This window comes from Syngnathus typhle, linkage group LG2 (genome assembly GCF_033458585.1).
Source record: "Syngnathus typhle isolate RoL2023-S1 ecotype Sweden linkage group LG2, RoL_Styp_1.0, whole genome shotgun sequence".
Classification (NCBI taxonomy): Eukaryota; Metazoa; Chordata; class Actinopteri; order Syngnathiformes; family Syngnathidae; genus Syngnathus; species Syngnathus typhle.
This window is the reverse complement of record NC_083739.1, coordinates 3,717,652-3,786,039: the sequence shown is the minus strand read 5'-3', so window position 1 is coordinate 3,786,039 and position 68,388 is coordinate 3,717,652. Positions and strand designations below refer to the sequence as shown.

Genomic DNA, 68,388 nt, shown 5'->3' with positions numbered 1-68,388 from the left:
AATGTTTTGCTCCAAGCAAACATTTCCGGCATGATTCAATCTCTCCCCTATTAGGTAATTGTCGCTCTTCATCTGGTGGCTTGTTTCCTTTACAAGGCCATCACTATTCACGGTATTGTCATCAAGTACTCGCAAGGGATCTCTCAGCACTGCAGCCTCAGTTTAGCGCAGAAGCTATAATGGTGATCGATTTGGACCATCTCGCCTTCACCAAAGTGCAACAAGTAAGAAATCACCTGCGGAGGGGGGAACTTAGACAGCGCTAATGGCACAGATAAAGTTCATTACGTCAGACGGGAGGTTCCCAGGCTGGAGAGATGCCCTCGGCTCCTCATTCCACACTGGCGGAGACGCTCTCGCACTATTTCAAAGTCGAGTTCAAAACATGCAAAATGACCCTCGACCTGCCAGCTCTGAGGCAAATATACGTAGCTCGCCATGATAGCTTAGCGGGAGGAAATCTGGCAAATTTGACTTCCTCCATTTTAAGCAGCGGTTACGCCCAGCGCTTGCTCGAGATCAATGACATTTGAAGTGCTCACTTTTAAGGAACGGCGGCCAGGGGAGCGTTTTTTTCCCCCTTTTGCCTCGGCGGAAGTCGCTTTAATGAATGAACTTGCAATCACAACAATCATCTGGCCAAATGTCACACGCTGAGCCGTATCGATCACTCATTCAGCGGTCAATGGCTTCATCGCACGAGGGAAAAATAAGCATGAGCTCACATTTGAAGAGGAATCTCTTTGCAAAGCCAGCAAATAAATAAAAATGAACGCCATGGGAAATTATTATGAAATGACACATATTTGCAAGGGAGCAATTAGATTAGCTTTTGGTACCAGAACAAATATCGTTTAGTCGTTTGGAAGAACTGGAAAACAAAGGGGTAAATATGCACAAATAATCAAAGAAGGACGCTTAGTAAAGTCCTATTTGAAGTGAAAGGCTGCAGCTAATGAATCGACTCATTATCCAGCAGCACATTAGCTTTGCAGCCCCAGCGGATCCCGACCCGGCTGCTGTGCACACTGAGCGTGCAGCAAAACAAACAAAAGCTCTCCTTCTCTTTCCCTGCGGCGAGAAACAACACGCGCACGCTGCAATGATGAACACTTGCTCCCGTTTCTTGTTGAACCCTGCTCATTTCCCACAGTCGCAACCCCGGAAACGGGCAGCGGCTCGGGGGGAAGATGACTGATGGTCGTCTGTCATCATGTTTGGGAGGGCGCCACTCCGCCCGCCCGTTCCGAGGAAGGAAATGTGTGCAAAGATGGCCGCTTGCCTCGAGCCTGGCCCGGCCTCAGCCGCTGCGCGTACACGCTGCGCGCCTGCATCGACGCGCACGGCTTAGGAAGAGAAACTTCCAACAAATCTTCAATACTTGCTTGTTGCACGAGACAAAATAACATTGGATTTTGCATGGAATCCAAATGAGCCCCTTCTCGGTTTGTCGCTTTCCGTCACGCGCGCTTGTGTGTATGTGCGCTTGTGTGTGTGTGGGCTCAGCACACCATCACTATTTTTCACAAATGTCAATATTTGAAAATGCCTGACACGCTCTATCAGTCACACACGGTCACCTCTCTTGTGCGCCGATCAACGGGCATGCACACTTGACTATCCGGTAGCGTTTCTCTCAATTTGCGCTATCCCTCCCCTGCAACACGTTGCTGCGTTCCGCTGACGGATTTTGCTTGTCCGAAGCTGGAAGCGCGTGAGCAGCTCTTGAGCTCATCATTAAAAAAAATAAAAATAAAACGAAAGTGCTTGAAGTACGCAACACGTTACAGTGATCCCTCGCTACTTCACGTTTCGTTTATCGCGGGTTCACTACGTCGCGTATTTTTTTTCCAAATTAAAAAAAAAATTAAAAGTCAAAATAAAACTTCTAAACTGAGGAAACATGTGTCTAACCTTTAGGACAATGTAGTATTGATCCAAATGTTCATTTACATTCCTTTAGAAATCTGTTTTTGCGTGTTAGCACGATCGAGAATTAGCATCTTTCCGCTAACTTGTTAGGTGGTTTCTGCAACCAATTATCCGCGATAAACGAGGGATTACTGTATTACGTGACATTGTTGCTTTAAAATCAGAAGATAAGGCTGAAGAACTCATGCACTCATATCTGGGGAGCCCCCAACAGGAGTGCAAAGACTTCATTTCGCATCACACCAATTGTTACCGGGTCCCTCCAGCTGATTGCAAGTAGTGGGGGCACTCAAGCTGTCCTGTAGGAAGATTTTCACTTAAACATCCCCTCGCCCCCACCCACCCTCAATTTAAATGCGTCATTACGGAAAGGTGCACTTCAAATATGCAAATCAAACATCTGGCGCTTACGCCACAAACATGGATTGCTCTTGTTGTCCTACATCGTTAAAAAAAAAGAGGGGGGGCTACCTTTGAAATGTGATTGGGATGCATCGCGCAGGCCCCCTTGGCGCATTTTATTTTCCCAATTGTTTGCATAAAAGGGACTAGCTATTGCTTCCACCTGTTTTTCTCTCCTCTCCTCTTTGCAGTCCATCCTCCCCTCCCCCCTCCTCTTCTCTCCACCCTCTGCTGAAAGCCATTACAGAAATACAATTTCTAATACCTCCGCACAGGCCTTCGATCGACTGCAAACAAATTTATATTCAGGCGGTAAACAGAGCGCCGCGGAGATTTATTTATCGAGTGTGCGGGAGAGAAACAAGCGAGCGCGTGAACCCTGAGTAACCTCGGAGCTGACGTGAAGACGGATGGGCGCCCCATGCAAATGCATCTATTGCGCTCGCTCGCTCACTCGCTCGCTCACGTCTCGGCCTGTGGAATCCCATTAAGTCCCACGGCTGAGGCCATATTTCCAGGCTCACGGGACACACTTAGTTAGCAAGGTGTTCATTACCACTGGAAGCATTTTTGCAATTGCTAAGGAGCTCAAGGCCACAGAAGAAATGGTAGTCCAAGAAAACATCTCATTTCACAAAAAGCTGTCACTGTATTGACGCTTGGTGATGAGCCATTAGACGTTCATAACACAAACATGAAAAGCGCTGAAAACACTTTTGTTGGACACAACGTAGAGCACAATACAGCGCGATATGTGTGACTTTATTGATCATTCATTTCATTTCAATATATATTGTGTTTTATACCCGAACGGAACGTTTGGGCTTTTTACTATAGGGGCACATTGACAACCCCCCCCCTAATCAAAATATGAGGTACAAGGGGGGGAAACGAAGGGCTGCACAATGTCAAATTCATGGCTAGCATTTTTTTCTGTTCACTGTATTGAAATGTAGTGTTTTAGATTCCCGTTTTTCTCGCGCACATTTTGACGTCAACATAGTTAAGTTACACAGCTTAAAGGTCAAATTGGTGTTAATCAATAAAACTGCGTTTCCTCCACGACAGCGCAATTTGCACTTTATGAAGTTGGTCTCCCGGGGAAATAATGAATAAAAATGAAAAAAAAAAGAATTTCCAGCCTAATTTGCCTCAAGTGTCTCCTCGCAAAACAAGCCAGACTCATTATTGTCTCCTCACACGAGGTTTATGGGGGACAAAGAAAGTTTCTTTGTCATTGTTTAGAAGAATTACAGGAAAGCCGACCATTGTCCAAGGCCCGCCTCTTTTCACAAGCCAACCAGAGCAGGCATACTTGCATGGGCATTATTGCCAACAACTGCAGCTGGAGCACAGCTTTGATTATTATTATTATGACCATTATTATTAATAATTTTATTATTATTAATTTTATTATTAATTCTATTATTATTATCATCATAACAATAATAAACAGAGCACATTTTTAGTCGCACTGTGTCAAATTTTAGGTGGGACAATTTATGGGCAGTCTGGGGCCCTGCATTAAGGCGGCAGTTTTTTTCATTTATTTAATTTAAATTAAAAAAAAAAAGCAATTGAACAAAACATGCGTCTCTATTCCAGTTGCAGTTTTTGAAATGACACTGCTGTGTATGATTGGAAATAAATTCACTTGACTCAGAAATAATTGAACTGAGATATTATAGAGTCAGCCTTGATATAAAAATAAAACCTTAAAGTTTATGTGGTCATAAAGCTCTTGTGTTGAAAATGTATATTCTTTGGCTTTTCAGGTCAGCATAAGCATGGCTTTAGTGTTTTTATGTAACTGTTAGTTTTTGTGTGTGTGTGAGTGTCTGTGTGTGATGTTTTAACCTGGAACCAAAGTCCAGTAAAGGATTATTTTGTTTCCTCTCCTACTTTGTTCGTTTGTGCTCATAATAAAAAGCCGGCGCTTACGCAATGAAGGCCCAGAGGACAAACTCGGCCACTTACAACTTCTTGATCTCTGTTTGTGTATTTGTTGGGGACTAATTAGAAATCTGCTGCTGCTGAACTCCTAACTGTGTGTAAATAGCAGCTGTCATGACCTCTGAACCCATTAAGTGTGCCTTTCACATGACCCGCGCAAGCAAACTGTGGAGCCTGCAGGCGTCCATTTACATAAACCATTAGTTGCATCAACGCCGCTTGTATCATGCAAATGAAAGCCGGCATTGTTGTAGTGAAAAATCATCTTGCTATTTGGGTCTGTAGAAAAGGGAGACGGGGTTGGGCAGGTGTGGGGGGCGAGGGCAAGAAGGCCCCACGGGTTGCTTGGCCCTGCTGGAGTTTCTCCAAGTTTCCAGCAGCTTCACTATTTTTCCATGCTGATGACACACATGTCCAGCCATTGGCGAGTGGGGGGAGGGGGGGGGGTCACGCCGTGCATCCATCCAACTTCGGAGAAAATGTCTCCTTCCCTCGGCCACGCGTGACTGCGTGCGCGAGAGGCCGGCCACGAGGTGAAGCCCCGTCCAATGATGATGCAGGTCACAACGGATAACGACTTCCTATCTGGAGGGGAGACCGCAGTTTGCACTGGCTGCAGCCCAGCCAGAGGGGTCATGGAGCGGCTCCACTCGCCCCGAGCTCTGCGTGGTGCATGGACTCGCACGCATACGCTCGGCACCCTCCGTTCTTCTCAACTTCGGCGCGCGCCGCCTCCTCTCCTCAGCCGCGCAATACTCTCGGGGGGAGCTCCACACATGGCTGGCTGCTGATCCCCACTCGTGGCGTGCTGGGTCCGCAGCGACGTTGCCCGTCCGTGGGAAGTTCGCGCATGAGGGAGAACTGGAGCGTGGAGAGGAACGTTAACGGAATCAGGAGGAAAAACATGGGCGGGCGGAAGTGGAGCAAAGAGCGGGTAAGTCGCTGTGACGATTGAGTGCTGATTTGCTGGTTTAAAAAAGAAAAAGCAAAAAAACTAGAAAAAGCAACATGCATATTTCAAATTTGGTGTAAACTTTTCGTTGACGTGAGCAATGACGTAGATATCTGCGTCCTCGCCAGCTACACATGAAATTGTCTCAATTAAAATGTATAAAATTGAAAAATTGTTAACATGCATGAGGTTGCTGATGCAAAAGATTTTGACAACGTTAGAACTTTTAAGTTGCACAAAAAGACTTTCTCCCATGCATGTCATGAATTATACGTAGGACAAAATAATTTTTCAAATAACATGTTTCATTTATGTTGAAACTCTTGCTTCTTTTCATTAGGCACACCTGCAGCCACCAATACAAGAATTCCATTTTTTTTTCTTTTTTTTAGATCCTTATTAATTTGACGTTTGTTATTTATAGCTTGTGTAAAATTGCAAATGTTTCAAGCTAATTCATTTTTTTTTTTTACTATAGCTATGGCCTAATATTAGTGGCTGCACTATTAATCAATAGTATAAATAAATATAAACAAGATATCCATTTTGAAATTCATCTGATCTCCAGATTAGGAAGGTGTACCTGATAAAGTAAGTTTCTCACTTTTCAACACACATGCTCACAAGTTTACATACATGTGGCTATTGCACGGCGCATTGCATGTTCAGAGGAGCGAGAGGACCATCTCGGCCTCTGTGTGAGCCTGATCAATTATTTGCACTGGCTTTCATTAGCCTTTGAATAATGCATCATGCCACAGAAAGTTGAGTAAAAGTTGAGTCGGAGCGCCGGCCAGGCCGAGTATCGATTGCTCGTCTGTTTGTAATGAAAGCCTTTGTGCATTGATTTCAGTTTGCAGCACCTTTCCACTTGTCCGTGCACCTTTTGAACCTAATTGCTGTCACAGATCATCATTCTCGAGCTATGAATCCCTGGCACAGAGCCAGAAGAAGAATGCATATTTCCTTGCAAAGTAACAATCATCCAAAAAAAAAAAGACCGACCATGGTTGGTCCTTCAAGGTGGCAAAAGGCTGCAAAGTGACGCAAGCGCAACAGCAGACGTTCCAAACCGGAGCGAAGCGTACATTGGCAAGGTCCTCCAAGGCCCAAGGAGCTCACCTCTCGCAGACAAAACTCAAATCGAAAGCCGGAATATGAAGACCAAGGTAGAAATAAGTACAGATGTAGACTTTGCTTTCATCTCTTCCATCATTTTTTTTCATTGCCAACTGTCTTGACGAAATGTGCTCAGCTGCAAAGGTTCCTTGCACCTCCCAAAAGTGGGCTGACAACCTGCTTCTAAGCCAACGTGCATTTCTTCGTCGGTGCTGACTCAGCGCTCGGCTCGGGACGTTACGGGCAAGGTGACAATGCTCACAAGGGGTGCAAAAAGTTCCTCAAACGTCCTCGCGACCAGCACGAGGGGTCGCATGGGGCTTTGGCGTCTCGGCAGACGTGCCGACGTAAGCGCCTCTCCTGGCCATTCTTCAATTAGGCTCTGACAGCACCTGAATTACTGCGGGCCGGACGCCCAGATGAGCGAGGCGACGAGTATCGATCCGTCCCCGCCGTGGCGCGGTCGCGGCCGGTCCAGGCCCGCGCAGCTGCCGCTCGGCCGCCCGTTCTGGAACTCGCCGGTCATTGCTCAAACATTTAGCCGTCCGGATTCCTTTTTTGCCTTCTGGCCGGCATGGCTTCCATTATCTTTGCGGCCATTTATCAGCCGGGGCCGCCTGATTTGTTCATTGGGCGCACCTCTTCCACACCTAACCCAGAAACCTCAGCGGGAAGAAGAACTGAGATGTTTGTCATCGGCGAGGAAGTGTTCAAATGATGCGGGAAGATGGACGGCAAACGCGGGAGAGAGCCATTTTGGGAAAAGTTCAGGACGGGAAAGGGTGGACAACATTTTCCAAAAGCATTTTCTCGGGAGGTGTCCAGCACGTTATTCCACAAGGCTGAGAAGATTCATCAAGTTGTGCTCTTGCTTGCTTTCGATGACGCGAGAACGTTCAATGTTCAGTCTGTTCCTGATGGCTACTCACTCACCCAGGAAGCCACTTAGCATCAGGAAAACACAAAATGTCCAAAATAGAATAAAAGCCGTCCGTGACTCATTCTGTGGAAGAAATGTCACCTCAACATTTCAAGTTGGGCATTTGACAAAATGATTCAAGTTTTGTGAAAATGGCCTAGCCTGCAATTTAGACTCAGTTTCTTGCAAGAAGTCAAAACAAGTCAGCAAGCAACTCCGAGATTCCAAAAACACAGCTGGGAGTCTCCAGTCAGATAATCGTTGGATGGTGGACGGATGGATGGATGAATCATTTCCCATGGCTGATGATCATTTCTGTTTGAACTTGAGAATGTTTTGCATTATTTACTAAGTGAGCAGGATGATGTCTCACAAGTGTCTCTCTTGTTTGCACTCAGGACTCGGGTGGCCGTCCACCTCACTTCCGGACTCACCTGTCCGACAGGAGCACCGAGCTACCCGAGAAAGGAAGTCCACCTCGGCAAGTCGCCTAAGGTGGCCGGAAATTTGGTTTCCCACCAGATCAGAAGAATGTAAAACGCACGCTCGCGTGTGTGTACGTCGCCCGCCCCATCACGCCCCAGGCAAACGCACGAACGCACGCATTTCAGCCCCGAGCGAGCTGCAGGACGTGCATCGGGCTGCAAGATTGGATGTAATTGCTTATTGACGCCCAGACGGCATTATTATGGATTTTGTCATCGTGCACGGCTTCGCACGCGGCTCACATTCAAATGTGATCACCACAACCTATTAGGTTCGCAGAAATCACGCATTATTTATTTCATTTATCCGCAATATATTTTTTAGATTTCTGCAGGCTGCTTTTAAATTAACGTGCGCCGTGTTAAAAAAAAAAAAGAATTTCCGGCTTTCGTGAATTGGCACATGCGCGTTTCCGTCTCCCTCGCTTCCGTCCATTTCAAATTGAACGCCGCTCGTTGTATTTGGGCGCTTTTAATTGATTCGATAAAATGCCTCCACGACGACGATCAATTCATTTAAATAAAAGTCCTGAGCCATCTTTGGAGGTGCTAATAATTAATAAAGGCGCACGTGTACGTGCATGTTAATGACGTGTTAAAAAACGTCGAGGGGGACGTCTTTATTGCGCCTCCTCGTGCGGCACGAAATGAGACTTGGAAGCGCGGAGCAGACAATAACAGGCTGTCTGGGCTGCTTTGCACATCCACCAATAAAGCGCAAGTGTAGGCCGCTCTGATTTACATCTCATCGACGGCAAATGATTGTAAACCCGCGCCTGACCCTTAAACGTTCGCTTCGATCATGTTCACGTCTATTTTAATATCACAAAATGGCCCATCAGCTCCTTTCAATTTAATGGAGTGTTTTGTTTAGCTAAGACGCGATGACCAAATTGTCGCTCGGAAATCAAATGTTCAATTTGCACTCGCAAAATGCTTGCGGGCGGCAACCGGCTAAACCAGAGTTCACCTTTGACCTTCGAGACCCGCGTCCAGCCTCGGGACAACAATGACCCGGTCACAGGCAAAGATATACTGTCAGACTATTTGATCTTTGGGGTGGGCGCCGGTCAGCCGGCCATATGATGAGGCAGGGCGGATCTCCTGCAGCTAACCTGCTTTCGGCTTCATCTCTTATTTTGATGAACCGAAAAATTTGCCGACTCGCTTTATTACCTCGCTGGATGAAAGTGACAGCCCGAGTGGGTTCGGCGAGACCCACTTGGAATAACAACACTGACAAGAGCAACTCGTGTTTTGGAATATTTCATCGCACCGGCGGCAATAAACACTAAAGAAAAGCGCTCGAACATCTATTTCATTTATGTGAGCTCGTTGTTTGCACTCCCTGCTGGACACTTCATTAGGTACCCCGGCAGAACAGAGAAGAGCGTTTCCTACGAAGCATTAATTTTTTGGTTGCGGCTGTCAAGAGTTCCTATACATAATAAGCGTCATTGTGAAGTTATTTCTCGCGAAATGCGTAGTAGGCTATACGAGAGGGGGGGGGGGGGGGGGGGGGATAATAATAAACCAGTATATGGAGCGGGGAATATTCTTGTAAAGGCAGAATTTGTACTTACAATTTGCAAGTGTATGTTTTGTAGTTCTAAATGAAATTCAAATAAAAATGAGCTTTTTTTTTTAAAGTACAAAATCTCCTCCTGATGTCAGCAATATAGAACGATTTTTTTTTTGTCGTTAGAATTGTAAGAAGACATTTAGTGAATTCCAGCTGAACTCACTTCATTTTCAATTTGCACCGAGGGGGGAAAAACATCATTCTCACCCCCATTGAGTTTCCCAAATGGACTGCTAAACAAAATGATAATTTCTGCTATTATTAAACAAGTCACGTGGCCGTGTTTGTTGTTGAGAAGTACTGCGAAGCGTGCAATGAACCGTATTTATTTTGATACTGTAAAATGAATGCTGCTCAACAAAGAGTGTTTACTTAGTGTGCGAATGATAAAAGTAAGATGAAAGTGAAAAGAGGAGTTTGGGTGAACTATCACTTTCATTTCATTGTGTGGCAGCCTGAGCACTTATATTGATGAAGCGCATTGTTCGCTCAGACCTGACATTTACTTCCAACGCATTTGGGTGTGACGTCGCGCTGATGAATTTTCGCACTGGCGTAATTTGTGTGTATGTGTGTGAAGATGGATGCCAAGCCTACCAGACTGACATCTGCGCTCTCTCCCATGCACAAACAGACACGAGGAGAAGGTGCGTGCATGCGCCGATGAACGAGAAATTGAAATAGTTGCAGCACTGCATGGCAGATAAGTTGCCGCCCCACTTTTTTTGTCACATCGAAATCGCAAACTATTTTAATCCAAGTGGAAACATTATCCATAAGTGCAATCATTCAGACAGGATTTATTGAAGTGAAATTTGTGAATGACGTCACTTATTTCGAGATGTGTGTTGTGACCGAATCGCTCGACCGACCAAGTCAACATTTTATGGCCGAAACTATATTCATTTTAAGAAAAGACACATGCACAAATTTCCTTCGAAATTAGGTAATCAATTTAGAGTGTCGGAGTCAAATGAAGGTTCGCTTAAAACTGCTGGCTCGACCCAGGAAGTCGCTTGGAAAAAAAAAAGATTTGAGTTGTTTGGTACAAAATAACGGTTTTGTCATATTGACGCAACTTCCTGGGTCGGACCAATTTATATATTTTTTATCCTGGGTGGCAAACAAGCGGAATTAATCTAATGAATCGATCTTCTGAAGCTTCAAAGCTGCATGCGAAAATACTGTAATTTCGCTCTGTTTAATTCTTAAATTTGATTGTCAAACAAATTATATGCAAAGTCGAAACGAGATGCGCGTGTGCGCGCTTGCGCGTTCCAATGCACCGACTTTCCAAGCCATAGGCTGCAATAAGAAGACAGCTTCAATTCCCAACCACAGCAGCTCGAACAAAGCTCTTTACAGAGGCGGGCGCCCATGCCGGCAAACATGCAGCCAAGACAGACAAGGCAGCCAGGCAGCCCTGTCGTAGAGGCTCGCCTTCTCTCCTTCCACTCCACTTGCGCCTCCAGGGAGCAGATGTTTGGGGACAGCTTACATGCTCAGCACATTCCCATGCGCACAGCAAACAGCCACACTCAGCATTTCTGGCCGCAAGAGAAATTTGCGCTTTATGTGGGAGGCCGGCCTTTGAGTTGACGCTGCTGCGGTCCGCCTTGCAAGCGCGGGGGTGCACGCAGAGGTGAAAGTGTGTCAAGGTCGCACGGGACCGTTATCAATTCGAATGCATGGCTCGTGCGCGCATCTGGCGGGTGGCGGGAACGCGGTCAGGGCGGGGCAGCCGCAGCCGCCGCATACTGGATTCCATTTGTTGTCATCATCATCATCACCATCATCCAACATGCATGGGCTTGCTTGCGCTTTCGCAAAGTTGCACACATGCGCAAATCTAATTACTTCTATTGGAAGAATGTGCTAAAATGGAAGAAATGTTGCTTTGGGTTTTCCCCCCCGCATACTTCTGCTCAACATAAGCGCGCGCGTGATGCTATATGTGGCCTGTAGCAGCAGGTTAGCACCTCTAAACAAACCGTCATCAATGAGCCTTGCGATGCTTATTTGTCTGAGCGAAAGCACCCCCCACCCCGCGCGCGCGCCTCCTCGTCGTCGCCTTCCTCTTCTACCCCCGGAGCGGGGTTGCCATGGCGACAGAATCATAGACATGGGAGGAGAGGCGAAAAGGGAGGGAGGGGGGGATGCAGGAGAAAGGCTGTGATGCGTGCGCGTGCACGAGGACCCGCGCTGATGTGTCTTTCTTGTGTCATCTGTCAGCCGCCAGCATCGTGTCAGCCCAGCTCAGCAACAGTTCATGAACTTTTCTCAATCCGATTCCTGTCAGCCGCCGTCTTGGCTGTATGTCACGGAGGACAGTCGCAATTGATCGTTACGCTGTACAGTATGGCCACACATTTCACACCCATAACGTCGCGTGCTAGGCGTCGCTGTTTGCTCCATTGAATGTTTAGTTCCAACATATAATGACAAAAAAAGTAAAAAAAGAAAAAAAAAGACAACAAAATGTGGCCTGTCCCAAAAGGGGATTAAGGAAAAAGTACAAGCTATTTTAATCCTGCCCAAAAATAAGTGATCTATACTGTAAACGCAACTGGAATGACAGTATTTAATTGTTATTTTAGTATACAGTTAAAACAACTAATACTGTAAATACAATTGAAATCACAGTATTTAAATGTTATTTAGTATACAGTAAAACATTTAATACTGTCAATACACAGTATTTAACTGTTTTTTGCTTTACAGTAAATACACCAATACTGTAAATGGAAATGCAGTACTCCTACTGTAAAAACATTTGCAGTAATTTACTGGTTAATTGCTGCCAGAATTTATTTACAGTGTATCAGCCAATCAAATTAGAGTTTGACAGCGAACCTTTCAAAGTTGACTCTTTTCCCATTCACCTCATTTGCGTCCATCTTATAGTCTACGAATTGTTCCTCAGCTCGCCAAGTGATAGGAGCCGATGACCCCCCGAGCCCTGAGCACGGTCATAGGCAGGTCATGTCTGCTGACTGGCTGACCTCTAAAAGGACATCTACAAGAAAAGGCCAATCAGATCTTGCTTCTTCCCCTCCCGAGGCAGAGGACGCCCCCCTCCCCTCCTTCCCTCCCCAGCCCCTGCCCACTCAACCTCCCCGGCCGGCTCATCCGCAGCCTCCATCACATGACCAGGGTGAGGCGTCAGAGGGAGGATGATTGATGATGCTTTTAGTACCTGTTTAGAATGAAGCTGTCCACGCCGCACTGTAATTACCCACTCCCAGGCGGCAGCTGCCCAACATAATTGCTTTTTGTTTGTTGACCTGCTTTATTGCGCAGAAAGATGCCTTTGGTTGGTTAAGAGGAAGCCAACAACTAGCAGACACAGGAACGCAGACTTGCCGCATGACACGGACGAGGGGCCGACTCACCGTGAGGATCCCCCAAAACTTACATGTTCTTTGCTTTAAAGCAAATGTGTTCATATAGAAACGTTTGATCCATCATGATTGGCCTAACCCTCCCTACTCACACAGGGCTCCAAAATAGATCCCTGTGGAACGCCATATGACAGAGCAAAAGTCAAAACGAACACAAAAAGTCTTGCCAGCCAAAGATAATCCAAACCACGACCAGTATTCATTCGAGTTCATCTAGCTCAGGAGAATTGGGAGGCTCCTCCAGCATGGCGATGCTCTCTCTGGACAGGAACCGACCTGATCTTGATCTGGATATCGATACCACATTGGACAGACAATAAGAGGTCATGTCAAATTAGATCCGGATGGAGAGCTCAAGGTGAATCTAGCGCCACCTGTCACAAATGGGCTGATGTCACTGATATTGTCCACCTGTAGGAGCTTGTTTGGGCATAGGCCGAGTTGCTGGAATACTGGGAAGTCCTTGCCGGCACATCTTTGGCTCCAGTCCCAAGTCAAGTCTGAAAATGTCATCACCTGCGGCTCGGTAGCACGAGCGACAACGATGGTCGTATAAACACCCCCCCCCCCTCCCCTCCGGTGGAGAGCATAAATTTCACCTCCATAAATCCCGCCGTGCACGTTTCAGCTTCAGCATTTGCGGCGGCGCTTCTGCTCCGAGCGAGCGTCAGGTATCACGGCGGCCGTATGCGCGCCTTTCATCCCGCGCTCCGAGTTCTCACATAACTCAGGCGGGCGCGTAGCCTTTATCGCCGCCTCGTAAATAACTGGGCTACGGTCTGATAATGTCGGCGTAATGCCTAGTTAATAAAGCCCCCGCACGGTAAGAGGGGCCTTTTGGAGCCTGCCTGGCTGCCATACATAAATATCAACAAGAGCACGTAGATTGATGTGATGGGCATCTCCTTCAATGTTGGCAGTGCGTGGCCGTGGCGGCGGGCCCGGCCCGGCCCGGGCCGGCTCAAGGTGGGCCGCCGGGAGCCTGTTTGGAGGAGATAGTGGCGTGTAATGAGGGGCTGCTGAGCGGATAGCCTTGACTGATCACCTGTGAAAGGCACACACACACACACACAAATGATGGCGCGGGGACATTGTGGCACACACTGTGGCACGCTCGTTCACCCCACGTGTGCGCAGTCATTAGCAAAAGCTGCCCGCTTGACGCACAAAAGCGCTTCCTCCCCATTTGAAGGTCATTAGAACATTAGCATGTCCACTCCCAAATGAACTTTGATTGCTTAAGCAGCTGGAATGTGAGGAGTTCTTTGGAAGGGGGGTTGGATGGGGACTATTGATTTTCCACTTAGGCTCCTCCTACGCTTGTGTGGCACAACTTTCAGGTGCTTTCCGTCCTCATCAGGCTGGTGCCCCCAAATTTATCCTGGGCTAAAACATCTCTGTTGTTCTTTTAAATCTAATCAGAGGATGAGGAAGTCGCATCGTCTGCCGGTGTCCATTGAACTGCACTGTGGCGGCTGCGATGGAATCAAACGGCGCCCCGGGGAGACACGAGATGCTGATAGCCCTGTCGGCGGCTTGAGCGAGGATGTTTGATTGTGATCCATGAGCTTGTCGGAGCTTAGACAAAAGCAGCTGGGAGAGACGGTGACGCCAAACGGGTTCAGAATGGCCGCCGGGACCGGGTCTGCTCAGACTGACACGCTCGCTGGGATCTAATTGGCAGAACGCCTTTGCGCCAACACGCTTGCACCCAAAGTTGGATAACAAAGATTTGGTGTCATTTGTATCGAAAAGGCACGATTTGAAAATGAGCGTCAGTCTTCAGAATAAACTAAACAATGTAACAGTATCAGTCAATGTGTCATTATTCAAAGGCAGACATGACGTCCGATCACCTGATTGACGCTTACCAGGGTGACCTAACGTCCTCCGCTGAAGCTAAAGTGGGAGCATCCGCCGTTGTGCATTCAAGCTAAACCCAAAACAGCACGAGCACGGAAACCTCGGGGAGAATAATGAATTCATAATTTATGCATGACACGTACTGCGGTGTAATACAAATTAATGATTCGCCAACCAACCTTGAAGTTGCTGGAAGGACTATTTCCCTTCCACGCCGCCTTTAATATGTTGGTGGCATTGCAGCGGCTATTTTTCACCTCAATGCAAAGAGACGCAATTATCAAAAGATGACTTTGTAGTAATTCAAAAAAGAAAATAATAACGAAAGTGTCACATTTGTCCATCACTCCTTTTCACTGCAATGTATCACTATTTTGTGAAAATGCAAGCAAGCCTATCAAGATCTAAAGACAACTGGAAGAATGCATCGTTTGGAGTGGTGCGCAAACTAGGGGGCCGAGGCCGGGTCCCTATTCCAGATGCTCTGGGTTTGCAGGGGAATGGAGACACAACGATATTGTAGGATTAGTGGAGACATAATATCAATAAATAAACCTCTAATTAGGAAAAAAGAAGCGGCGCGCAGCAGCAGTTGCAGCAGGCAGAATATCAATAATAGCACACACACACACACACTCATCTGTGTGGTGAGGGGAAGGGGGCCTCACGTGGGCTTTGCCAATGGATGCTCGCCCATGTGTTGCCGAGTCGGCCCATGCAGCGGCGGGCGGGCAGGCGAGCGTGCGTGCCCACTCTTGACTGTGCAGTGAACCCAGCGCAGGCAGGCTCCCCTCATTCTTCGCCCCCTCCCCTCCCCTCCGCCTCGCCTCTTCGAAGCAGCTTATCTGTACGCTGCCCTGAGTGTGCCTCTCTGTGACTCGGCCATGATTGATAGTAGCGGGGGTCCTCCACTCCTTCGGTGAGAGGCAAAATGGAGGAGGCAAAATAAAGGGGGGGGGGGGATGCAGAGAAGCCAGAGAGCATCAGCGTTGCACCACAACAATGAAATAGGTTTGCTCGCTTTCATAATTTGTTGGTATATGCAGCAAAAAAAAAAAAGCCAATTGTTGGACCAGTCATGTCGGTTGTCTAATTTCGTGTATAGGTGAGCCGGTCGCTAGTGCGTGCGTGGCGCTGACCCTTGCACGTCTCTCCCCTCTGCTCCCCGGAGGGTAATAAAGAGTGATGAGAGCGAAGCTGTGCCATCCGGCTCCACGCTCTCCGCATCATTTATCCCGCTCGCCCCTCCCCGCTCTAATTCTGCTTTAATAACCGCCACATCCATTCATCAGCGTATTGACGGCCACGACAGGTGCGGCGGCACACGCTAACTCTCTGCCCTTTACTCGATTCACGGCCGGGGTCATCGGCGGGTCGTGCGGTCGATAATCGCGGCGCACCTCTGTCACCTCGGAGCGGCGGCGCGGCCTGCGTATCGATGCGAGAGGGGCCGGCGGCGGCCGCTCTGTTCGTGTCGCTCGGGCGTTAGCTGACAGATGACATGACAGCAGGGCGAACATCAAGTCGCTTGCCGCTCCTCCGATCAACTCGGTGGTCGCGTCAGCTCATGACTTTTGCGAGTTGTTGATCGAATTGAGGGGATGGCCTTTCCTCGCCCTCTCCTCACGTCCTTGGCCACTCTGCCCTTCGTATGCAAATCATGTCCTCCCTCCTTCCCTCCCGCCCGCCCGCCATTGTCAGACTCGGGAGCACTTTGCTGCCGTGACGCATTCTTTCTTCATTTCAGCTTGACACTGACATTTATGTTCATTTTCTCTGCAATTGTGAGGCATCTGGAGGGGACGCTTGCCCTCCCTCCCCCACTTTTCCCCCCTCTTTTGCTCTCCTGGCAATAATTATTCATGTAGATTTGCACGTCACCGTGACCGAGCCTCCGATGAAGCCACTGAACAAGAATTGCATCTCGGAAAAAAAGCCAACAACAGCCAGAGTGGGACCAGGCTTGCAATGGCGTGCACACGTCAGAGAGGGCGAGTCTCATTTGTCGTGAATGCAAGCCCGCTTGCCCCTCGCTCCTCGGCGTGTCGACGGGGAACCGGAAGTTGCTCTTCCGACGCCATCTCAATTATCTTAACCACGCATCAATGTGGATGTTTAGGTGCAAATCCGTCCGTCTGTCCATCCGTCCGTCCGTCACGCGTGCATGAGCACCGACTCCCCACATCGGCCCCGCCCTTCCGCAGCCAACATGTGTGTTTGAGGGCTCTAATCTGCGGTGCAGGCCCCATCGGCAAGCATCATTGAGCTAATTAATAACATGGCACAGAGAGGGATGGCGCTCATTAAGAAGCCGCGGCTGTGCCTGCGTGCAGAGATGCGGCGCTCTTCCGCACGCAAGTTGGAAAGGACGTGCGTGAGGGGGAGGAAGGGGGAGAGAGGGGGAGGGGGCCCCGGCCGCAGGCACGGCAAGGCACGGGGAGGCGAGGTCAGGCGACTCACCCAGGCGTGCAAGCCTTCCATGCACACAAACGTGCACCTTGACAGAGCCGGACAAAGACAAATGCACGCACAAAACCATTTTACGTATTTTACCGGGGAAGAAAAGAGCAACTTTAATGCGTGCCAGAGGTCCAACGGAGGACAACATCCATGAGCACAATGCAGTACATTTTTGATGAGTAGGTAAATAGGTTCAAAAGTTTTTGATCCACGCCCAAACACGTCCTTTTCTTAACGATGTGACAATAAAAATGCAAAGTCGTGACAATTAGGACCAGAGCACATAATCAATAAAATAGCAGCACTGGCAATACTAAGCCAGCTACCAATTGGCTTTTTTTTCCTCAGGCGCGCTGGTTTCTAATATCAAAGACACAAGGTGGGGCAGTGTTTTTTTTTGTTTTTTTTCCTAAAAGCAAAAATTCCATCTACTCCTTTAAAGGGTGGCTCGCGAAAGTGAACCGAGATGCCACAGAACCTTGACGCTCGTTATGGTCAAGCGTTTGTGCTTGACTGCAATATCGTCTGGCTATTTACGCCGCCATCATCATCTCACGGGCCAGATCAATGTTTACCATTTCATAGCAGACGATGATGCCGAGCTGAAGCAGCGGACACTGGATTTTTATTAGAAGAGGGCAGTCCGGTTGTTTGCCGCCGTTACGTGTACGGGCGCCAACGAGCACTTAGTCGCTCGCGCGAGGCAGCCCAATAGCTCAGCCTGAGCTAATGAAAGGAAGCAACAGGAGCAATTAGTAGTGTAAACAAACAGCTCACCCAGGCGCCCGTTTCCTGCCTCCCGAGCTTCAACTGGCGGGCCGGAGCAGGCGCTAATTGGGGGAGCCCAGACAAAATCAATGGCAAGGCATATACAAAGGCGTCGCCATTACTCACAAAGGCGGCGGTGACACGGCCGCGGCGACATCGTCGCAGCTTTGACCCCACGAGGCCGACGCGTCTCATAACAAGCCGGGGCTGACGTCTCACCTTGAGACTTGTCCAACGGCTGAGTTTGCCCAAGCATCCGGGGGCAGCACAACTTTGCTCTCTACGTCTAATTGATCTCATTTCCATGCCATTTGTGTGTCTGCCGACACGCTAATGTCTCCGGCTCAGTGGCTTATTGGCAAGTGTGCGGCAAGCGTGCCGCCACGGCCTGGAGACACTTGCCAAGGGGCCACGGCCGACCGAGTCTGTCTCCAACCTCGCCCCGCGTGGAGCCACCAGGCAAAGTAGGCCTACTAATGCAGGAAGCGACGCTTCCAATGGCGCTGTGGGCACCGGGCTGCCCATGTCTGAGAGCTGGCCCGAGAATCAAATAAAAAGTAGACCTGAAGCGGGACGCGTTGGCTCCAGCTTAAGCTAATGGAAGCGCATCATTAGTCAAGCCTCTAATGAGACAAGGCAAACGGAAGGAACATTTACAAATTCTACAAATAGCATCCGCTAACAAGGACCACTTCAAATTGAGCGCACAAGGAATGGGCGGATGAATGCGTTCATTTGGCGTTGGCTATGCAATCGCTCACTTGATGCATCACTTCTGAAAATAAATTTATATTGCGCTGGTCACCGTGACGCCCGCTACGGAAAGTTGAGCTCAGGCCGCCGAGCCTCCGCTACCCACTGCTCAAAAGGATTCTCATTTAAACAAAAGGGCCCGAGAACTGTGTTGACCTTTGACCTTGTTTGGGACTTTGGCTAAGAAGAACAGCAAGAAACACATACATGAAACTATCATGGGTTCTTGTGAAGAATAATTAGTCGATTGAGTCCAAATAAATAATGACAAGATATACATGCTACAAGCAGCAACACAAAAAGGTTAGCAGCCACAGTGTAGCTAGCTGGCCGCCATTAGCACAGACACCACAAATCAGAGGTGTCAAATCCAAAAATGAAAAACCCTGCCGGGCCGCTTGACTGGAAGCACCTGTGACGCACGGCGGCAGGCTTTCTACTCTCTGAATTAGACATCTCTGATTTAAATGTAAACATAACAGAAGCAAAGCCAAGACCCAACAGACTGAAAGCAGGATCATTTGCATTTTAGCACAGGTCCAAGCCAAGCATTAGCAAGTCGAGTGTTGGCAGCAGCGTTGAAACATGTTGCTGCACAAATGGTTTCGCAACTCAAAGGCAAAAACAGAAGCATTTTTACCTGAGTAAAGTCCGACTCCTCGCTTTGTCAGGCCCCACACACACATCCACACATTGAGGCATTGTGTCCACTTCCTTCTTGTGGCATTGGCCCAACTTCAAAATAAAAGCCCTTCCTATCATTCAATTGAAAGCATGTTCATAGAGGACATTGAGTCCATTTATTGACTATTCATTTACTATTTTATGTGCCCCATTTTTGTCAAGCGAAGAGTGCAGTCCAACTGTGTACATGAATGGAATTTTCTTACATTTGGTCTTTTCCTGGAAAGGTGCAGGTAGAAGGGAAGGGGGCCTTTGCGCCGCTGTGGGAAATCGCACGCCATACCGTGGAAGCCACGGCCCTTATTCTCATCAATTTCTCGCCGTCTGCACACTACAAGCACTTGAACGAGTCCGTGCAGGAGATGAGCGTGGGCCGAGTACATTTCAAAGGAACTGCCAAAATGTTCATTTGCAGGTGATGTCAACCTGGAGACCGCCTTCTAACACACACACACTTACATTCATAAAAAAAAAAGCAATTGGAATATGTCATCATACATAATTAGGGAAAAAAAATGATTTGCCATTTTCCCACCTAAATGAGCAAGCGATAAATCTAAACAATAGGCTGCAAATTGATGAATGAAATAATCATGAGTTTCCACCCTGAAGGACATGCGAACAAATGCATTGATTGGAGCAGAGGAAATGTGCTCCGTCCGGCTTTGTGTCATCGGGGCTACTCGGGTTGTCCTTGAGCACGCCGCCAACGAGAGCGGGGATTCCTCGCGTCCGTTCTCCTTCTGATTCTCGTCATGGTTTTATCAGGTGCGTCTGCTTGGCTGATCTTCGCACTCGCCAGTTAGTGATGAAGACATTTGGGGCTGAAAATTGAACTTATGGGCCATTAGAAAGTGTGGAGAGAAAGACTTATTAATCCTTATTTTATTTTAGTTTATTATTATTATTTATTTTATTAATTATTTTATTATTTTAAATTTTTGTATTTTTTACCTATTTTTTTACCTATTTTTTATATATTTTTTATATATTTTTTATATATTTTTTATATATTTTTTATATATTTTTTATATCTTTATATACTTCTTTATATATTTCTTTATATTTTTATTTTTATGTTTATGTTTATGTTTATGTTTATGTTTATGTTTATGTTTATGTTTATTTTTACATTGTTATATTATGTTATATTATATTATATTATATTATATTATATTATATTATATTATATTATATTATATTATATTATATTATATTATATTATATTATATTATATTATATTATATTATATTATATTATATTATATTATATTATATTATATTATATTATATTATATTATATTATATTATATTATATTATATTATATTATATTATATTATATTATATTATATTATATTATATTATATTATATTATATTATATTATATTATATTATATTATATTATATTATATTATATTATAAATAATATTTATTTTACATTATTTATAGGTATTATCCACCTGATGCAGGCAAGCAAAGTGGCGGGCCGGTAAAGAGGAACCCGGCCGGCATAATGTTCACGCAGGAGACACAGTCAGCCATGCAGCCAGCATCCAGGTTTTTAAGAGTATCCTTGATAAGAGCATCACTCAACCCTGAGAGGCCGATGTCTACGTTCTGCGCTCTCCACAAACGCACACGCTGGCTCTCACACATAGTGTATGAGTGAGTGCATTTGATACGTTCACGCTCATTGACAGAGGCGCCACTCAGCACGATGATGGATCCTCCTCGTGGGACGACTCCATACCTTCTTATTGACTAATTTGTTTTGCTGATAACTACCATTGAGCTCGACGTCGTGCTCAAAGCTGAGATGGAAGCAGAGAGAAAAATAATTCCTTTCCTTGTCGTCGTCTTTGTCAACTGATGAGCTTGTCAGCCATCTTGCGTATTGTGCAATAAGCCTCGGACACTTTGATACGATCTACGACCGATATTGATCGGTCGTAGTAATTTGATTGATACCCTTTGGTCTCATTCCATTCGTCTGTGACAACCCGATAGAAATCGATGGATGATTGTTTTGAAATAAGAACAAGTCAACCCAACTCAAATTGAAAGTCAACCAAATTGCAACAAGCCATTGGCCGGCGACCATTCCGGGGCGTTAGCTGCGGGACTTTTGTAAATAAACTAGATGGAGAAGGCATCACATCAAGGAAGCTTCTTCATTTCCGTCAGTCGCTACGTACGCATAATATCGTCTGTCGGTAGACTGGTCACGTGCTTCTCGGCTTTGTCAATAAACAGTCTCCGGGCTGAGGGAGCTCCTAATGAATCAGAAGGCTCGCAAACTCATTTACTTTATCTGGCCGATAAAAGCAAGCGATGATAAGATAGCTAGCGGCCGCGCAGTCTCGCCGTAGCGGCCTGCCTGCCCACGCATTTATCTCGCCAAGATCTCCGAATAGCAAAGCTCATCGCTCATGCGGCAGCCTCAGCGAGCGAGCTTCAAGGAATGCGTGAGATCTCATAAGATTGGCTGCGCTTATGAAAACCTTCATTTCAATACCATCGTCGCTCGAAAGAGTTCTTCCTGCATGGGCAGGGATAGGGGGGCTTTTTCCTCCCATCAAGTTGACCCCTGGAATTGACACACTCACACAGGCTCTTGGAATTGAGGGAAGTCGGTTGCAGCGGCCTTGTGGGCCGTTTCATGCAAATAGCTCCACCTACCGGTGGAATGGGAGAACAGCCACTTCATCTTTGGTCTGAAATAAAGGCAAATAACACAAATCTGGAAAAAAATAACATTTTGGTGGATTTTTAAGTCGCTTCAAATAGCATTCATATTCCAATAATTATATAAAAAATATGTTAAAATTCATATAAATATGATTAAATATAAATATATAAAATATAAATATTAAATATAAAAAAGATATAATTAAAAATAAATATGGAAAAATATAATAATAATAAAAATCTAAGAATAATTATCTCAGGTGAAATAATTTGCACGTTTGCTTGGTTTCTTGCGTGCGTCCGCGCAAACGCACACAGACTATATTAGTCATCATCACTAGTGTGTAGTGTGTGTTCAAGTGGCACGCAAAGCATCCCGCCCTATTACTAGCCCTAAAACCGATAAGAGCCTCTTGAAACACTTGAGATAAGCTTCCCGGCTTGAGTGTGCTGACATTGTCACCAAGCATGTAAGGCGCTGGAATGCAAGTCCAGAAAAGCGGAGGGAAACACACACACACGCCATTCAATGGCAGTGTGAGGTTGAGAACGGCGAAACAGAAAATCTCATGCAGTAAAAATGAGTGTACATGGATTCATCACGATGCATCATTCAAGCTGTCAAACATCAAAGGTTTAGCAATCACAGCTCATTTTTCAGAGCGACGCAAATAGCCCCATTCGTCATATTTGTTTGAGCAACGAGACACAGCCAGATAGAGCGAGACAAGACAACGAGGGCAAGACAAGAAAGAGAGGCCAGCGCTGGCTGAGTGGAAAAGTCAGAAAAAGTCCAAAGCAAAGAGAAGATGACAATAAAGGAGTTGGGGAGGAAGAGCGAGGATGAGCGAAGCAGATGATGGCAAATGGAGGAGGTGCATCAAGCAAATGAAGAGTGTGCGTTTGTACTTGACACCGGCCATGGGGAACCGAGAGGCCCTCGGGCGGCCCGCCTCAAAGCTTCCCATGCGCAGCTGCAAAGGTGCAAAGGTGCCGACGCAGATCCGGCCGGCAGCAAGCGCTCCTCCGTCACCTCAGGTCGACCTCCTGCACGTCCCACATCGTCACTCACATCAGTTGGAATTTGGACAAACTGGGTGAGGAACGTGAGCGCGACTTTCATTGCTATCAAGCACAAGCATCTTGCGCGGCATGCGGCGGCGCCGGCTCATGTTTTCACACATCCCCGGGCTCTTGTATTCCCCAAATTGCTTCGATAAATAACTTGTAAGTCTAATTATGCAGCGATTAATTGCAGCCCAGACAGGATTCTCATCAATCTTCCAAGTTGAAAAAGTCTTTTTGCGCACAGTCTGCCGGCCCAAATAAAACATTTGATTAGGATCAACGTGCACAAATGAGATTGTGTTGCCTGTGTGTGAGCGTGCAAGCATATTAGCAAGGCAGCCAGCATTCTCCATCCAAGCAGCTCTCTCTCTCTCGCTCGCTCGCTCGCCGCCATCTCGGCCAGTTGCTATGGCAGCAGCGGCTCTGCTCTGTATCCATGGTCAAAGCAGGAAGCTGGCAGCTCCCACCCTTCTTCCTCTCCTTGTAACAGCCCTCCTCCCCCAAACTAGGCTGCTGACCCGCCGGTGAACCCGCCCGGGGGTCGGAGGTCAACGGCTGAGAGCCGCCGAGCGACAGTGAGGGATGACGAGGGAGAGAATGACAACACCACACAGATGGGGAGGAGGGAGGAGAAAATGAAAAGATGAGAACAAATTTGATTACGATCGGGGTGGGGGGGGGGGGGGCGCAAAATGGCTGCCGTTTTGTCTGCGACACGGCGGTGGAATTTGAAAAATGTGCTTTGTTGCGTCGGCTCGTTGCTTTTACGTTCACATGGCGGTTTGCTGAGCTGAAGCGCGAATCAATTCAAGATTACAAGTCGCCATCATCCACACCAACAAGGCCATTAAAAAATAAAACATACATGATGTCTAGTTACCCTTCGCCACTCCGACGTGGAATGCGGCAACTGGACGAGTAGACCGAGCAAGACAACAACAACAACAAGAGGAGGGGTCAAGTGAGATGACCTCCGCCTTTTGCCTCTCAGAGGTCAGACGGTCTTGGGTTCGCTCCGACCACAACTTCCTCACCAAATGTTTTGCAAGAGAACACAAAAGAGAAAAAGGTGTCGATGGTATTTCGTGCAAATGTGCCATCAAATAAACGATCAAAATAAGAATAAACGGTAAAAGTAAGAATAACCGATTGTATTAAATTGATGACATATATATCTTTTTAATGTGTCATTATTGTACCAGTGTCCATTCACGTGTATCGTCCCTTTCAAGTAAACTATGGAAAAGAAAATTCCAACATATGTGATCAACATCTATCGATACATCATAACGACCACCACCGTCCAGACACTCAATCAGCACACAGTGCTGGCCGTCAGGAAACGTGGCCGGCCGGCTGTCAAATTGACGAGCTCAGTCCGCTTTGACCTTCTACTACCCTCTAGCGGCCAATGTTTGCAAAGGCAGCCTAAGCTCCCACAAGAGCAGCCCACACAGTCAGTCAGTCCATCTCCATCGGCAGGCGGCCTTCGGGACACTATTTATGGATGGACGCTCCATTTGCATGCTGCCCGCCGCCTTGATCTTTCTTCCTTCTGGGTGCAAGCAAAAAGCGGCCCATGCAGAAAGAGCAGGATCTCATGGATGTTTGACACGCACCGACATGGCCACGATTTTTTTTCTGCATGCCATGGCAGGTGTCGTGTCCTCTTTGTCACCCCCGCTGCCTAGCTCCGGTCCCTTCTCCCGTCCTGAGACTCATTAGAACCCCGAACCACATCAGCGGCATCCCTGGCTATATAGATTGGATATGCATGATCAGTCCATCCATCAGTGGAAAGATGGAGAGCAAGAGAGAGAAGCCGAGCGAAGGCAGCCAGACAAAATGGAACGCGAGACAAACATTTGCATTTCCGGACAACGATGTTGAAAATGAGTGCAAAGCACGTTTATATTTCATCCTTCAAAATGGTAAATGAGACCCATCCAGTATGACATCACACTAACGGGCAAGCGGCTAACGTGGCAAACATCCGGGGCAGCTCTGACACTTGCGGACCACGGAACTACGCTGAAACCATCTTGGACTTTCATCTCAATGGCGGTGACTAGAAGAAAACCGATTAGTGACGGAAGGCCTAATACTAGCATGCCATCTGCACGGTAGCGATGCAACTCTTGTCTCATCTTTGTCACGTTGAATTTGAAGGAAACAAGATGATGAGGGTTCAACGTGAGGTTACGCTAACATTCCATCCGCTTATCTTGTGTGCACTTTTGATGCTCTTCCAGACATTTCCACCATCTTGCAGCGCCATCTTCCTTTTCGCCTCACCTTGCCCTTTCTCTCCTCGCACTTGCACAAAGATGCCAGCTCCCATCCCTCGCCTCTTTTCTCGCCTCTCCTCTCCTGTCCTCTCCTCTCCCCGCGCTCTGACGAATTGCCTTCCCCTCCCGGTGAACTCGACCGATAATCCTGGGGAAGCAGTAAAGGCCCATCGATCAGCCCCGCAGACAGGCCCGCAAGCCACAGCACAGGAACGACACGCTAACAACAAGCCGGGTCCGCCGGCGAGCTCCACACATGCGTGCACGAGTCTTCTGTATGCAGATGAGGATGCGCCACGAGTGGCGGTCACGTGTTGACATGTTGGAAGCGTCCAAGCCCGGTGTCACCGTCACGGAAGAGACCCCCCCCCTCGCCCACGAGGCACTCCCTGCTGTGTGTCATCCTCTCGGAATGCGCGCGCATGTGCAAACGCTGAGTGCGTGCGCTTGTCAACATGGCCGTATAGTATTTGCGGACGCAGTCATTAATCACGTGGCAAACTCCAGGGCAAGCCCAAGCCAAAGAATGCTCATGATCTCGGATGACTCTGGAATTGACCAATTGATTGATTGTAACGATTCATTTTGGCATGCACTGACTTTTATGTGGGGGAAGCCGAGCGCTCGTTACTTTGCGAGAGGCAGCTGCTTTATTTCATAATTTGCCTTGGAATACAACAAAGAACAAGCTAATGCAGCGGGCTTAGAATCAAAAGCGGCGATCCCGCCATGGCTTGCAGTCATCTGACATATATGATGTCCATTTGTCTCCATCCTGCAAAACTTTGAGCGGCTCAAGCACAAAACGGTCATTGGGCATCATTCTATCCGCTTAAATATGACAAACGGCGCCGGCTTGTTGGAGTGCCGTATTTGTTACAAAGCAGCGCCATTGTGTACAGCTTGGCCATAAAAAGCGAGTTGCTCAAAAAGTAAATCTCTACTTTGACAATCAACGAGCTGCTTTTTCAGTGAGCAGGCTCGCTGTTCATCTGTTATCTCCATTTGAAGCCATTTTACGCGTTGTCCTTCAATGGCTGCATGCGGGTGTTCCTAATGTCCTGCATGGCGAGGCTGACTTCATTAAAGTCGCTGTGGCGCAAACACATTTATGTGCTGCTTTTCATTTTTTTCCTTTTCCATTTGGCTGTGCCCGTCGCCTAAGCGGAAAATAGAAGGGGAAGACGAGACTCCGTCTGGCTAGACGAGACTCCGTCTGGCTCCATGATATGCACGCTTTGTGAGTGAGGTGACACCTTGTGGTCAAAGTGGAGCACTGCATGACGTCAAGAAAAAAAGGGTAGGATATGTAACCGGTGCTTATCATAATATTGCCAGCCCACCAAGTTGCACGAAGGGGAAAAAAAACGCGCCTCCTCTCGGCCACCGTCATGCTCAGCATTCAAATCCACTCGCTTGGCTTCGTCAGAAATACCAGCCGGAAATACGCCACTCCCGTCTCCTAACGAGTGCCATTGTTCTGTTGTTTTTCAGTTTTTCCATTCCTGTTCTGCAAAGAGAGCAAGCCAATTTCAACCCTTGAGATTAAAAAAAAAAAAACTGGAAAGTGACACAATATGTGAAAAATGATTAAATTGACCAATGGCCGTACTGCAGCATGGCCAACCTGAACACCATCCAGGGGATGGAAAGGCAAAAAGGAAGAAAGAAAATGTAACTGAGGCCTTCCGGCGTTCCGGGCCCTGGTTCTTCTTACAGTCGGTGGGCTGTGCGATGACGCACGGTTGCCCCCTCAGCCTCGGTGACAGTGACGGATGGACGGAAGGCGAGAGAACCTTCGATTGCAGGTTGTCATGTCCTACTGTCATTGGGCTCATCCGTCAAGGGACGAGCGAGGCACCTTCCGGCTTGCGGAAACAAACAGTCCAACGCTTCCATCTTGTATGCTTGCTTGCTTCAATGCAATGTAATTAAACGCTAATTTTAAACAAAATCTGGGCCACTTCAAAAAGTCTGCACTGTGATTGCTCCAAAGACAATAAAAACTTGATTCTGAATCACACCCAAAAAAAGAACTTTATGAATAAGTGTTGGCAAAGTGCGATTATTTGAGTTGAATGCATGACAACCGTGCCTGCTGTTGCGTTGATGAGTCTCAATCTCTTGCCATTCAGTTGGCATCACCGCGCGCAAAAATTTCCATGGCTTGCGCCAAAACCGCTCTGACCTGCTGTTCCTCTCCTCCCTGCAAATTTTCTTACCTAACTTGCACTCTCTGCGCTCCTCCTCCTTCTTCTCCTCCTTCTTGCTGCCGTTATCGTGCTCGCGACGCGCGTGCGCCCTCTACCGTCAAAGTTTCGCAAGTGCGCTTGTTGTTCCACTCGAACAGAAAAGGAAATGACAGGCCAACCAGCAGTCATCCATCTGTCAGCCATGTGACAGGCACATAGCACAGGCAAATATACGGCTGGCCCGTAAATCGCTGCATCTCACTTGAAGCAGCCTGTCTTGTCCGGGTAATTAGTAGTATCACAAAAGAGCATTTTGACGTCCCAAAATGCCGCTAGATCACGGCCACTTTTGATTTTGAGTCGCTTTTGTCCAAAAACCCGGCGCTCAAATAGCCAAATGTTCCTGAAAATCGTTTGCGTAAAAATGATTTAGGAGCCACTTAGGATATCGATCATGCCGCCGAATCGTTTAATGTTTCCAGAAGATCCTGCTGATTTGTGGCTGTTGAGACAGAGTTCATATTCTACATTTAAAGATTAAAAAGAGGACTTGGTCTTTTCCTAGTGGAGTCTTCGCAGCAGAAGGAGGGCTAGAATCGCCGCTCGCTGCTGGGGATACTTTATGACGGGCAATTTAGCTTCAGCTGCTATCTGAGCTATCTCAGGAATGGCCACGCTTACAATCAAGTGCAATAAACCAGAGCGGGAAGTCGAGGGAAGGAAGGGGTGGGCTTGGTGCATGGGGGTGACAAAATAAAAGGAGACAACAAGCTTGTCTGATCAACACACACACACACACCTCTGGACAAAAGACGGCGGGGGGAAGGGGGGTTCTTTGTGGATGCACGCCAACACACAAATGCTGAGAGCAACTTCCTGCTTTCATTTTTGCACCAAAGGAAAAAAGTGTGTGTGAGCACCTACACTTTACCGACAAATAGCGTGTGTGAGTGTGTGTGTCGTGCTCAAACATTTGCGCTTCCTCACCAGCCGGGCTTTGTTGAGTCTGCTGAGCTCCAGGAAATCTCCTGAGACGGGGGAGACTGATTTACAGCCTTCCCCCTGAGAGGGCTTTACGGCCTGAGACCCAGCTGAGCAATGGAGGCCCGCAAAGAAGAGATGAGACACAGAGGAGAGATGGATAGAAGGATGGATCACGTTGAAGAGGAGAGATGAAATGCGGCGACGGGGCGGAGGGGGATCACGCCATGGATGGAATGCAACATGGTCGCTATTTGCTGGCCGCCCTTCAACTCCGTGCATTCGCCGGACGCACAAACACGCCGGCACAAAGCCAGGCCGTAAATCTACCGCCGCTGAAGATACCTGAGACGGGCCGATGCTGCGTTTAGAGAGAATGCAGATGGAGATACCTGCCTCCGGCGGCACATCACCCGCCGACGTCCCGTCCCCCCCCAGCCTTTTTGCCTCTTCATTTGCATCCTCCCCGTTTCTCTCTACAATTGTCTCTTCTCAGGTTCTTTCACCCTCAACTCAGGAGCTCAGGTGTCCACCTCGCCGCCTTTGCCCACCGGCGACTTCGGGCCCACTTAGGAGGAATAAAAAGTCGTGGCCAAACCTGCTGGCGACAAAGAGGACAATGGGGAGGGAGCAGCGGGAGAACACAAAAGAAAGAGCCAAAGTTTCGCTCTCATCGCACTGCCAACAGGTGCAAAGTTGGAAGAGCTGGTGTTTCAAGCCATCTGTGTAAACGGCGATGGCCTCCAGACAAAACACACCGACAACCTTGCGCACGCGCCCTCAAAGCCTTCGCGCCGAGGCCTCGACAACAAATCGGGGCTGGGTGCAAACACTCAAACGGGCCCGGCCCGTCGGAGCTGATTTACGGCAAAGCAAACTATGCGCTAAGCCGAGCATCTCAGCGCGACACCTAAACACCTGACAGGTCGCGCATAAATAAGGCCGGCTTGAGACTCCCGCATCATTCACGCCGTGGCCATCTTCCAAGCTAACACGGAACAGGTCACCTCTCTATATTTCACCACACACATCTCTCCATTCATTGGGAAAAGAGAGACGGGCTGAAGTGGGGCCTAATGATCTGGGAGGGGGCTTCAAAAGCTTAACAAATGCCTTGGATTCTGTGATGTGGTGTGTAGATTTGGGCAGGGTTGGCTTAGTGTCATGTCTGTACATCAGTGAGCGTGCATGAGAATGACCCCGGCCCGAGGCAATGCCTCACCTGGCCTAGCCATCACGCATCGAGCCCATGGCTCAGATCAAGGCCCACAGCCAGTTCCACTTCTCCCGCTCGGCCGCCATAAATCCTCCTGCCTTTGTCTGATCTCTCTTTCACTGGCTGAAACTTATCCTCTTCCATTAAGAGTGATGGATCATCGGGTCTCGGGGGCACAAGACACTCAGAGGTTACAGGTCCTCGCAGTGACAAAAAAAAAGTACAAATAGGCCGGAAATGTATAGCGCAGGTGTACGTCCACATCAGCTCCAATGCATGAGAGGTGCGATGAGACTTGTGAAGGCCAGCAAGTTTTAAAATGATTGAAAAGGTGCACTCGCATGTGTGTGCTTTGTTATGTTTATTTGACGTTAGCAGTGATGACATACAGTAAGTAGCTCGTTTGGGCCAATGGTGTCGATTCGAATAGGAATAAGCAGTGTTGGTGCTCCCTCTGGTGGCTGCTTTGTGCTATGGCAACTACGTGTGACCTCTTTCGCAGTCAGTCAGCACTCATTCCGAGTGCGGATGAACAGGAAACGTTTGAAATGTTCTTCCTTTGTCATCTTGCACATAACCTACTATTACTACAATTGTACATGTCATAAAGGTTTAGATGATTTATGCATATTTGGATGCCCATAAATTATATAATATTTTATAGCTTTGTGTAAACATAATGGCAGGAAAATAGAGTGATTTATTTTTTTTGTGAATGGAGGAGGCTGTAGGGCGTTGAGATATCACTTTGGCAAGAGACGTGACCAATTATTTTCCACGTGTTACAACAAATAGCCACCTTAGATGAGCAGCGTGTGCATCTAAATGCGTAACACTCCGAAACATCTCAAGTGTTTTGCTAGGTTCGCAAGTAAAGGCCGGAAAGATTATTTTTCTGAACTAAACTACATCATGCTAAAACTTCTATTTAGATATGACAATCTCTATCCCATAGTGGGGACATTTCTGCGGGTTAGCCCATCAAAAACATAATAAGAAAAAAACGTGAAATGGAAGATTATTAAATAAACCAGATGAGAGGGGGGGAAAAGGTTATTTAGAAACAAACAAGCAAACCTTAAGGGTGGTGAGAGGCCTAACATTATTATTATTATTATTCTATTATTATTATCATTATTATTATTATTATGACTGTACCGCTGAACTGAGGCCGACGTGCTAACCAGTGCTTCACCATGCCACCCTATTATTATTATTATTATTATTATTGTTATTTAGGATTTACATTGACCTTAAGCGGCAGGCAGAGGTGCGATGAAATCTGGGAAGCTCTTTATGGATTAAATTTCAATTTGGTCAATTTGACCTTTACATTGAGCTGTCAAGCACGTGACGCATTAAATCGGGGTGTTCGTGAGCAAAAGGCTGACTGACGGAAAAAGAGGGGACTCCGTCCCGAATTTAGAAAGGCTGTTGAAACTGACAAGTTGCATGGGGCTGCTGCTGCTGCTGCTGCTGTAGGCCATGTGAGTGATGTTGCCCTCGGGTGGCGAGAGAGGAGCACGGCACTGAGTCAAGTCCATCAGCCGGCAGAAAGATTCACTACTCGGGCTTTCATCTGCCTGCTTGTACAGCAGCCCATTTGTGTTTCAATGAATTGTGCGTTTGATTTAGGCCGTCAGTGTGTGCGCGAACTGGCACCGTATTGCGCATGCGCGTTGGTCAGGCCAGCCAGTCAGCCAGGAATGCGCTGACCTCCTGCGCCTGCGCGATTCTCGACTGGACGGTAGAGGCACATAAAGCCTGCTAAATTGCTCTCGGGCAATAAAATGGCAATAAATTGACAACAACAGCGCATTAATCCATCACCAGGGAGCGCTGAAGGTATTGTAAAGTGCCGGGGATGGGAGCAGGAATGATTTCTGATTTCGTAGCAACTGTAACGCTCGTTTAGGGTGCCAGGGGGCAGTAAAGAGCGGGAAAGGGCAACGAAGACCCACAACAAATGTGGAGAGAGAGAGAGAGAGAGAGAGAGAGAGAGAGAGAGAGAAAGAGAGAGAGAGAGAGAGAGAGAGAGAGAGAGAGAGAGAGAGAGAGAGAGAGAGAGAGAGAGAGAGAGAGAGAGAGAGAGAGAGACCCAGTCGGTTGGCTGTGGGCAAGCCGGGGTTCTGGCAAGCTGCTAAGTGGGCCCAGTGGTTCACATTGTCGTTTCCTGTTTCTCTGCCCCTTCCTTTCCTCTCTCTGGTTGGAGCACGGCTCCAACGCCAGCCACCTTGATCTGCCGCCCCAGCCTTCCTGCCAGAATTGCTCGACCCCAATAGAAAACAGATGAGGCGCTCCGGTTCGGCGTCGGCGCTCGTCATCGTCGAGGCAACACATCTGACATGCATTTGCACGTAGCTGCTCTTCTCATCCAATGCTCTTATTTTGCAAGATTTGCACTATTGCTTTCAAAATCGTGCAAGGCTATTCTTTTGGCCAGTTTACGACGACACAAAAAGCTCATTTGAGATTTCAGCACGCCGTCACGCCGGCTGCCCCACAGCGACTCGTATATTTTGAGACCGCATGACACCTCGGCCCTGACATAATAACACGTGAGCAAAGTGTTTGCGCGCTCCTCTGCACGTTCTAAAGTGAACCAGGTGTGCACATGCGTGGATGGAAGGGGTCAAAAGTGCAAAGACATGACCAAGCGCTTTCTTCTTCACCTCCCTCTAACGACCCTTCAGCCGAGCCTCAGCAAAAAATGTAAACTGCGTCGTAAAGCAGCTCACTTTGACTGACAGGGGAAATCGCAAGTGACAAGAAGGAGCTCGCTCTGGCTCTCGTTCTCCAGTGCTCCGAGCATTTTTTTTTTAACTCAAAGCAACCCGTGCATTCCGAAAAGCAAGACAAAGTCGTCGCTTCCGCTTCAGGTTAGCAAGGGAAAAAGCCCACAAAAAACATGTCCTCGTTTCAAAAACCAAACGTCCATCGCAGCAAAAGAGCGAAATGTAAAATGACTTGCACAAAGTTAGCCGGCGGTCCAACACTTGGCCCAAGGAGCATCATAAATGGCCACCCACGTGCAAGTACGACACCTACGACCGCGACGAGATCCCGTCATGAATCATCTGCCGTCAGCCTCTTTTTCACCCACTTTTATTACCAATGTGTTTACTTCTAATCAGCGTAATGGACTCCGCTGTGAGCGTTGCTTGAAATCGACTTTAACGTATATGCATTCTCCCTCTCTCTCTCTCGGTACATATATCGTTGAGCCCCCGGTAATGACAGAATGGCGGTTGTAATGTTGAAATATAAAAGAAGCTGCCAACATCCTCTTTATCCCGTGTCGGGCCGTATTTTACGCGTTGGATGATTTGCTATGCGACGCGGCTTTATAAAGTATTTAGCGAGCCGTTCCAAATGATAACACGTCTTTTGTGGGGCCTCCAGTTTATTCGTATCGAATATCAGAGCACGGCAGGTTTCAATTCGATACTGGCTGGAAAGGGCTCAAGAAATCGTCAAATTTCAAATATGACATGTTTTACTGTAAATGGATGCCCTCCCCCCGATTTCTTTGAAGCAGCTGGACTTTTTTCACGCGGTTTGGCGGGCATTTTGGACCACATAATCCGTATGCGACCTAACACTAGAGTTTACGGCATTGTTGAGGCGAGAGGGAGGGATAATGCGGCGGTCAGCTGCGGGTCAAATATTGTCAGGGCTCAAAGCCGGAGTCCGAACGTGTCTGTTCCGAATGCTAACGGATTAGCGCCGGCCGCGCATACGGCCACGCGGGGTAACTCAAGACGACTTTTAACGGCAAAGCCCGCCGAGAAGTCGCTGTCATAAAATGGGCGACACGTGATGTCTGAGGCCCGTAAACTCGCTTGGCTGCGGGGAGGGGCGGCGGCGCGGAGAAAAAAAAAAGCAGGTGGGCTCGGCGTTGGCCGACCTTGTTTGTCAAGACCTGCAAGGTATGAGGGAAGGCAGCTCGTGCGCTCACTCACAGCGTTATCCAAAGCAGGTCGGCTCGAAAAAAAAAAAAATCAAAGGTTGCAAGGGCCACAATGTTGACCTTCAATTTCTTGACCTTCAATCTCAATTGGAGGCCTAAGGCAAACGCACATCAACATGATTTTTTTTTAATCCACCACATATTCATTGACACCATTTTGCTTCCATTTCTTCTGCTTTCTTTTGGTGCTTAGAGAAATAGGTTTGGCACATTATCACCACCTTTTGGCCATACCCAAGTCGTTCAGTAGAAATTGCAGGACCAGCCAACCTCAAAAAAAAAAGTAGTGCTTGTAGTCTGACAACAAATTGGTCGCTTCACTACACCCTAAAAATTGGAGCCACCCAGCAAGTTAGCTCATAAACAACAAAAACAGCACACTTGTCAAGTTCCACCATTTGTTTGATTCCTACGGGCCGACCTGGCACATTTGACCTGCTCTCTATCGAGCTCTGACCAGACGGCGGTGTGACGGCGGAAGTCGTTTTTAGAAATCCAAACGACTGCTTTCAATCTGGCATCAACGAGGCTTTACAGTGCGCGCTCCCAGTTCGCTCGGCGTCATTTTGACTCCTAATTACAAAGAGTGAGGATGTTGAGCTTCTCTAATGGGCACTGGCAGTCGTCAGACACGCTGCGGCAACAGCCCGAATCGCATGGTGTCATTTGCCAGCGGGGAACAATGAGCTCATCTCGCGTCGTGGCGGCAATTTAAAAGCCATCGAGATGCCTCCGCCTTTTATAGAGCTGCCTGTGCGGTAAATAAGAGTTGCGTTTGCTACATGCCACTGCTCTGTGTGTCTTTCGAGGTCGGATTCGCAGCGCATTTGGCTGCCGAGTTCACACATTCGGATGTTAATTGCGCCAATTTTTTCCTGATCCTTTTGCTGCTGCTGTCTTGCCAGTAATTGGGTACAATTATGCCAGCGGATGATTTCTCGACATGAAGTCTCGAGTAGATTTAGCAACCATCATTAGCAGCAACAGCGGGCCTTTCACTGAAAGAAAAACAGGCAGGCACACAAAAGTTATGGCGCTCCAATTTGTAATCCAATTATCTCCTAATGAATAAAACACTATTGCGATTCGCTGGGACTGTGCGACGGCCGGAGTGGACTTACTTAATACTCTCAACCCCCGCCCCCCTCCTACCCTGTCTCTCTTTCTGCAAATTAATTTATGGTCTAATTACTGGACAAGCCTCCAGATATGAAGGAACACAAATCACTATCCCTTAGCGGTTGGCAGAAAAAAGGCAGAGGATAATTGAAAATGTAGAAGGGGATCAATAGTTAGAAGCCCAAGGTTACATGAAGTGCGACGTTACAATTAAAAGGGAGATATGATGCATTGCATGATCCGCGGTAGCTGAAAATGCCTTTGCGCTCACAAAAAAAAAAAAAAAAAAAGCACGGAGCTGTTGAAAGACACGTTTCCAACACATGGCGCTTGCACACGGCTAGCTAGCTTGTAAAATATGTACCGTTTCAGTCTCACATGGGCAGCCTGGACCGCCTCTGCACACGTGGACAGGCAGGTCTGGTGGTCTCCCGAAAGGCCAGATTCCCAAAAACCTCGTCAGCCAGGCCCGGTCCCGCGTGCCTGGCTGTCTCGTGCGTTTACCTCTGGCCTGTTAAAAATGATATCAGCTCATAGAGGGCAAGCATTAGCATTTGCATTTTATTGGAAGCGCTGAGATTTAGAGCGGAGGATATATCAGCTCTGAGCAGGCAGAATTAGTTAACAATGCATTACCTGCCTTTTATGGCAGCCATAACTCTTCTTCCCTGGTGGAGAGGCGAGATGAGGGAGTGGGGGTGGTGCCGCAGTGGGTGGGGGTTGCTGAATGGGGGAACTGAGCCAGCAGAGGGGTGGAGGAGGAGGAGCATTTGGAACCAACTGGCTTTCCGGTCCCAGGAGCATGCACATCAAGTGTGATGGCTCCCCAAATTAGAGCATCACATGGCAATGGCCTTGCCACACCTCAGTGCACCAGTCATCGCCACCACGCTTTATATCAGCAAGCAATGAGCTCGCCAACAGTCACACGCAAGCCAGCTCCTCCATTGAGGAGCATCGTTTGAAATACAAAACGACACGGTGTGTGGCAGTGCCTGCCACAGTCACCCCTCCTTTCTAAACACTCATCTGGTGTGATGCGCCGCTGGGGTTGCTGGCCGTCTTCTTCTGCCACTGCGGCCAATCATGCCCTGAGGAACTCATTTGCGCGGCAGTTTATTGGAAGTTCGAGGGCTGACATGAAATCCAACAGATCCACGTACGCCTATCAATGGTCATATTTACACTCTGGCCACATTCTGAAAATCGAACAGATGGAATTTATTTTGACCTTGAAGCAGACATTCATAAACTGAATGTCATTAGCTTTTGTTGTTTTAGCATGATGGCTATGGATCAGCTGAATTTATCCAACACAGGTTCTTTGGATGAGCTCTCCCAACGACTATTCTCACGTGATGTGTTGAAAAAGTTGAGCATAAATGGGTCTTGTAATGCTAAATGGAGCATGTCTCTGGCACACATGACATTTTTAGCTGTAAAGCAATGGTCGGTTGTGCTCTGTGCCGCTACATGTGTTGTTGCCGCGCATGAGCAGCAGACCTCCCCCCCCCCCCCGACCCCCAACCAAATCTACCAGTTCATGGTCAGCGCCGTTCCAAGCTCCATAAAACAGCCTGCTGTTTCATCCCTTTGCCCAGCTTAACGGTCCCTAGGGCTGCAAATTTACTAGTGACCTTTGCATCGTCGTTACAGCAGAACAGGCTTTTTGCTCGGGAAATTCCATCACTTTAGGTGTAACTGAGCAGCTCTCTGTATGCATGCCTGCGTGCACACTGTAAAAGGGCACTAAAAGAAAGGGGAGGGGCTGAGACTGTTGAGGGACTCGTGGGTCATCGATTGTTGCCATTTACTTTTGGATCCACAAAGGAAAAATAAGCCTAACGGGATATAAATATTCTAATACACAACCCCGACTTTACTTTGAGCGAGCTAGGGTTGTAATTGGTGAAATGTTGATTGGTTCAAATGAGTTAAACTGAAAACAGAAGGTGTTTAGATCCTGAGCTAGTTACCGGATCAGATGAACGCCGTTGCTGACTTGCAAACCCACCCACCTTAAATTAGGCCGGAAAGCAATGCAGGTAAAAAAAAAAAAAGAATGCTTTTTGTCCAACAGTGACACCTGCTGGTGATATAGGCTGGTACAAGACATTTCCTCCGTAAAAAAAAAAAGTGTACTTTTTTTTGCCTTTGACTGTTGCATCGAATTAATGTGTTATTGTTTTTGGTTTCCTCCCCTCTAACAGTGCACAAGCCCACCAGCTGAATACATAAATTGCTGGGTCAAAAAAACAAAACCCATTTGCGATTAAAAATGGAACCCACACAAGACTCCTTGGTTGCTTTTTTTTGCAAAAAAAAAAAACAACCCAAAATTGTGTCAAAATGACCCAATTCAATTTTTAACCCAGCAGTTGTAAGGGTGTCCATCTCGGGAATGTTTGCGATTAGAAAAAAATAAACCAAACCATCAGCAAATTCAACATCGAAACAATTTATTGAAGTATGTTGCCATACTCTGTTTAACATCACAAAAAGGAACAACTCACGTTTTTGTTTAAAAAGTCTGCAATGTTTAAGAAAAAGAAAAGTGTAAAAAGACTGTCACGCCAGAACTACTGAAGGCTTTGTTGCTAAGTAAAATAAAGCTCATTAAAAACATATTTGGCCCTAAAAACTAATTTGGAACACACGACAACCACTTTTTAAAATAGGTCACCCATCTTGGAAAGTATCTGTGAAGACAAAATGACAGGAAGCACTGAAGAATAGTTGCCAATCAAATGAAGGCAGGATACGCCTGATCAGGCAACATTCTAAAGCTTCGAGTCACGATGATCAAAACCATGATTCACCCATTAAAAGTGATGTGATTTCAGGACTAATATTTGGAAATGAAAAGCACTGACTTATTGTCGGCAATGGCGAGCGTCACCGCGTTCATCCACAAGGTGGCAGCGAGCCCAAACGCGCCCGCCGGTGACTGATGCAGCAGTTTCTCATTCACGACGGGAGCGTGTGGGGATGCAGTTGTGGGGGGGGGGGGGGGGGGGGGTTAAAAATGTCTGACTCGAGCTTGTCCGTGTGGCGGAGAAGTTTTCCTTTCCCGTGGAGGCGAACAAACTCACACGCTGACTGCATCCTTCTCCTTCTTGTCGCCGTCCTCGTGCCAGGTGAGGCGTTCCTCGTAGAAGGAGATGACGATCTGCGGGCACTTGAGATTGGCGTCTTTCGCGAGCACAAGGTCCGCCTCATCGGAATCTTTCCTGTCGGAGGCAAAGACGGTCGAGCCCGGTTAAAAAGCGTCACCGTCAACTTCTCGCGCATTTGAGAGGCATGGCCTTCATGCGATCGATCCGGGGTTTACCCGTCGTCTCAAACGGGCTCAAGCTCAAAAGGAGAATTTGTCGTGTTATGATTTTGGGCGCAATTGAAACGCTTGTTTTTTTTTTTTTCCTCTACAAGGACCGGCACTTGGACAAAAGGTTGTCCAGATTGTAAAAGCGCTTGGGAAAGATACCTTGTTTCAAATATTAACACCTCCCCCTCGCAAGCTTTCCCAAAGACTGTTAGCCAAAGTTGTTCAAGGCTACAATAATTAAAGTAACAGGCCACCAACAAAGTTTCCCAACTTTGCGCACAGACGCAAAAGGAAACTTTGAGTGCTTGTTATAGTCGGATTAATAAAAGGTGAACTGAGATGAGCTTGCAAGTGTACCGCGTACCATTTCATCAAGAACATCAAATCACCACACGAGTCAGTTGCTCCAATGATTTTCTCTGGTTCAAGGCCCTTCTCAAAGCCTCGGGCCACTAGAATTTCATCCTGAAACACAAAGCAACATCAATCCTTAACATGTTTTTTTTTGTTTTTTTAATAGGAATTAATATTTGCCCATCAAAGCTCAATCTACAGTGGCAGTGTCAGCAAAGTGATCCTGGCATCATTACCTCTTTCTTTTTTTTAGGTTTGCTTCCACCCTCGTCGTCTTCGTCGTCGTCCGAGCTCCTCTTCTTGGAGCTCCCGGAGTCTTTGGCGCGTCCTGGAGAGGGGGCTGTGCCGGGCTTGCTGGCTGCGCTACTTGGAGTGGAGCTCCCACTTTTTTTGTAAGTCTTCATAAACTCGGAAATGAGCTCAGGGCAGTCCAGGTTCTTCTCTGGTTCCCATGTGTTGTGCTTGCTGAGAACAAATCACAACTTCTAACACCAACTGAACAATTGCCGTGCGTGTTCTATTTTTTTCACATGTTATGGAGCAGACCAGTTGGAGAATTTACATTTGTGGATTTCCTGTACCGCCTATTTGACATATCTTAAGCGGCTTTGATAGATTTTTTCTCTCGCTTATTCATCAACAAATAATCAGAACATTAATCAATGGTCGACATCATTATTAATTGTAGCTGTAAATACAATATTTTCTCATACATCACCCCTTTAAATCAGTCTCTCTCTCTTCGGGCGCACACAAGAAATAATAATCAAATAAAAAATAACTTACTCTGAATATCCTTTCCACTTGAGAAAGAACTCGACCCTGCCTTTCGTCACCCGCCGGTCCAGCACCTTCTCCACAACATACTCTTCTTCATCCGACGAAGAGGAGTCGTCTTCGCGAGACTTTTTGCCCATTGTAAAGTTGGTTGGTGAAGAGCTTTCAATGACGTTCACTTGAAGGCACACTTCCTGAAAATGAACATTTAATCGAAAACACGAGTGGTTTACAAACGATTAAAGGGCTCCTTGTTGTTCAGGGCACCACGAAGAATGACACGGTGAGGAAATTCACTGATTATAGCAGCAAATAATAATATACAGTCAGAACAGTACACAAGTGGGATCAAAATTAACCAGGTGATGAGGGAACAAAAACATTAGAGATGCTACCAAGTTGGAAAAAATGGCTAACTGCTCTGGGTTAGCATTGCGACAACAACATTTACGGGTATTTGTTTGATCGGGAATTACTACAAACCAAACATTGGCTAGAAAAACATTAGAGCAAAAGTATTAATGCCCTCCATTTCCGTCACCAAGACGTAAAATAACGATACCATGCTAACGCTAGCTAGTTGACGTGCTAATCAATGAACAGAGCAAAAGCAACCGTGCTAACGAAGATAGCCTGCGAACGCTTAGCTAACGGACGACGCGCCACCACGCTTACGCGTTTGCTTACCTTGTTCACGCAACAAGCATCGGTCTTGGCCGATTACAAGGTGTGGAGCTGCTTGTTTATGAAGGGCGACTGAGGCTAACTTAGCATTTAGCCGAGACCACATAAAGGTACTGTACGCTTGCTTGTCCCGGTGCGTGAAAAGCGCGCCTTAAAGCTCACAATGAACGAATGTCTCCGCCCCTCAGCCAGTTTCTGACCTATATTGGCCGCCCGTCATCCGCTCATCCTTTCCTCGTCCCTAACTATTGCAAGCCCATTTATTATTACCATCAGTCGAAGTTTAACGCATCATTATTAGGAGAGAAAAACGAAAGAATGAGAAAACGAGGGAACATATACATAAGACATTACAGTTATTATGGTAGCTTATGAACTCTAATAACAGCGATGCGCATGTCCCCACCCCAAAAAATGTCGTTATGAATGACAATCGCAAATGACCGACATTTAAAACTTGTATAGATCGGCTACTAGTTTGTGATTAAAATATGTATTGCAAATGCGATCGTTAATGCAGAAAATCGAGTATTTGGGTCGCACGGAAAATGCGGTCACGCCCACCTCGATAGCGATTGGACCTCATGGGTGATTGACAGGATTGTGTCCAATAAATACTCTTGTTTGAGTGACGCCACACCTCAGCGGGAACCCCTGACCAATCGCTGAGTCAAAGAGGTGGATCTGTAACTATTTAGTCTACTGTTGAGAGGCAGTCTTGGCGTGCCTGCCTGACGCGGTTCACCTTTTTCAGTGAAATTGAAGCGCGTCGGCTGAAGTTACTCTGCGTGCAAAATGTCTAAAGATGTGAGTACCTCGTCGTTATTAAATAAGGACAGAAAGAGAAAGTGCACCAGTTGGCAATCCGCATTTTGTGCGCGTTACCTAAATTTGAATGCGCGACACGAACTGCAATGCCGCCATTTTATAGGAGCCCGGGCCTCGTGCTCTATTGTTCTCAGGATTTCCCATCGTCGAAATCCGCTGCTTTTTTAAATTGTTTATAGTTAGTCGCAACAAAATGATTACACCGTTGCAACATCGGGTGATCTTTCGGAAGTAATTGTAAGTCAGCAATACATGAGCCTACCGCCACCATATCGTGGCGTAATGGCGGCGTTTTCGCCCTCCCCCCACCCAGTGCTTGACTGCAACGCGGAACCTTGGCCGTCTCTTCAGACATGCTCAAATGAAACTCCGCAGACGCCCCGTGTTACTCGGGATGCATTTCGGAGAACGCCGCGGTCATGCATTCTCTTAATGTTTAGATCCCACGTGAGCCAGAGCAGCTTCGCAAGCTGTTTATCGGAGGATTGAGCTTCGAAACCACAGACGAAAGTTTGCGGGCCCATTTCGAACAATGGGGTAGTCTTACCGATTGTGTGGTAAGTGAATTAGTTTGAATTCAAAAAACAATTTCAGGAGCGTACTTAAATGATCACTTGTGTCGGCCGTTTAGGTCATGAGGGATTCCAACAACAGGAGATCCAGGGGGTTTGGCTTTGTCACCTACTCATCAGTACAGGAGGTGGATGCTGCTATGTCAGCTCGTCCCCATAAGGTGGACGGAAGAGTGGTTGAACCTAAGCGTGCCGTCTCCAGAGAGGTAGTCCAACAATGTCGATTGTTTTCGGGCTGGTGGATAGATAGACGTGTTGATTGATTTTCTTCTGTTGCAGGACTCCAACCGACCGGGCGCTCATGTCACAGTCAAGAAAATATTTGTTGGAGGTATTAAGGAAGACACTGAGGAACAACACTTGCGTGACTATTTCGAGCAATTTGGCAAGATCGAGGTGGTTGAGATTATGAACGATCGGAATACCGGAAGGAAGAGGGGCTTTGGTTTTGTGACTTTTGATGACCACGACGCAGTGGACAGGATCGTCAGTAAGTGCACTTTTGACCGTGACTCGGAATGAACGGCCGTATGCGACATGTTTGTAGACGACACGTTCCTGTGCCTGCAGTTCAGAAATATCACACCATTAACTCCCACAACTGCGAAGTGAGAAAGGCCCTCCCGCGGCAGGATATGCAGTCCTCGGGAATGAGAGGAGGAGGTACTCGCCGCTTGCATGCATCATCTGCACAATATTCGTCTTGTTAATCATTTTCAAAATGTCAAACAGGATTTTCAGGCGGACGCAGCGGCGGTGGAGGCGGTGGCGGGCGGCCCTATGACTACGACCGAGGTTACAACCAGGGTGAGTGCAGGGTACGCCGCTGCGAGTGTTGTTTGTCGCTAACCTGTCTGTCTCCTTCCAGGAAGCAGGGGTAGATATAGTGACAACCACTACAACGGCAATGATGGAGGTAAGAGTGCAGGTTTTGGGTTGAGACCAACTGCCGTACTGAAAAGACATTTTGTTTTTAGGCTACGGAGGTGGATATAACAATGGAGGGAACCGCAGCTATAGCCAAGGATACAACCAGGGAGGAGGAGGAGGAGGCGGCGGTGGAGGCTACGGCGGAAATAACTACGACAGCAACGGTTACGGTAAATGAGTTTTCTTTGGCGGCGGAAGAGTGTGACATTTGGCCTGCAAAATGATCCCGTGCCGCCATATCCTGCAGGCTGCGGAGGGGGCGGCAGCTACAACATGGGTCACTATGATTCTCAGTCCTCCAACTTTGGCCCCATGAAGAACAACTTTGGCGGCGGCGGCGGCGGTGGAGGCGGCAGCAGGAGCTATGGTGAGTGGATGTTTCAATACCATCGTGGCGTTATTGTATGTAGACTGAGTGCTTATTGATTGTGTTGAAGGTGGCTATGGGGGAAACTCAAACAGTGGCTATGGACGTCAAGGGCGATTTTGAAGTGACTGAAGGGGTGAGTATTGATGCCGTGGCCACCGGCTTTCCAGTCTTTATAGTAACAGGGAGCCGTTGTTCGGTGCTCATAACCTTTAAAGAATTTTTTTTTTTTTTTAAAAACTCAGGATCTCAGGTCCTATGAAGTCAGCGCGCAGTTAACAATGTTGTTCCGTATTGTTCAACAGGGCTGAGTACTTAGGAGAGGAAGTGACAGCAAGAGAAGAGCAAGGAGAGGAAGTGACAGGGCAGCTGCAGGTGTACCTCCTAAATCTGCTCAGCCAAACACGTGGCAGGTTACTTCCGCTGCGACAGATGTATACTAGGTTAAACAAAAAAAAAAAAAATGGAGGGTGGTGTTCCATTAAGCGTTTTTGTGTTTTGATTTTGTTTTATCAAATTTTGTTTCTGGAAAGCAAGCATTCCAATGAGGGTTTTTATGTAGATATGTTGTCCTTAATCTCTGGTTTTATTTGTAACTGCATCCAAGTTGAGCTGAAATAAACAACCTTTCAGTCTTTTTACAAACTCTTGTTAGCCTCCTTTAGTGGTTTTGGGAAGAGGGCCGGCCGGCCGGCTGACTTTTGCATACAGCTGGGGAGCACCACGAGCAGAGCCCAATGACAGAGCATCCACGCGGTAGGCCTCGACCGGTTGAGGGCTGACAGGGGTTCGAAAAGGCTCGCTCGCGCTTGCTACGCAGGTCATCCGAGGGACGCTAGCTTACATGCGCTCTGTGAGGCTAGCCGTGGAAGCCAGCTGAGGGAGAGAAGTAGCAATCGTCGCCAGGAGCGTTGAAGCAGGGGAGGGTGAGGACAGAAGCCTGAGGCTAGCAAGGCAGCAGCTTCCAAAGGCTTAAATGCTACCTGTGTAGGTAAGACAAGACTTCTCAACGTACACCTTGCTTGATCATGTCCATGTGGTAGTCAGATGTGTGGCACAGTAATGCTTAAAGTCTTTTCATGAAATTGCCCATCCCAATGAGACATAATATTTGCATGCCGCCAATCCGTTTCAGCGGCCGCTGGATTCCATTGACTTTGTGCTTCTAATTTCAGGCGACATGCAAGTTCGGCCACGGCGGAACGACCTCGTACGTATCCCCGGCAAATGGCTACATCAGGTACAACCGGCGATGCTCCGCCTTTTATTTGGATTGAAATTGCACGTTGAATTCAAGAAATGACACCAATTGTCGTGAACCTGGACCTCGTCTGATGGAGTGGATTCTTGAACAAGCAGAACTTCATGCTCTGTGTTTCTCTTGCAGGATTCTGGAGAACGACCGCAGATTATATTTATTTTTGTATTCATCTGGAGAGACCAATGTTTCATGTTTTTTAAAAATAAATTTTATTTTCTTAAAGAGGTGGTGTTTTAACTTGTGGAACACGGAATACACAACAAAACACCCGACGGCGCCCCGACATGAACGCACTTTTCCTCACGAGCGTCGCCCCGACACGAACGTTCTTTTGCCTACGGGTGTCTACCCGACCCGAACGCTCATTTCCTTTTGAATCGGGCTATTTCTCGCCCGACGTCGTGTGAGGCACCAGATAGGTTTCTCCGTCCGCCATCTGTTGCAAGCAGTACTCGTCGACGGAATACGGTCGTCCGCTTTCATCCGTCAGCTGAGAAAACACCTCGGTGTAGAGTTGGCCGAGGTGACGCTTGATGTATGTCAAGCTGCGCTGGAATTCCAACCTCTGCTGCACCAGGCTGTCTCTGTGAGCCTCCAGCTGAGCCAGCTCTCTTTCCAGATGAATGATACTGTCCAGTTTGCGCTTGCGACAGTTTTGAGCTGCCACTTTGTTCTTGCCCCTGCGCCTAATGTCCTTGATCAGCGCCAGTTGGGCGTCGTTCAGGGTGTGCTGCGTCAGCAACTCGTTGAAGTCATCCACTGGCAGGTTGACGATCCTCTCCAACGGGAAGGGGATCTTCAATGCCGCCGCCCGCCTCTCATCCTTGCTGGCTGCTGTCTGGACGGCTCCTTGAGCTTTTGAATGCACGGCGTGTTGCCAGCTCCCTCTGCTGGCTGACTCGGGGCAGTAAAGGTCACCCAAGGTCAAATTTTTGGCTGGCTCGGGATTCGCCATGTTGAACTGCGAATGGCTTAAATGCGGTTGGGATGCGAAATAAGATTCTTGCGCACCCGGGTATGCGTCAAAACGATTCTGGTAATCTGTCTGGTAGTTGAGTGTTCTTCCGCCGCCCGTTTCCCCGTCACATGCGACGGACATGTCCAAACCCCTGTAGGCCGCCATTAAACCAGCGGCGGAAGTTTCCGGTGAGGCCAAAGGTGGGCTGGAGCCCAGCGAGAGTCCAGAGTCTGACTCCAAATCATCGGCCGAATGAGCAAACGAACCATGGCCGCGTGTTGTCCACATGGCGCGACGGGGCACACCGCCGTTGGGCCTTCTGTCATCTCGACCGGCTTCCGCTGAGCTCATCTGTCCCGCGAGAGCCATCGTCTGATCAAGTTGCGGTCCCGAGTGCTCATAGAGTTGCTCTGCGCGGTGACCTTCGGAGTAACCTCCGTCGGCCGGGCCCACCTCAAACGCGGCGGAATGGCGGGGAGCGGGCCCGTATGCGCCCATCGGAGGCGCTGGCTCGATACTTTGGTACTGGCTCGTTTGGTAGGAGCTGTCGGCAGATGTCTCCAAGCCCTGCAACAACAACAAGCAGTCAGGCCGGGAGTACGAACGACGGTCTGGTGGCCACTTTTTATTTTGCAGTCTGACGCATGTACTAAAAACTTTGGGAAAAAAAAAAAGGGCCTATGCAAATGCGGTCACCTGCAACTCTGTTATGGCCATCAACTCCTGCCAGGCGGCGTCCATGTCTGTCGGCGAATGTTGCGCTCCATGAGCTCTACCGCCGAGGAAATGAGCAGGCGCTCCGCCGCACGCTCTGCTCGAAGGGAAGGTCAGTATCTTGAAAGAGAGCAAAGGATATTTAAGTGTCGACGCGAGGGAAAACTGTAAATCCAAAGTCTTTGACAAGCCCTACCTCGCAGGACCTCCTTGGCGGGGGCACGTAGTTTGCTGTTGAACACATTTAGGCCACGCTCTTGTTGCAGAAGTTCAACCTTGTAAGGATTCACTTATCATTACGTCTCCAATTATCACCAAGTCTTTACTATCAGGACAGAGATATGCTAAAAAGACACATGCGCACATGTCAGCGTGTCTTGTCCGCTTCTTTCTCCTCCTTGAGGTCATTTCTAGCAGTTTAATTTCTGTGAAGGCTTTCTGGAACACATGAACGTTCCCAAACAGTTGACTCCGCCCATCAGCTGTGCCAACCAGTGATAAGACAATCTGTAGGGAAACAGCATATTCGGCGACAGCGGCCGAGGTCTGCTGGAAGACTGTAAACGTTTTTCGGAACAGTCTCGTAACCACCGATGCTAAATGTCGGTCGGCACGCTTCTTTTGCAAACACTGTCGCTTCGTCCAAAGGTTTCAAAATGGACGAGCAACCAAGGGCTGCGTCGAAACGACTTGCTCAATTGCTAATATTAGATTTGAATTGAGCCGTTGTCATTCTTAATTACGATTGCTATCACATCACACACAGTTTGTTGATGTTTTAGCTTGACATTATGAAATTGGGAAAGCTTTGTAGAATTGTAACCGGTGGATAAAATATTGAGCAAAAATGTTTTTAAGAGACGCAATGGCCTGTTAGGAGATAAGGCACATTGCAAAATAGTTTCCTGAAAGCGCCTGCAAGTTATAATAATAAAATAATAATACATTTTATTTATAAGGCGCCTTTCAAGGCACTCAAGGTCGCTACAATGTTGAAATACTTGTATGTTGAAATACTGTCCCAAAAAAAAAAAAAAAAACTTCAGCATCATGGCAATGATGCACCTAAAACATCCATCAATAAATTTAAACATGATATGATGATGTAAAAAGTCTCACTCATCATCCCCCATCAAGCCACATTTAGTTTGTTGAATCAAAAAACGACGAGAGGGAAGCGACATACCTGAGCAACATTGCGTACGTGGGTCAGCTGATGGGCATCATCCTGCCCTGGAGAACAAAAATCGTCCGGGCTCCTCCAGGCGCACTGTGGGTGTGTGTGTGTCTGCATGCGCTCAGCGACACACAGCAGCAAAAATGGGATGGCTCAAAGGCGACGTTCCTCTAAAGTGCTTCTTAATAGCACGCTTACACCCCAACCTCCAAATTTCCCCTTTGCCCACATGACAAACCACAAAGCCACAAGCTGCCGCCATGGACCATGCCTGCCAAAATATGCGTGCGCCACAGAAGACAAAAAAAAAAAACAAGCCAAGCTGTGTCCTTCAAAATTCTCCTGAAGCAAAAGGTATGACGAGGGAACACCTGGAGTCAGAAGAAGACTTCTTTGGGCTGGGCAGGGCAGGGGTGGGATTGAGACCTACAAATGGAATGTACAGGTAAGAAAGAACGCATTGTTCCTCGACCTGGCGTCCAGGGAGAGCGAGGGGAAGGAAGGAAGAGAGGGAGAGAATGCCGTTCGCATCATTCGGCAAAAAAGAAACGACTTGAGAGAACCGCTCCGAGCGTGGATAGAACCCGCTGCTTCAAAAGTAGTGATGGATGATGGCTCAATGTCAACCATTTTGTTGACAGATGCTTCCGCTTTTTAGTAAATGACATCACACTTTGAGAATAACATAAAGAATCCGGCTTGTGTGCAATTGCGGGAAAAGGTGAACGTCTTCCCGGAATCAAGCCAGCCAGGGATTTCCCGAGCGCTTCCGGCAAGGCCTTCCCGGCGAGGCCCGGCCCGCGCTCGCAGCTCGCCCCTGACTCAAGCTGCGAGACCGCAAGCGTGTTATTAGCGCCACCGCAGCAGTGGCCGGCGCCTTTGGCATCTGGACGCAGTAGACGCCCACGCTCCTCCCGTCCCGTTTATTTGTTTGCCTCCATGAAGTTTTCCCGGCAGCTTTTTTTCTTTTCCTTTCAAATGCTGGTCTGGTGGTTGATTGGAAATAAGTCACCTAGACATTTCGTGTAAGAGAAAGAGAAAGAGAAAAACAAAAGAGGAACTTAGTGGGCTTACCTTGAAAGAAATCTTGATCTGTTTTATTTCTGAGAATAACTATCACACGTGGTTTTCACACATCGCGAGTCCAGTGGCAGAAAATGAGGAAGCGTCAAAACACGGTTGGCCGAATGTTACCGTTTAGCCGCCATTCATTTCAATGTGTTTCCATCAAGATAATGTTTGGCGAAAACCTTCCGATTGCATCACTTGCCCCCCCCCCCCATCTTATCTATCTTTGGGGAAATTTTGCAAAGTGGCTTTGGTGACACGGCCCCACGTAAAGATCCTCGAGACCTTGGTATCGATCGGTCTGCAACGCCTTCTCCGATCAGTTCAGTCAGGAAAATAATTGAATTTGTTTAATTCCCTTGGATTTCAAAAGACTTATTGTTGGCAAGCTCGTTAGAGATGCGATTGCCGACCTCCTCGACTTGACCGGCTGCGAAAAAAGACACCCAAGGTTGCAATTGAAGCGTCGGTGGTGGAAGACAGGTGGGCCGGCAAGTGCACTGCACGCTCCTCGCTTGAAGATGGAAGGCAGGGGAAGCGGAACTTCTGCTCAATGCTGATAAAAGGACCGCTTGAGCGGAAGGAAGGCAACTCCTAAACTGTTGTGGTTCTGCTGGCGGACGACGACCAGAACGAGGCAAACTTTGTTCGTCTTCCGAAACAAGCAATCTCGAATAAACACTATACCGCGTCACTCGTTTAAAAATCACACATACTCATGGTCAAGATGATTTTTTTTCAATTTGTGAGAAATGACATCGTGTCAGCTTTTCCCGTTTGATGATTTTGCGGACGGCACTGACATGCTCGTTGTATTTCCACATGCGTATTTTGATCGAAACAGCATCCTTACACCATTCAGGCGCAACATCAAATTTTAATGCGGAAAGCTAAATTTGAAAACCGGGCTTTGACTAGACAAACATTGCCAACGAGCACGGTTACCCGCAACGTCGCTTTCAATTCAAATAGTTATGTGTTCTCGACAACAACACAATACCGTTGCTTTCACCGCCACGTACAGCTATGTTATTTTGTTCCTTTTCAAAACTCTGAGCTGAAAATATCGAAGGGTCAGGCCAAATTGTGATGTCATTTATAGACTGAGATAGAGGGAAAACCCCATTGGGCTGCTTTTCCCAATGCTTCCCAGAAGTGGGAGGTAGGATAATTGGAGTTGGTTGAATGTAGGAGGGTATTGGGGGGAAAAAAAGAAAAAAAAGATGAGTACAAGCAGACCACATGAAAACTTTCCACGCAAAAAATGTCCCCGGCTTAGTCGGGAATTGAAAACATGACAGCGATATATACCTCGGTGTGGAAATAAAAATGGGACCATTGTGGCAGATGTACACAATTGTGGCAATTCTGCTGACACAAAGGTCATGTGGGGTCGCGCTGTTGTTGATTTTCACCATTTTCATCTGATTGTCTTTCACTTATCAATGCAACAGCTCACGTTTTCCCACCTTTTGCTCAACAAGCTCGATACCGGCTGATGTCTACCTTTATCTCCAAGCTTGGCCTCCTAAAAGTAGACATATACGCACATGGGCACCCAAGTGGAAATTCATTTTCGATGGACTTTGTTGCCCAAAGTCGCTAAAGGACCACTGCTTGGTTGGGATTATTTACACACCGCCATTATATTATTTACATTATAAAAACATTTAGAAAATATATTTTGTTGTAGTTTAGATTGCTTATCAACACTTTTGTGTAATTTGTCGAGTGTCTTCATATTTTTCGTATGTATTTATATTCTTATTTATATTCCAGAACAATTTCCAAGTGTTTTAATTAACTACATTTGTTACTCGCTGCTATTTGGAAAAGGGTCGCTGAAAAGTTGCTCGATCTCGCGAGAAAAGTGCTGAGCGACGTGGTTTACCGCCAGCCAATAGGAAAGCGCCTCATTCCGCGTACCGTATCACGTGGTTTCTGACAAGTCCACTCCACCGGGTTTGCTAACAAAAAACAAGATGGATACTCACATATTGGTAATATCGCTACTTTGAATAAAGCCTTTGTTTTCTAACCACGCCGTGTGCTATTATGGGAAACATAGAGACGGCGTTGGTTCGTTCGCAGAATGGAACAATAACGCGTTGGCTAGCTAACTAGCCGAACAGCTAGCTAGCCAGCCTCCGTTAGCTTGTTTTTCGTGCGTTGTGGTGATGTGGAAGTGTCACGTTTGACCTTTCACATCATCCAAATCAAAAAGCAACAATCGGCTATGGGTATCATTTGCATTTTAGCGTCGTCCCGTATATTTGGCGTTTTGTTGACGTTTGAAGCAGCAAAAGCGACGCCCGCCACCAGCTGGTGTTCAAATTCCAAATGTATTCGTTTGTAACGACGTGTCATTTGTACAGGAACCGTCTTTGTACACCGTGAAGGCAATTCTCATTTTGGACAATGATGGCGACCGACTTTATGCCAAGGTACAGGAGAGTTAATTGCATCTCTTGAATTAAACTTTGGCAATTAATCGGACCCGATGACATGTTTTCGCAGTATTATGATGACACTTACCCCACAGTGAAGGAACAGAAAGCATTTGAGAAGAACATATTCAACAAAACACATCGGACAGACAGTAAGAGATGTTATCGTGTTTCCCAATTTGAAGACACGTGTTGCATTATGTTGAATATGGATGTTGTCTATGTGCATCACAAGGTGAGATCGCATTACTGGAAGGCCTCACGGTTGTCTACAAGAGCAACATTGACCTCTTCTTTTATGTGATTGGAAGTTCGCATGAAAATGAGGTACGCGTTTGTATCCCATAACAACGACGGGTCGACCCATTGCGAGTCCATTTTTCTTTTGTTTGAAATGTATTTTTGCTGTAAGGAACAAAAGTGACACAAACAGCTTCCATTTGAAAAAATAAACTCTTCTCGTTTGAACAGCTGATGCTGATGGCTGTTCTGAACTGCCTCTTCGACTCCCTCAGTCAGATGCTGAGGTATGCTGTTGACATCTTTCATTAACATGTCATCTTCTCGGACTGGTTCAGAAAAACTTTTAATGTCTTCTGTATTCAAACCTACAGAAAAAATGTTGAGCGCAGAGCATTGTTGGACAATATGGAGGGGCTTTTCCTTGCCGTGGATGAAATTGTGGACGGAGGGTGAGTTGAGCGTGAGCGTCTCCATCAGTCTCCGTTGTGGCGTTGAGCTTGCTCTTTGCTGCCCCCTGCAGGGTGATCCTGGAGAGTGACCCTCAGCAAGTTGTTCACCGTGTGGCCCTAAGAGTAAGTTGCCACTTCTACTTCTCTTGGTGCCGTATTAAGACAAATGCTGTGAACCTGAAACATCTGCTCTCTTTTAGGGGGATGATGTGCCTTTGACTGAGCAGACCGTCACCCAGGTTGGTTCCCCGCCGCTTATAAAACACAAAACAAGCCCAAAGCCCGCCCGTCAAAAAGGCATCGTTTTCTTTCCCAGGTCCTTCAGTCTGCCAAGGAACAGATCAAGTGGTCGCTTCTCCGGTAGTCGCAGCCCGCTCGTCATGGCACTGATCCACATCCTCCTTTTGCTCCCCTGCAATCACCGCCGTCAGCTGCCGCAGCCCCAAAAGATATTTTCTGTACAGCTGTGGACACTAGCGGCTTCAAATCAGGTGTACATTCTCTTACTCCGGTCGAACTGCTCTCTTTGTATTCTTATTTTCTCATGATGAAAACCAGCGTATGGCTCCCTGATTCTTAATCGACCCATCAGAGCTGGTGACAACATTCCACGCATTGGCCCTTGTAATCTTTTCATTTGTTGATGGAAACGTACTGTAATGTCATCACTGGTGGCCGAACTTTATTTCATTTTGCCTTCTTTTGTCATCAGACCACTTGAATAAAAGTCTGTTGATGCACTCCAACGTTTTTTTGCTCTTCATAAATGGTGTGGTTGTGAGCCAGCCGTCTTAAGCGAGGGCGCCCTCTGCTGTTCGTTTTGTTACGGTGCAGCAGGTGCAGTGGACACAAACGCCCTCCGTCATGCTGGCCCGTCCGTCTTTTCAGGTGTGCGCCATTGGAATTGGTTGGTTGCTCCTTGCAAAAGCAGAAAATGTATTGTCTTTTCATTCACAAATTGTTCCCACATTTCGACAGAGTAATAAAAAATTAAAAAATGTAGTCACGGAAGTTCCCTACTTTTTTTGGCCTCGGTATCGCGGTATAAAACAAATGTGTATGGTCAGGAGAATTCACCAAAAGGCATCGTCAACACATTCTTGCTCATTCTAGACTTGACTGTGAGAACTAAGCCTTTGTTGTGGCCCCTTGCAGGAAAACCTTTTTGTAGGCAAGTTACCAATAATAAATTGCTGTCAGGGCGGTCACGTTTTATTTGACAAGCGTGTAACTGTCTTACGCAATGTGTCCACTAGAGGGCACTAACACGTTTACTTTAGCTTTAACGTGGTTAAGAAGAAAAAGCTGTCTAGCCAATTTCCCTCGTTTTATACGTCAAATTAAAAAAACAAAACTTTGCCGTCATTTTTGTTTGAGTTGGGCAATTTCTGTTATTTGCTTTCCAGTTTTTCACCACCGTTGTGAACATTTTGTGAGCAGGCATTTAACTGGCTCTAAAGAGCCTTCGTCTTTTCCCGCGATATTTAAGATTGCTGTTTTTTTTTCTTTACGTCGTAGAAGCTCGTCAATGAAAGTCTTATCGGCTCTGACCCGTGGGGCTGATTACTTCCTTGGCTGGCCTCCAGTCTGGCTCAGAACCTTGAATGAGAGCTTCTAAGAGCCACAATGAAAGAAAGCATGAATGAACGTGACTGTATGTTACCGCTTCATGCTAAGTGTTTTCCTGGCCAAGAAGCCATGCGGTGGCGTCATCATTATCGCACTGCTTTACTGTTATCGCACCAGTTTGCCAGCGAAGCGAGGACAGCGGGAGGACGCCGACGTGAAGGTTAGTAGAGCAATAAATGTGATGAGATGAAATCTTGGCTCCTAAAGTACACACTTGGCTTGGTCGCCCTCTCGCGCATGCGTGCTTCCATCTTCTAATTACACTTGCACCATCGTAAAAAAAAAAACTGAAGAAAAAACGCCACAGTAACTTCTCTTAATGATACACGAATGGTTGGAACGTTTGAAAGAGCTTGACACGCTGTCAGAGAGGTGCGGGCTCGAGCTTTCGCACATGATCGATGAGTACAGTGCGAGCGAGAGTTACTCGCTTTCTTTTGCGTGCGCCCGAGTGCGCTGTGCAAAAGAGTCAATAAATTCTCGTCATCTGTAAGCTTAAAGTCTTTATAGCAGCCGTCGAACGACGTGGACCGTGCGAGAGAAAACTATCACGATGAGTTTGGCTCTCGAAATACATTCAAGACGGAGCCATTTGATTGGCTAAATGCATTCAAGACGGAGCCATTCGATTGGCTGAGCAGGACAAAGAGCATGACCCTTGTAGGCTACTTTATGGTAGCTAGCTAACATCCACACAAAGATACTAACCAAAGTCCAAATCAAAGACTGAGTACAAACTATATAAGGGAAATCCAATGGCCATGAATGGAGAAAAAGGAGGAGGTCATTAAAGGTTAGGCTAGAAGAGCACACGTGGAGGAGGCGGTGGAATGGGCCCGGGCCGAGCCGAGCCTGCATGCAGCAACTCTGCAGCCTGACGTGTTTTATGGCCCCCGCTGGCCTCTCTGGCTCTCTTTATGGATTCCCATAGAACGGAGAATGACGACTGCTCCTGAAAAAGCCGGCCAAAAACAACACCTTCGCTGCTGCACTCTTGCCTTCCTTGGCCATAATTCAGCAAGCTGTTTGTGCCCCCGCCCCCCCCTCCCCAAAAAGAGCATTCATTGTAATGACAAAAATGACTGTAAATTTTGATGCTAATGTTTATTTTTTGTTGACGTCAGATAAAACTGTCAGCGTGAATGTGCTTGGTTTATTGGACGTCGTTACAGGTTGCTGGAAAAAAAAATGGTGGGCTTTGTGAAGTTACAGCTTTTTCCCCTCCCTCCCTTTCTTCCCTCCCTCCCCTTTTGGACTGGAATAGCTTTGCCTTCGCGAGATCAGTGCTTTTATGGCACTCGAAAGATTTACGACATGAAAATGTCCAACTTTGATCGGAAAATTAAAGCGGTCCACCGAGGGAAGCCATTGTGAGTCCCGCAGATATTGGAAGTGATTTTCCTTTTTCCCATCGAAGAGAAGAAGGCACGCAAAACCCGCTCAAAGTGACGCTTCAAGCCGAGCAGATCTACTCACGTGTGCAACCGGGTCACATCTGGAATGCAGTTTGACCCCGCCCCTCCCCCACCACGGGCCATAATCCCGATGGCCTTTTCTGGGTTACTGCTGTTATCAAACACTCAACACTTTTGCACCAGTGATGATGCAAAACAGTACTAAAGAACGACAATCTGTCATTTTCATTGGAGACAGTCAACAAGACAAGGCGCACGCAATTGCGGCCGTAAAGCTTTACGAGGGCTTCCCGAGTCGGATTTTTCCCCCCTTGCGTGTTTAGTCTTGTTTTATCCCCCCAAAGAAAAATCTTCCCTGAGCTCTTCTGTGTTGGGACTCAAGTCTGCATGTGTGTTTTGCAGCAGTAGCAGCAAAAGAATGTGCAGAGGAGCATCTAGTCGGGCATACCTCTGAGCCCGCTGTTGCCCCCTCCCCCCTCTGTCATCTGCCCCCCCCCCCCCTTCCCCGCGCGGATTCCCCAACCACACCACAACACTGTTAACAGAGACGGCCACGACAGATTTACTACCATCGTCTTTCCATTGGCCGCCAGCGGGACAGCTGTGATTTATGGCCTCCCTCTCATTGGCCAAAAGCTGACAGCTAAATTTATGGCCGCACCGAGATTTGATGCCTCCTGCCTTTGAAGTGAGTTACAGCTCCATGGCTTATAGGACACAGAAACGGTGTCAGGTTGCGATCGTAAAGTCTTCTCCCCGAAGGGAGGGGGTGCTCTAGCATAATAGTTCTGACGTCACAAGGGGGGGGACAAGAGACCTCGTGCGCCCGCCGAGAGAAAGAACCAGCAGAATAACGCGGAGACGGGCTTGGAAAAGGCATCCGAGAAGTCAACCCCCCCCAGTGAAGGGAGAGATGCCAAAACTCAACCTTGGATTTCAATCCGAGAGCATCGCCCAAAAACAAAACCCCCGCCTGACCCCCGGCCTTGCAACAACCTTCACCAGTGGAAATTTCCACGGCTAACACGGTCGCCTCGCCCGACCCGCTCACTCACGCGGCGTTTCCCTTGGATATGGCATCCTTGGTTTAGTATTTCACAGTACAGTGACTGCCGAAGGTCAGCTGGCACAAGAAGACAGATTCAAAACAGTTGTGCGCCAACTTGGGATCTATTTCTGTGCCTCGAGGTCAAACTTCAACCAAAAGGCCCACTTTTCGCTAACTGGAACCATTGTTCAAGCTTTGGGGTTACCCCGCTGCTGAGGTCACATCGTAAGCCTTCTCTCTTTCGATGATGACTCAAGATGGAGGCGGAGCTCCTTGTAGCAAGAGATGGCTCAGCGCACCTTCATTCATTTCAATCGTTTCCTACCCTTTGCCCTTCAGACCCGACTCGGGCGATTCTTGACCTCGCGTTAGCAGGACGTCGAGCCGTCTTGGAGCCGATGGCGTCGGAGTGAAGAAGCAAAGTCTGCTCAAGGCTTGGAAAATTCTGCCCTGGCCAAGTGAGTGGCCAGACGGCAGGCAAGATTGTTTTTCGCTTACTAATGACAAATGTTGAGGTGGGGAGAGAGACAAGCAGCAGGCAGGTCAAGGTGACCGCAGCAATGGCCAAGCAAAGCAAGCGTCTCCATGGTGGGACCAAAAGACATTTGCTGATGTCCTCTGTTTTGGACATCCAAGGATCAAAAGTTAACGTGACTTGTGAAAGATCACATCAGGTCGTTCAACTTCCAAAGAAATGTCGTCACGCTGCTCCCGAATTTATTGTACGTGCGAGTGTCTCATGCTTTGCTTCCGGATACAACAATTGGACCAATGACAATATTTGGCAATCAATTACAGTCACGCCTTCTCTTTTTTTGTGCTGAAGGTTTGACGAGAAGCTGCCAGGTTCATTGCAACAGCTCATTTTCTTTCATCAAATGCTTCACCCGTGTGGTTGTGGCCATTTTGGGAACGTGATACTGAGGAAAAAAATGGAGCAAAAATCAGGCACCCTAGAAAACGAGCCTTTGTTTTGTCGGCACGGGATTTGACTTTTTTGTTACAACGTTGATAGTTGCTTCCATTGCAAGACTCGTCAATATTTGTAATTAGGAGGAGAGGAGTGTGTTTATTTGTGTATCTTTATTTTTAGGAATAATGAATGCCTGCGTGTGCGCGCGCGTCCATATGCGCATGCGTGTGCATAATTGGCGACATCCAACATAAAGTTGTATCTCCAGCCGTGCTATTTGTCAACATACCGTTTTTTCCCATGTATAATGCGCCCCTATGTATAATACGCACCCTAAAAATGGCATGTTGATGCTGGAAACCAGCCTGTACCCATGTATAATACGCACCCAAATTTTGACTCCTACTTAAGTCCGTAAATGTCAAATTATTTCAGAAAAAAGATCATCTTTGGGAACAACCGGATGTTATTCTGCCGGTGAGTATCACTGCGCATGCGCTAGCAAACTCAATAGCGAAGAAATGTTTCGGATTTGTGTAGGGTACATTGTGACAGCAAACGAGCAGGTGATCGAGCAAGCGTCTGATACCAGAGCATTGTGTTCGTATGGAGCGTGTTTGAAATGAACAGCAGAGAAGAAAGTGCATCTGTAATGGCGGCCTCCGTATGATATCTGGATAAAAAAAAAAAAATTGTACCCATGTATAATGCGCACCCCAGATTTTAGGACAATAAATTAGTTAAATTTTGCGCATTATACATGGAAAAAACGGTATTTGCTCTTCTAGCGTGTCGGTATTTTTTTTTTTCTAATTCACTGTTATATTTGAATGTGTGGATTATTATTGTTGCTGTGGTGAGGTGATTTTGCACTTCAATCCATTCAAATTTTTGAATTGAAGTGGATGATAGTCAACGGCTATCAGTACCCTGTTTTCATTGGTTACACTAACATTCGCACAAGTGAACCCACGATGATCAATGATCGCTCTGTCTCGCGGAGATGATTTCGAACCTGAATGATTTCTACACTTTGTGTATGAAGATGGAGTGTTCTAATCCGCTTTCTAATCTCCTCCCCATCTCACTCACTTAAAAAGGTCCATTGTTAAGTGCCGGGGGGCCGGTGGGTGCTGTAAATCAAGACAGCGGCGGGAGGGAGGGGGGTCAGTGAGGGAGGGCATATCTCCTATAGGGTGGGGGTGGGGCTGAGCGCGCGAACACTCCCAGCAGCCTTCGGGGAGTTAACTGGCAAAGTGAAAGGCGCCCAAGACTACGAATGCAGCGACCAAAATATTGTTTCCTTTATTCCCTTCGAGAAATCAGATGACGTCAAGCGCTAAAACTGGGGTCTCACTGCCCCCCATCTTGACGGGTTCTCAAATGTGGACCCTTAGAACTTTGTAGCCATCTCACTGCTACTATAACTATCCCTATCTGCTCTTCTGACGTCACTGGAGGCCCCTCTCACTCCTCTCTCTCCGAAAAAAGTGACACACTACCCCCTTGCGGCGAAAACGGGTATTGCTTAGCTGAGATATTAATCGTGACCAGGTGAATAGGAACGTAGAGGTATCGGAATGCAATTTCAAACATCAATCAGTCAAAAGTCTCTAATCGTGTTAAAGGCCCTCAAGCAGGCTAGCTTTTCGTCACTCACATTTACTGAGTGGGAACGGCGGACCATTTTAAAAACTAATTGTGGCAAAATAATTTGTACATACATACATACATGTATAAGTTGTCGACATGTGTCCTATTAAATAAGTGAGTTTTTAAAAAATGGATCGTTTTATTGAGACTTAGGGCCCTAAAACTCCACAAACAAAGCAGTGTAAAATGTAGCTAGAAAATGTACATCATTTTACCCTAATGCCTAACAATGAAACACTGAATCGTGGCGGGGTCTCTACATTTGTATAAATGCAGACAAAAAAAAAAAAAAAGATGTTTCCAAATGAAAAGTTGCTCCACCTTCCGATCACACAGGCAATCAGACAAGGCTTCAAACTTTCTAAATATGGAGATTTCTTTTTTGGGGGGGAGGGGGTGGGGGGTTAGGTCCCACATTTTGAATACAATTTAAATACTTATATTAACTTACTGAGCAGAGGTCAGTGTCATTGATGGTCCCCCATCTCCTTTTGCGTAATCCAAAAATAGCAACGCAACTCCCCAAAAAATTAACTGGAAAAGCAAAAGCCTTTTTTCAACACATCTTGGTGTTTGGAGATTGAACCGGACGGACACACGCTTCTACAGGGGATGAGCTCGTGGAGTTCAAAATTAAAAAAAAAAAAAGCAGCACTTAGACATCATCTTCACAGAAGATGCTCAAGTGTTTCAAACTAGAGATGAGAGGACATGGCACGGTTGTCTTCACATTCAATCTTGTTGAGCCAAAGGCGAGCGAGCGCGTCCTGGGCCACATCCCACAAGATGGATGGACTAATGAGCCGGAGCGTTCATCCAAAAACAAGACCAACAGATCAACAACCTGAACTAGATGGGATGATTTCATAAAAAAAAAAAAGAAAACGCTAAATACAAAGGTGAACCCGCAGCGGAGGACTAAATGCATATTTGGATCGGATATGAGCTTTTGTTTCGCCACGTTGAAATGCTTCGGCTTTCACGGGTTGAACATTTTTCAATGTTGATTGATTTTCAAGTGCGAGACCAAAGCAACCTGATTTGACCAACGGAAGCTGACAGAGTCTTGTGCGACGGACACCGTCCGAAGGTCCTGGGCTTGGTTTCTGGGCTCGGCGGGATTCTCAAAGATGCGGCCGAGACGCTGTCCACAATGGCGGCTGGCTGCCGGCTGGCGCTACTCCAGTCTTTAGTGTGATCAAGCGCCAGAGTATCATCCACTTATTGCCACTGCCGTGTTGGGAAGAGAATCGCTCGTTCTCCTCTGATCTCGACAACACAGGGAAGGAGATTAAAAAGGTATCAAAATCCGTGACGGAACTAACTTGATCTGGTTCTCTTAGCTAGCTAGCTAGGTGTGTCGTCTAAGCCGCCCGCGTTCAGCTTTCGCTTCAGCAGCGTGGCCAGCTGTCCGTTGGGTCCTTGCGGGGTCAGGCGGTCAGGCGGCCGCCGGAAGGCTGTAAGGGGCTCCAGGACGCCGTGTGGCCGCCGGACGTGCCCTGCGAGTACGCCGACGAGCGCCCGTCGCAACACTGGCCGTCGTCTTTGGCCATGCCGGCCACGCACAGGCGCCGGTGCCTCAGCAGCCGGTCTGTCCGGGAGAAGGTCTGCGGGCAAAGAGGTCGGTTGTCAGCATGCCATCTCAAACGAACCAATCAGAGGAAAGAAAGGGGAAAATGGCGTCCCGTCCCGCTACGCCACTCACCTGATTGCAGCGATCGCACTGGTAGGGCTTCTCGCCGCTGTGCACCCTCTTGTGGCGGTCCAGGTGGTAGCGCTGGATGAAGCGCATCTCGCAGCTGTCGCAAGCGTACGGCTTTTCCCCTGCGGACACGCCATTCTCAGGGTCAGGGGGGGCGTGGCGCGGGCGGCGCTTCAAAACAGCCTTTGAGCATCGATTCCCCCTCACCCGTATGCGTCAGTATGTGCCGCTTGAGGTGGTAGCTGCTCCGGAAAGCTCCGTAGCAGTGGTCGCAGATGAAGTTCTTCTGGACTTTGAGAGCGCTGTCGTCATCCATGTCCAGCTGCTGCAATAAAGGCTAGCCAGCGGGATCAAATAAACACCTTTCGTCAATTGTTGGGGTCAGGCAAACGTGAAAAGAAGCTCAAGCGTACCCGCGCTTCCTCCTTGACCCGGACCGATTTTTTGTGCTTTTTCTTGACGTGGCCGCTCTGGCCGCCGTGTGTGTTCTTGCCGTCCAATATTCTGGAAGTGTGGTAATCGCCATCCTTTTGGATCAGCTTGGGGGAGAAAAGATGTGGTCGAATTAGGCTGCTCGGCAACAGGACCGGTGCCGAGCGCCAGCTGGCCGGTCGGCGCCAAAGCTGCGTGGCGCGCCATTAGGCTGCTTTTGGAAGGCTTGCGCTCACCAGGGGTGGGCAGCTCCCAGTCGACAGATGGCCCACGTGGCTGTTGGCTTGCGCGTGGTGCCCTTGGTGTCCGTGGTGGCTGTGGCCGTGGTGCGGGTGGCTTTGGTGGCCCTCCGAAGCACCCCGGTGCCCGTGACCCAGGGAGGACATCATCTTCTTTTGAGCCGCAATGTTGTTGGCTTGCATCAGGGCCATGCCGGACAGCACCTCCTCGTAGCCCGGCGAGCCAGCCTGGGAACGCAAACGGCGACATCAGAGTCGGCGGGATTTCACGGAGGGACGGCGAAGCGGTGCCGAGCAACGCGAGTTAACACGAAAAGGGCAGGCCTCTGGCGCCACGTGATTTGGATTCTGCAGATGGAGAGACTTCCACTGACCCATTTCGCATGCTCTCCAACAGAGTTGTTTGAACGGTGTGTCATCGCCGTGCTTTTGAATTTTTGTGTGTGTGTGTGTGGGGGGGGGGGGGGGTGAGGCACAGCTGACCTCAGTCAGAAGAGACCACACGCACCCAAATCACGGAGGCCAAAGCCTGAAAGTAGAGGCATGACAAAATAAAGCTACGCGCTTCAGTCAGGAAGCAAGTTCATCAAGCATGGCAGGGATGAGATGGAGCTCTGGCGCTCAAATGTGCAGCATCCCTTTGACTTGACATTCAACGTTTGTGTGTGTGTGTGTGGGGGGGGGGGGGGTCCATTTTTAACGACGTACTGTGAATTGTAAACAACCCAAACAAGGCAAGTGACGTCACGGCAAGTTGAGCATCTTGTATAGCGCATAGGAAAATGGGAAGCTCGAGTTTAGCAGTCGCGTGATCGCTTATCCAGAAGAGGGCTCCCTCTCTCGCCCCCACTTTGTCCACATTAATATTGATTTTCAGAAAGGTTACAGTTAGTTCCCAGTCTTCTTCCAATAGTTCTGACACCTTATCCTTCTTATATGCTTCGAATAGTTTCCGTTTTCGTCGGGAACTAGTCTGATTCTATATTGTGTAAAACGAGCTTCGTTCCATTATCTACAAATGGTAAAGCATCTCCTCTAAGCTCAAGTGTTGTTAATAAGAGATCCCTTTAGCTAGGGGCTTTCACGTGCAAGAAGAAATGATCTAGTTGAAGCGAAGGTGACACATTTCTAACTGTACAAGTTTGCTAGTTAGCTACTTACCAGAGAACAGGTTGGCGAGCGGAATTGAAATAGTCGGCTGCGGGTCGTCGGGTTTTGATTTGAAAGACGGATACCCAAAGTGTGATGGCAAAAGAAATCGGAGGCCGCACTGAATGAAACCAAACAACGCGTGCTAGCTTGTTAGCTAGTTGTTCGTTTTGAGGTGGTGGTGGTGGTGGTGGTGGTGGTGGTGGTGGTGGGGGGGGGGGGGGGGGGGGAGTCTTGCAAGACGGTTACCCCCACCCTCCCCCACCCCAGACGACACAACAACAGCCAGGCAGGCACACACAAGGCACAGCAGGCAGGCAGGCAGGCAGGGCGTGCGGGCGGGCTCAGGGACCAGCACACAAAACTACCGCAGGCTGTGCTGGAACCTTCCCAAATCCGAAAACAGCCCACCAATGAAAAGATTCTGCAAACGCGATTAAGGTGTGCTCCCGGTTGTTTTGCTTACCTTTTAATTGTTTACAGTTTTGCGGATTATTAGTTGACGCACTTCCAATTTTTCTTTTCAGTTTACAAACACTGACAGGAAACGCTACCGGAAGTGTTCCCCGCCGGAGTGTTCTGATTGGTCACAGGGGTAGCCATGTGATTGCCGCTCAATGACCTTTGTGTGCGGCCATGTTAGTAAGGGACTGATGACGTAAGAGGCACGCTTCAGGAAAATACTGGCCTGAACGCGTCAGTGTGCTTTCCATTCTTTAGTCAAGGAACATGTTTTGCATTAGGGAAAACGAAAATAAAAACAAAATATCACCAAAGGTATACGGGTTGAGGTAGTGAGTTTTTACACCGTTGTTATGGTTTTAACCCTTCGATGCACAAGGAAAACTTGGGTCAAGGTTTCAAACTAGGGTTAGGGTTTCAAACTAGGGTTTCATACTGGGGTTAGCGTTTCAAAATAGGGTTTAAAGCTAGGGTTAGGGTTTCAAACTAGGGTTAGGGTTTTAACCCTTAGATGCACAAGGCCATCAATTCTTCTTTGACGACTTTTTTCCATTCTTTTCATCTAGTTCTCTAGCTTTCCTCTCCGTCCTGCCATGTTTGTGCACTTCATCACCTCTTGTATTATATTATCATAAAATGGCAGTCGAATTTTGACGACATCTAGTGGCTGTTAATAAAATGACATCAACTGTCACACTGGAAGGAATTTCCTGTTATCAGTACCTTACAGTTTTTATTTTTTTTTGCATAATGATTGTTATTATTCATCCATAGCGTGTACATTATCAGATAAATCAGTCAGTTAACAAAAGCAGTCGTTAATTCAACAGCAAAAAATAACTTTTGGTTGCTGTAAATCTGAGACCAGTGTCTTACTGTGTGTGTATTTTATTGCAAAGTACAATTAAATAGTCATCCCCCTCCAAAAAGAAATCACAGTTAGAAAATAATTGCAGGGGCTGTTTACTTGGTTCAGCTGTGGGAAATGAGAAATCAATACCTTCTTTCTTGGCTAGATATTTGACTTGCGTGAAATAAAAATCATCGGGAACTCATTTCATCTTACAAGCAGTGACTCACTTGAAGAAATCCATTTTCAGCCTGCAGTGGGTGGGAAGAATATTAACGTTTATTCTTGTTACTGTCCTGGAGACAAGACAGTTAATTGGACCACTTGTTTTTCTTGTGCAATCTAAAAGCTTTGTACCTTACTTTTCACTTGTATTTACATTTTAGGCAGACCCTAACTCTATTGCTCATGCTGTCACGGCATTTGAACAGGGTCGTGATTCTATCGTTTCACAGGCCTCTGCACTTGGATGATGTAGAATTCCACGCATGCGTGTGTTTGCGTGTGTGCGTGTGTATGTGTGTGTGTGAATGTTTATTCAAAGCAAAGCAAGTGGCTTAACAGAGAAATCCTATTCATCCATTCACTTTCTACCAAAAGGTTAACTGAACTCAGGTCAACCACTAGAGGGAGCTATTGTCTTTCAAAAGTGGAATTTGTCACGTCACCCAGTTTTTCAGTCTAACGTGTGCGTGTGTGTGTGTTTTTGTTGTATGTGCGTGTTTTTGTTGCATGTGCGTGTTCATGTGTGTGTGCGTGGCTGTGCGCGTGCTTGTTTCTATTCTGCAGCGGAACCTATCTTGACTACAGCATCATCACCTGCTGCTAACCAGTAAATTGCAATGCGATTCATGTTACCTGCTTGCCAACATCATCATTTGCAATGCAGTCGGTGTAGTTAGATGAATTGACTGGGAGAAGTAACTTGTTCAATGAGTCATTGCTGCCAAAAGTGGGTCTCAACATATTACCGGCATTGTTGGCAGAGAGGGATGGTGGCGTTAAAGATTGAGCAGCACAAACACGAGTTCTGTTTCGACACAAGTTTTGTGCCAGGTTGTAATACCCTCAAATGCTAAAAGGAGTTGAGAGGCTAGGCTGGTGCAGAAAGACAAGTGGAGGTCCACTTCACGCCACACACGGTGCACGCAAGGGCGCCCGCAGACCGCCATCGCCTCCCTCGGTTACGCTAATGAAACATGATGCTAAGAGCGGCCGACCTCACGCCATTAAAGATGGCCACACTCAGCAAAAAGCGACCCATCTGCGTGTACTGATCACGTCGGGGCCCCGAGCTTGGTGCAGACATGATAACCGCACGCTAATTAAAAAGCCATTTGTGCAGCGGAAGGCCAATTAAAGGCCTCATTGCTGATAAGGCCCTCAGTTACCACAGCGGCAAAGCCACCCGGGAAGTATTTATGAAATGTTAATGGGGACTGTAATTAATATCCGGAGCAGATTAACAACATGCGAACCAATATCATTCACATTTCGGTGAGGACTGGTGCACAACGTGAGAGCGCAGAAGAAGCTGCGTGTTAGTTCATGCAACACAGAGTAAGTGTGTGTGTGTGTGTGCGTGTACATAAATGCAGAAAAACATAATACTAGTATTGGATATGTGGCTTGAAGGGGCGTGGCCTAGTGAGGGCTAATTAGTCTTCAGGTGAGCGTGAGCTGTGGCCCACAGCAGGATTTTGCAAGTCATTGTGGATGGTCCCATCTAAGAACCAATTGACAGGCTTCACTTAGAATGGATAAGGTGGATTTTTTTGGAGGAGGCCTTTTTGTCCAGAATTCTCTCTTTTGTGAAGCTGCAAACAACGCAGCGAATGGATTACGTAACTCCTTGTGAGCAAAGTGGCAGAGGCCTTTTTAATAATAAATGTGCGCATATCATACGAGTCACCGCAATTTGTGTTTTTTGTCTCTCAACCAAACTCTGTCCGGCGTCAGATTTGAATTTCTTGATTCCCTCTTCCTGTTGGTTGGACGTCTGTGCGTCATTATTCATAGTGGCCACGATAATCAGTAAATCAATTCGACACAGCAGACAAAGTGGACAAATCTGAGAGGAGCAAAAATGGATGAGCCGCGGCGGCGGTGGCTACATTCTAGAATATATGAGGATGACCAAGGCGAGCAAATCAGGAAGAAACGTCTGCTGGATGGCGTTTAGATCAATACTAATAACCACAGGCAGAGAATGACTTCCTCTCATCCCTAATCATTCACGCAGAGGAGGCGCGCATCCAGAGGAGGGGGATAAAGTGCGAGCCCAGGAAAAACGAGCGGCAAGCGCAAATTTGTCTGTTTGGATATCGTCTATTGCTTTCTCGCTCTCTTTCGTTGAGTCGAACAGACGGAGCCGTTTGAGAGGCCTCTTTATCAGAAGCCTCTCCCCCCCCCCCCCCCCCCTCCCTGCCAAAAAGCCAGCGTGCCGTGCGTACCGTTAGAGTGCTCCGACATTTACGGGGAATGAGATTGCTCGAAAAGCATCGCTCAATAAAAGGTCTCGCAATGTGTTTGGCCTAATGGCCTGCAATTTTAGATTTCAGTAACAAAGTTAGAGAAGAGAGGAGAAAAGGGTTGAGCGGGTGGGCCGCCGCAGCATCTTCCACTTTGTTTCAAAGGAATTAGGCTTCATGCTCAGTTAATTGCCATTTAGGGAAGAGTCCGATGTGCAGGAAACGGAACACCTCGCGCATTATAGCGCACAGCAGGACCTTGAAATAGGAGATTCCCACGTTCGTTCGTTCGTTCGTTCGTTCATTTGTTCGTTTGTTCGTTTGTTTGTTTGTTTGTTCGTTCGTTCGCCCCCTTGGTAACTCAAAGCACGTCTCGACATCCTGTTGCGATTCATGATATCGTGATTCATTCATTGATGTGCGCGACTTGATTCAAGTCAGATCAAAACAATTGAAGACTCAGTTATTGTAAGTCACTCTGTGATCTGCAGGTAGATCATTTTGATCCCCACGGGGAAATAAGTGGAAATGAGCAATGAATGAAGATTTGCATGACATTGAAAGGGCTTATGAGAGTTCCACATTGATTTTCCATCATGAGTGTTTCTAAGCATTGCAACGACACCGATTTTGTTGTTGTAAGTGCAACCTTCGATAAGATGTATGCGCTGATCAATAGCGGACTCTTAACAATCGATTTTTTCTTAGGCTGGCTTCAAACGATACCGCAGCTTATTAAGAAACAACGATATACTACATATCGTTATCCACCCACCAAATATTCAAGGCTTTTCGACTCTGACAGCAAACTAGAGACGATGTGTTGGCCTCTTTCATTTCGGCTTCCATTCCATTCCGTTGTCTGTTAGCATGCTGGCGTTCACGTTTTTTGAGACATCGGTCGGTCACATGCTAATCCGATGTTGTCCACTGAGCTCCATCTTCCAGACGTTTGCCAAAGTCCTCATGCAACTGGCCTTGTCGTGCTCATGTTATCGTAGTCAGGCAGGCGCTAGTGAAAATTGCTGGAAGAAATGGACACAGCTGACTTTATCGAATTAGATCAAGCTAAACAGTACAGTGTAGTCCCACAGATCCAAAACTATCATGGGGAGAAAAGCAGAAGGAGAAAAAAAAGGATCTTCTCTACCAAACGATGCCAGCAAAGCGGGAATAATAAAAAACAAGTTAGTGCATTTGAAATGTTCAAATTTAGCCCACGTGATGATTACAGTGCCAAATTGAAAGATTACAAATAGAAAAAAGTACGTTGACCGGAGCTAGTGGCTGAGCCCTGCAATAGGTCAACGGCAGCGGCTGACGGATGAAAGCTGAGTGTGTGTTTACGTGTTCTCAGCAGCGGTTGTGGGAACTAGTGAGAGATGAGTCCCGTGTTTCTGATCGATCGCCACCGCTCGGCTCTTTTAACGAGGTCATTGATGAAAACTCGATCGTAAAGGTTGTGCTGACACAGCCGACGGAAGACACGTTATTTATTTATTTATTTATTTATTTATTTATTTATTTATTTATTTATTTATTTATTTATTTATTTATTTATTTATTTATTTATTTATTTATTTATTTATTTATTTATTTGTTTGTTTGTTTGTTTGTTTGTTTGTTTGTTTATGTAATTGTCATTTTATTTTTATTTATTTATTTTATTTATTTAGTTATTTAGTTATTATTATGATCAATATTTTATTTTATTTATGGATTTTATTTTTAATGAACTGTACAGATGTCAAATTGCAGCAATTTAGGAACAAAGTAAGTCATTTAAGTCAGTCGGTGGGACCCAAGTGTCAAAAGTGGAACTCAAGCAACAGGGTCCAAAGCGGCAGGCGATTCCAATGGAGCCACGACGGTAACACATCTCCTGGCTCCTATACCTATCAATTTGTGGAAGAACGTCCATATTTCAATCCAGATCGGCTTTCAAGTATATTCGGGAAGTCTTCTGTTCCACTTGAGAAGAGCCATGGCTCCATCTGGATATCCCAATTCTCATCAAGCAGCAACACTAAAAAGTCCGCGTCCACCATGTTGCCATGGAAGCATTCCCCTCTCCTACAGCCATACCACATGGGATGAAAGTCCGCTTCCCTTTTGTCTCAACCAAGCCCTTTGCGAGCGGAAGACAAGAAGAAACAAAGTCAATGCGTGCCATAAGGTTGATCTCATTAACGAGGCTAATTATTGAACCCTTCCTCGTCTCGCTTTGGCCCGTCACAGGAAAGTTTTGCGTTTGTGAGAACTTCCTGCCAGCCCACGTATTTATTCCTCAAACGGGAGATGGCTCTTGTTTGTCCTCGATTCGACTAAAGCGGAAGGAAAGCCGAAAAAAACAACAGCAAGTGACGAATAACGACAAGGAAGCACCCCCCCCCCCCTCCCCGAGATTATTGCTTTCCTTTTGCTGTGAGTAATGAGCAGCACTTTGAACGGCGGCCTTACCAGTATCCTGCTATTAATTAAAGCTTGATTGGAAGAATAAATTAATCTAGCTGTGGGTCGCCCAATCAATAACCCGTACGAGGGCTCCATTAAGCACGGCGGTCCGAGCGTGATGAGCGCGCCGAGAGAACGAGGCGAGTCCAACGCTCCTCCGAGATTGCGAGTGATTTTCTCGCTTATTAATCATAACAAGCTGGTCAAGTGGTTTCTAAAGGTTCAAAGGCGCAAGTTAGCGAGCGCCCCGCTGCTCCGCTCAGAAGCAAAAGCCACAGCTAGCATCCGTTCTCATTTGCTTTCCGCCGCAACAAACCCGCCCGGAGTTTCAAACTCACCACTCCGGTTAGGCTTTTAAAGGTTGAACCGAAATGGCAGCGGGTTTGCGTTTTCACAAAAAAGCCTGTCGTCGATTTCTATTAGTTGGATTCGACTCCAACTCCGACCATGGGCGACCGAGGCGCTAATGGGCCGAACGGCGCGTGTCGCAATAGGACACGGGCAAACCTTAATCATCTAGCTGCAGCAAATAAATGACTACAATCATCAACCCACAGCAAATTAATGATCACAATCAATCAGCTCAAATTAAATCCGACCCGAAAATAGTGGTGCGGTCAAGTAGCAATCAGGCTTCCTGGCTCGCCTCCCACGTCAAGCCAACGTTGCCAAGAGACAAACACAAGCAGCGGTATTGACAAATTCTTGCTTTCGTTGCTTTCTTGCTTCTGCATAAGACACTTTAGAGGAGAGGTGTCAAACTCATTTTTGTCGCCGGCCGCATTGTAGTCATAGTTTCCCTCGGAGGGCCATTTTGACATACAGTATAGGCTACGCAACAAAGTTTGGAAATCACAGACTAGTAAAAACTGTTTGAATAATTCAAAAAGATAAATGGTAATAAAAATTGATAGCAATATTTTTAAAACGTTTGTAATTTTAGTAATGACACAAAGTCAATGCAAAATTTGTCTTTGCAGGCCACATAAAATGATGTGGGGGGCCCTATCTGGGCCCCCGGG

At 47.2% G+C, this 68,388-nt stretch overlaps 5 protein-coding genes and 2 long non-coding RNA genes across 15 annotated transcripts; 3 read left to right on the top strand and 4 right to left on the bottom strand.

Annotated features, from left to right (window-relative positions):
- Window positions 1–37,237: 37,237 nt before the first annotated feature.
- cbx5 (chromobox homolog 5 (HP1 alpha homolog, Drosophila)) lies at window positions 37,238–40,163 on the bottom strand. The gene is made up of 5 exons (XM_061264981.1): window positions 39,939–40,163; window positions 39,261–39,445; window positions 38,711–38,939; window positions 38,485–38,585; window positions 37,238–38,025 (listed from the first exon to the last, which is right to left on the bottom strand). Exons 2-5 carry the CDS (start codon window positions 39,389–39,391, stop codon window positions 37,884–37,886), a joined length of 603 nt encoding a protein of 200 aa, XP_061120965.1. The 5' UTR covers window positions 39,392–39,445; window positions 39,939–40,163; the 3' UTR covers window positions 37,238–37,883.
- Window positions 40,164–40,584: 421 nt separating this feature from the next.
- On the top strand, window positions 40,585–44,115 carry LOC133143177 (heterogeneous nuclear ribonucleoprotein A1-like). Of its 2 annotated transcripts, XR_009710372.1 has the most exons (12): window positions 40,585–40,742; window positions 41,204–41,320; window positions 41,395–41,541; window positions 41,615–41,825; window positions 41,906–41,998; window positions 42,068–42,142; window positions 42,204–42,251; window positions 42,313–42,435; window positions 42,513–42,632; window positions 42,703–42,768; window positions 43,808–43,872; window positions 44,020–44,115. XR_009710372.1 is itself a non-coding variant. In XM_061264971.1 (11 exons), the coding sequence occupies exons 1-10, from the start codon at window positions 40,731–40,733 to the stop codon at window positions 42,753–42,755; spliced, it is 999 nt and encodes a 332-aa protein (XP_061120955.1). In that variant the 5' UTR covers window positions 40,585–40,730; the 3' UTR covers window positions 42,756–42,768; window positions 42,938–43,277. The 2 variants fall into 2 exon arrangements, 1 of the variants encoding a protein (XP_061120955.1); XM_061264971.1 differs by lacking the exons at window positions 43,808–43,872; window positions 44,020–44,115 and adding an exon at window positions 42,938–43,277.
- On the bottom strand, window positions 42,877–48,008 carry nfe2 (nuclear factor, erythroid 2). Of its 6 annotated transcripts, XM_061264964.1 has the most exons (5): window positions 46,752–48,008; window positions 45,930–46,003; window positions 45,762–45,840; window positions 45,548–45,685; window positions 42,877–45,418 (listed from the first exon to the last, which is right to left on the bottom strand). In XM_061264964.1, the coding sequence occupies exons 3-5, from the start codon at window positions 45,807–45,809 to the stop codon at window positions 44,276–44,278; spliced, it is 1,329 nt and encodes a 442-aa protein (XP_061120948.1). In that variant the 5' UTR covers window positions 45,810–45,840; window positions 45,930–46,003; window positions 46,752–48,008; the 3' UTR covers window positions 42,877–44,275. The 6 variants fall into 6 exon arrangements, with proteins under 6 accessions (XP_061120948.1, XP_061120933.1, XP_061120940.1 ...); XM_061264949.1 differs by having other exon boundaries at window positions 45,762–46,003; window positions 46,752–48,007; XM_061264956.1 differs by lacking the exon at window positions 45,930–46,003 and having other exon boundaries at window positions 45,762–45,909; window positions 46,752–48,007.
- Window positions 48,009–49,685: 1,677 nt separating this feature from the next.
- Window positions 49,686–51,695, top strand: copz1 (COPI coat complex subunit zeta 1). Its single transcript, XM_061272172.1, has 9 exons — window positions 49,686–49,810; window positions 50,186–50,254; window positions 50,328–50,409; window positions 50,493–50,584; window positions 50,729–50,784; window positions 50,872–50,949; window positions 51,021–51,072; window positions 51,150–51,188; window positions 51,266–51,695. Exons 1-9 carry the CDS (start codon window positions 49,793–49,795, stop codon window positions 51,311–51,313), a joined length of 534 nt encoding a protein of 177 aa, XP_061128156.1. The 5' UTR covers window positions 49,686–49,792; the 3' UTR covers window positions 51,314–51,695.
- Window positions 51,612–55,881, bottom strand: LOC133149937 (uncharacterized). Its single transcript, XR_009713700.1, has 2 exons — window positions 55,247–55,881; window positions 51,612–51,867 (listed from the first exon to the last, which is right to left on the bottom strand). It is a non-coding gene; the product is annotated as an uncharacterized LOC133149937 (long non-coding RNA).
- Window positions 55,882–57,726: 1,845 nt separating this feature from the next.
- znf740b (zinc finger protein 740b) lies at window positions 57,727–61,699 on the bottom strand. Of its 3 annotated transcripts, XM_061272169.1 has the most exons (7): window positions 61,596–61,696; window positions 60,355–60,509; window positions 59,978–60,208; window positions 59,723–59,848; window positions 59,517–59,646; window positions 59,313–59,431; window positions 57,727–59,214 (listed from the first exon to the last, which is right to left on the bottom strand). In XM_061272169.1, the coding sequence occupies exons 2-7, from the start codon at window positions 60,397–60,399 to the stop codon at window positions 59,038–59,040; spliced, it is 828 nt and encodes a 275-aa protein (XP_061128153.1). In that variant the 5' UTR covers window positions 60,400–60,509; window positions 61,596–61,696; the 3' UTR covers window positions 57,727–59,037. The 3 variants fall into 3 exon arrangements, with proteins under 3 accessions (XP_061128153.1, XP_061128154.1, XP_061128155.1); XM_061272170.1 differs by lacking the exon at window positions 60,355–60,509 and having other exon boundaries at window positions 61,596–61,699; XM_061272171.1 differs by lacking the exons at window positions 60,355–60,509; window positions 61,596–61,696 and adding an exon at window positions 61,142–61,318.
- On the top strand, window positions 61,415–61,909 carry LOC133149936 (uncharacterized). Its single transcript, XR_009713699.1, has 2 exons — window positions 61,415–61,570; window positions 61,657–61,909. It is a non-coding gene; the product is annotated as an uncharacterized LOC133149936 (long non-coding RNA).
- Window positions 61,910–68,388: the final 6,479 nt, after the last annotated feature.

Excerpts from the sequence above, each read along its gene's own strand:
- cbx5 (XM_061264981.1), bottom strand. The coding sequence starts at position 39,391 with ATGGGCAAAAAGTCTCGCGAAGACGACTCCTCTTCGTCGGATGAAGAA. Across the intron at positions 38,940-39,260 it reads AAGTGGAAAGGATATTCAGA|CAAGCACAACACATGGGAAC; the intron begins GTAAGTTATTTT and ends ATTTGTTCTCAG. Across the intron at positions 38,586-38,710 it reads AACCTAAAAAAAAGAAAGAG|GATGAAATTCTAGTGGCCCG; the intron begins GTAATGATGCCA and ends TTTGTGTTTCAG.
- LOC133143177 (XM_061264971.1), top strand. Across the intron at positions 42,436-42,512 it reads CTACGACAGCAACGGTTACG|GCTGCGGAGGGGGCGGCAGC; the intron begins GTAAATGAGTTT and ends CATATCCTGCAG. Across the intron at positions 42,633-42,702 it reads AGGCGGCAGCAGGAGCTATG|GTGGCTATGGGGGAAACTCA; the intron begins GTGAGTGGATGT and ends ATTGTGTTGAAG.
- nfe2 (XM_061264964.1), bottom strand. The coding sequence starts at position 45,809 with ATGTGTTCAACAGCAAACTACGTGCCCCCGCCAAGGAGGTCCTGCGAG. Across the intron at positions 45,686-45,761 it reads CGCCAAGGAGGTCCTGCGAG|ATACTGACCTTCCCTTCGAG; the intron begins GTAGGGCTTGTC and ends CTCTCTTTCAAG. Across the intron at positions 45,419-45,547 it reads TGGCCATAACAGAGTTGCAG|GGCTTGGAGACATCTGCCGA; the intron begins GTGACCGCATTT and ends TTGTTGTTGCAG.
- copz1 (XM_061272172.1), top strand. Across the intron at positions 50,585-50,728 it reads GAAGTTCGCATGAAAATGAG|CTGATGCTGATGGCTGTTCT; the intron begins GTACGCGTTTGT and ends TCGTTTGAACAG. Across the intron at positions 50,950-51,020 it reads GATGAAATTGTGGACGGAGG|GGTGATCCTGGAGAGTGACC; the intron begins GTGAGTTGAGCG and ends TGCCCCCTGCAG.
- znf740b (XM_061272169.1), bottom strand. The coding sequence starts at position 60,399 with ATGACACACCGTTCAAACAACTCTGTTGGAGAGCATGCGAAATGG. Across the intron at positions 59,849-59,977 it reads CTGGGAGCTGCCCACCCCTG|CTGATCCAAAAGGATGGCGA; the intron begins GTGAGCGCAAGC and ends TTCTCCCCCAAG. Across the intron at positions 59,647-59,722 it reads GGGTCAAGGAGGAAGCGCGG|CCTTTATTGCAGCAGCTGGA; the intron begins GTACGCTTGAGC and ends CCCGCTGGCTAG.